The 72,089-nt window shown below is 41.9% G+C and overlaps 3 protein-coding genes and 1 long non-coding RNA gene across 4 annotated transcripts in view; 2 read left to right on the top strand and 2 right to left on the bottom strand.

Moving 5' to 3' along the window:
- Nucleotides 1-2,166, bottom strand: part of LOC308279949 (NACHT, LRR and PYD domains-containing protein 3-like) — a gene marked incomplete at both ends in the record, with an annotated part of 30,763 nt that extends 28,597 nt beyond the window's left edge. Inside the window, 3 exons of the mRNA XM_080720173.1 lie at nucleotides 141-197; nucleotides 1,529-1,816; nucleotides 2,088-2,166. Coding sequence (XP_080576299.1) covers nucleotides 141-197; nucleotides 1,529-1,816; nucleotides 2,088-2,166 — 424 coding nt within the window. The remainder of the gene's footprint in view (nucleotides 1-140; nucleotides 198-1,528; nucleotides 1,817-2,087) is intronic.
- A 3,268-nt stretch (nucleotides 2,167-5,434) lies between these two features.
- On the top strand, nucleotides 5,435-9,143 carry LOC308280525. Its single transcript, XR_013961750.1, has 4 exons — nucleotides 5,435-5,548; nucleotides 6,687-6,740; nucleotides 7,780-7,912; nucleotides 8,525-9,143. It is a non-coding gene; the product is annotated as an uncharacterized lncRNA (long non-coding RNA).
- Nucleotides 9,144-9,849: 706 nt separating this feature from the next.
- On the bottom strand, nucleotides 9,850-39,681 carry ndufs1 (NADH:ubiquinone oxidoreductase core subunit S1). Its single transcript, XM_080720797.1, has 19 exons — nucleotides 39,595-39,681; nucleotides 35,190-35,266; nucleotides 34,295-34,386; nucleotides 32,894-33,001; nucleotides 31,837-31,913; nucleotides 30,956-31,037; nucleotides 30,120-30,250; nucleotides 29,524-29,709; nucleotides 27,959-28,093; nucleotides 27,321-27,435; nucleotides 26,533-26,678; nucleotides 25,049-25,177; nucleotides 23,918-24,047; nucleotides 22,073-22,233; nucleotides 20,838-20,992; nucleotides 19,418-19,593; nucleotides 18,873-19,007; nucleotides 14,149-14,221; nucleotides 9,850-10,276 (listed from the first exon to the last, which is right to left on the bottom strand). Exons 2-19 carry the CDS (start codon nucleotides 35,260-35,262, stop codon nucleotides 10,185-10,187), a joined length of 2,196 nt encoding a protein of 731 aa, XP_080576923.1. The 5' UTR covers nucleotides 35,263-35,266; nucleotides 39,595-39,681; the 3' UTR covers nucleotides 9,850-10,184.
- Nucleotides 39,682-47,559: 7,878 nt separating this feature from the next.
- On the top strand, nucleotides 47,560-54,886 carry unc50 (unc-50 homolog (C. elegans)). The gene is made up of 6 exons (XM_080720825.1): nucleotides 47,560-47,635; nucleotides 48,838-49,134; nucleotides 50,163-50,283; nucleotides 51,981-52,120; nucleotides 52,948-53,055; nucleotides 54,244-54,886. Exons 2-6 carry the CDS (start codon nucleotides 48,867-48,869, stop codon nucleotides 54,378-54,380), a joined length of 774 nt encoding a protein of 257 aa, XP_080576951.1. The 5' UTR covers nucleotides 47,560-47,635; nucleotides 48,838-48,866; the 3' UTR covers nucleotides 54,381-54,886.
- The last annotated feature ends 17,203 nt before the right edge of the window (nucleotides 54,887-72,089 follow it).

The following is a 72,089-nucleotide window of genomic DNA, read 5'->3' on the forward strand; positions in this document are numbered from 1 at the left end:
CACGGAAGAAGAGGGTCCCAGCCCTCAGCGTGTTTTCAGAGAATTATTATTATTATTATTATTAATTAATTAGTATGAGGTTTAACTCCAACTACAGTTACATCACAAACTGCTTAAATAAAGTTTTCAAACTCACTCACCTTCAGGATCACGCTCACGCTTAAACTCAGGTGATGAAAACATCTTCCTGATACGATCTGAGATGAAATTCAAACACAGTGACAACATGACATGACAATGACAAACAGTAACATTATCTGTGTTCCAAGGCACAGCTAGTCTACTTCCACATATAGAAACAATACTAAAAAATAAATAAAAACAGCAACAAAATAACTTCATTAAACTTTAGACTCCATTTACGTAAACCATCATTTTAAGAAGATAAGGTTATAAGACATAAACAAAAGTAACACGCCATAAGGGCAAGAAGCAGTTTCCCCCAACACACTGTGTGAAAGGCACAGCCAAGACTGCGAGTGTTACACCAAATGTGTAACTTACAACTTTTTGTGACCTGCCTTCATGGATGGAATGGGAGGGAGGAACTATGGGAGGGGGGAACTGAAGACGATAGGTAACGAAATGTTGTGAATTAGCGGACGTGAAGTGGAGATTTTGATAGTAACTATGACCTGACGGTCGCCACAAACAATTGAGTGCATGAATTCCACATAATCCTATATTTTATATTCCAGTATGTAGATATGCCTACATACAGCACACATACTGTACAGCAAATAATATTAAAGGCAGTGCAATGTCTGACCAACTAATGTTGTATGTTTATGTGTAAAATAGAGAAACTCACCACAAAATATCACCACCAACACCAAACCAACTGCAAGGAGAAGGAGGAGAGCACCGATAAGGCCTCCCACAATGGCTGCTGTGAGTGTAGGTTTGGGTGTAGGTTCAGGTGGAGGTCCTGAGGCGAAAAAAGGGTTTAATCGATCTTCAATTCAAGATAAATAAACACGTGTTCTGCATTTTGTTGACAAATTGGTTAAATAATGGAAATTATTTTAAACACACTCAAGAAAGTAACATATTTTCAGAAAGCAACTGGTTGCCCTGTATTTCTGGTCTAGCTGTTAAAATGAATAAGAGCTGCTTCACTAAAATTAAACCTAAAGCATGTTGCTTGGCTCGGTATATCATTTTAGAAAGAAGGATGATTTTATTTACAGTGCAAATTACAATAAATTTTTGTTTTAATTTCAATGCACTGCTATATGTTTCCACATATAGACTAGGCTATATACATTTTTTTAAACATAATTATTTACAATAAGGCTTAAGTGGTACATTTCTATGAATTTAATACGCATGCACGGCACACACACGCACTGTTATTCAACGTTTTCACATGATATACAGTAAACTACATGGTATACAGTACATACCTTCATGATAAAGACTGTAACAGTGATTCAATGTGTTCACATGGTGTAGTAAACAACATACCTTCATGATAAAGACTGTAACAGTGATTCAATGTGTTCACATGATGTAGTAAACTACATACCTTCATGATAAAGATAGTTTTGATCAGGATCACTCTGCTCCATGCTGAACACGTTCTTCACTGCACAAGTTAATGTTTTAACTTTCCCATCTTTATCCCTGGTGACAATCAGCTGACTAGAGTTTAGTCCAGAGTCAGACACCATCCATTGCCCTTCATCTTTCTTCCAGAGATAGGTGACTGGCCCTGATTCTGTGATGTCCCCACGCAAGACACAGTGCACTTCACAGCTGATGGAGTCAGAATCACAAGGTTCCTTGGTGGCCACCACTGCCTTTGGAACTTTCTCTGTTGAGGAAACAGAATAAAGACAACTTACTGCTGATGTTGTCTCCAGACTGCAGTTAAAACAAAACACGTTGGCTGTATGATCTTCTTCAGGTAAGGGTTATGTAGGCTATACTGTATATATAGCCTACATAACACACCCACCAGCGTCAAACAATGTGATCCACTATTTACAGTATGTATGCGTGCTGTTATGGTTAAAGCCATAGTCACAATACATGTTCATTTCATGATAGACCCATGACCTTCACAGGACACAGTTCATACTCACTCATCTGTTTAACCGTTGTCTTGCTCAGCAGTCGACCGTTGATGTGCACAGAGTATTCTCCACCATCTTCTATGGTCATATCGTTGATGACCAACTGTCCAGTTTCTTTATCCAGTTCTGTGCGTTTTTTAAATGTGCCATAGTATTCCACATCAGGACCAAAACCCAGATCCCATTCTGCTGCTTTATTGGGTTCATGTTTCCACAGGATGCTAGTGATGGGTTCAGTAACAGAGCTAGTATCTGGAAGCAGGCGAAGGACTCCTTGTGGTGGAATGTAAATCACATCTTGTTGAGCTGTGGAGAAAAGATTATTTCAGTGAAGTTCAGTTAAAGTATCATTAACGTTGTTGCTGATACATATGGAGGAATTAGCAGTAAAAAAAAAATAGCTATGCCAGACAAAAGTAAAAAAAAATGTGTAAGGTATGTGTCATATTTCAGTACTCAACCAGTAAAAACTGTTCATGCTACAAGGTTCAAAACGATAAGTAGCAGTATTCATAATAGTACTAAAGTCAATGCAATGATCATCAGTACACAGTAGCAGCAGTACACCATTGTTACCAGTAGAGGGCAATGTGACTCCACACATAAACTGTTAGCCTCCTTTCTACATACAGTGAACAATGTGACCATGTTGACATTATTTCAAAGGTTTACACATTTGTTAAATATAAATAGAAGATCAGTTTAACAACATTTTGAAACAGCCTTTAGTTTCAGCTTGACAATAACAAGCTAAAACTGACAATGAATTCCACCTGACAGTGACTGTACATGATAGTTACTTTGTAGATTTTGAATATTATTACAAAACATAGCCTACATCAAGCCCTTCAACCCAATTTACATTTCGAGCTTTTGAAAATGGGACTTCTTGCATGATGACTACTTTTACGCTTCATTCTATAAGTACATTTTGATGCCAACCAATACTTTTGTACTTTTACTGAAGTACATTTTGAATTTACTTAAAGGTGATACACCATGCATTTAAAAAGTATTTATGTCATATTGTTTATGTCCCATATATTGTTTATGTTTCAAAGGGTTTGAGGCTAAATTACCACTCCTGAATAGAAAGCCTCTCTCATTTTTGAATGGCTCTCAGAGCATTTTCAGCTGCAGTACCACCTTTGGCCAAAAAAAACAGAGAAAGACACAACGGTCTGAAATGGGACTTTGTGAGGATAGAAGGTGCTAGTGGGACCCCAAAAAAAGGTTTTAAAATAGGAAAAGTGAAATTTCATGGTGTATCACCTTTAAAGTAAAACATTTGAGTACTTTTTCCATCACTGGTAGCCTACATTATAGCCTATGGATTACTCGGAGAGTCAATCGACCGAATATTGGAGACATTCTAGGGCTATATGTCAGCATGGTTGGTAAATACTGAGAGAAAACCCAAACACACAGACATGCTGATACATCCACACTGATATTAATCCCTGGATCTTCATGACAACATTTATCAGATTATTTAATTCATAAACATCTCTGTTTACACCTGTTTCTCTCACGTTTTCCTTCCTGCTTCTTTTAGCCCCACCCCCTGTTATACCTGCTAGGTTGTCTAGAGTTGATTGACACCTGGACACCCAATGACATTGCTTCCATGATCATGGTATAAATCTAACGCATATCTGCAACAGCCAAATGTATGTGTAAATCGATTTGATGACATCATGACAATAGTAAGACACATGTTTTATCTCCTGGTGCGTTTGAGTTGTTCTCTTCAATTTAAGCCTTGAAAAGTTCAACAAACTGCAGGAATGAACTGGGATTTGAACATTTGACCTCTGCATTAGAGTCTGGGCTTTGAACCACTTCACCATCTCTCACAGTAGCTTAGTTATTCCTGGTGCTTTTGGAGAAAAAAATCTCTATTTTAACAATTTAACCTTGAAAAAGTCCAAATAATAAAATAGAAATCTACTGGATTCTGACAGTCCAATGTTGGTAAATGGCAACCCTGCTACTTAAATAATTTAGGGAAAGGTAAACAACATTAACGGGATAACCAGTCTTGACAGACAGTGGCGACCCACGTAACCCTCCCGTCCAGTCCCGTTCGTGACCTCTGTGAAGTTGGCACCCCATATGATGAAAACATGTATAAAAATGGTGCAATTCTTTTGTGCTGAATTTGTGCTGAATTGTGCCGTAAATTTTATAATTTGTGCTGGTATCACTTTTTAGTTATTCTACATAACACCACTGTTCTGCTCCTATGTTCTACCATTATCTCCATCGCCCTCTGCTGGCCATACCACTGTAATGCTGCTAAATCTGCTAATTCATAACCATATATATATTTTAAGGCTGGGACTTTAACTGATTAATTGCGATTAATTAATTACAGGAAATTAACGCGATTAAAAAAATTAACGCATTTTAATCACACTTAGTTTTTGCACCACAGAACCTTCAGTTTCGGGCATACCGATCATAGCGACGCACTAACCAAGAAGAGACAACAAACGCAAAGGGAGAAGTAGCCGATCAGAGCGCTTTGGTTGGCCCAGTGGATGCGAAATTTAGATTTAAAAAACTCACTCGTTGATTCACTCGTACAACAAAATGTGTTTTACTCGAAATAAAATGCTTCTCGGTCAAATATCGATGTGCGATTAAAATGTGATTAATTGCGATTAATTAATCACAGAGCCTGTAATTAATTAGATTAACCTTTTTAATCACATCCCAGCCCTAATATATTTATATATATACATATAAAAACACAATTGATGATTTCAACGGCACAAATTAGAGCACATCCAGCACTAAAGAATGTGCCAAAAAATTGGGGGGTGCAAGGCTCAGCAAAACTATAACTTGAAATATCTCAAAAATGATACCAGCACAAATTTTTATATTATGTTGGGGTGCCAACTTCACTGCAGGTACGTAACCCCCCGGCGGTGTTGTAGCCTTGCTCCGGGCTTGCTCTGCTGTGACTGATCCACCCTGGCCAAAGAGATTCTTTACCCTGGCCAACTATCCGTAGGAATTCCGGAAATCGTTATAGGAAATATGCGGAAGGAAGGAAGGAAGGAAAACAGAAGAGTTATAATAATCGACATACAACAGTTGGGACCGCAACCAGTTTAACGCTTCGCAGATAGATCCTGAGAGGGATCGAATTCTGTTGATCGTTCCATTTTCTGTCTGTCACTTTCTCTCTACACACGCACGAGAGAGAGAGAGAGAGAGAGAGAGAGAGAGAGAGAGAGAGAGAGAGAGAGAGAGAGAGAGAGAGAGATTCTTCGCAGATTCGTTTTAGTTTGCTGTTTTTCAGACTAATATGAACGGCAGTCCAGAGCTTGGTAACGGCCTGGGTAGCCTGGGTCGCAGACCATGGAGCGTCGTGTCTGTTGTTCTGTCCACCCTGGGTTCTGCTGTCGCCCTGTCAGCTGCTGGGGCTTTCTGCGCCCTCCTCTATCCCATACTGAAAGGTATGTAGGTCTACCGTGCGTGCGCGCGCGTGCGTGTGTGTGTGTCTTTACATATCTACTGCATAGTACTGTGTTCTATTCGTCTGTCATTCAATGTTATATGAGATACTTAAATGGTTTCCTGTGGAAATAAGCTTAGTCTTTTCATGGATCTCCTTTTAATAGACCTTGTACCAGTGAACTGTAATGTCATGAAACTGTACCTTTCCTATGCAAACTTCTAATAAAGTCATCAATCAATCAATCAATCAATCAATCAATCAATCAATCAATCAATCAATGTGTGTGTGTGTGTGTGTGTGTGTGTGTGTGTGTGTGTGTGTGTGTGTGTGTGTGTGTGTGTGTGTGTGTGTGTGTGTGTGTGTGTGTGTGTGTGTGTGTGTGCCACACAGTTTCAGTGGTAGAAGCTTGGGGTTTGGACTCACTATAATTTCGGAAATTTTTAAATACATCATATATATATATATTTGTACAAGTAAAAGTAAGACATTCAAACTCTGGCTATAAGCTAATTGGCATCAAAATATACTAAAAGTGGCAAAGTAGTCATTATGAAGAATGTGACTGTCCATTTCAGATCCATAGATATCATTATCATGTTATTGCACTATAATTATTGGTCATCAAAATCATCAACCACTAAACCCTATTTTAAACTTTGGCCGTTTATAAAAAGTGCTGATGGGGCACAAGTCAACTCCTTGTGAGCTTGTAGATCAGCTATTTTCAAAGAATGTAGAAGCGTTTTGATTAATAATTTGATTATTAATAATCTCAATTAGCCTACACTTAGCCTGGTATAACCAGCCTAGATACTAATGCATCTATCTAGCTAACTAACTAACTGCAGTATCCATTCCCTCCTTGTTTTAACATGGGTGGATGATGGTATGTATAGCTGCAGCTAGGCTAGCCTAAGCCTACACTGGCCTCTGAGATGCAGTGGAGTATGTAGTTAGAACGAGAAATGGAAATACTCAAGTAAAGTAAAAGTAACTTGAAATTCTATTTTTTTAGGGCATTACTTCAGTAGTACACTATTGGTTTGTGTGTGTGGTACTTATTGCCTGTAAGAAAGGTCTTCTTGTACACTTATAATAGCACAAGTTGATTAATTACTGTAATAATGTAATTTCAGAGCTGCGGGTTGGAACTGTGCGAGGAGTGGATGGGACTGAAGTTAGGATACTCGGTGAGGAATTATTCTTTTTTTGTCATGATTTCAGTGGTGTTGAAAGAACTTGTACGATTACGAATTCAGTAGCCTCTGCAATATTTTACTTATTATTAAACTAAACTAGCAATACTACAATCTTAAAATATCTGGTAAAATCCTGTAATCAAAATTTTACTTGACTGAAAGTACTCAAGCAATGGCACCAAAATATACTTCCTGTAGGCTACCAAATGCAAAAGCAGTCTACTAATTGTCCATTCCGTGATCATATTATGGATTGTATTGATTTATTAGATTGATTAGTAATGCATTAATGTGTTTGTCAGTTTAATGTTGCAGCTGGTTAAGGTGGGGATGAATTTAATTACCGTATGTTCTGCTTAGGTAGCTTAACCTATTAGTATACATTATGCATTTCTCAGCTAATGTTTGTTTTGTATTAAGTCTAATGAATCTGCAAAGTAACTAGCTTACTGTATCCACCAATCACCATGACACCTCTACAGTTAGTAGCTGAAGGGAAGTGTTCAACATAGTCAGGGGATATCTTCAGAAATAGTGTCATATCCTGGAATACATTTCTTACCAAAACAATCCTTCACCAATGTGTTTGTAAAGGTGTCTAGTAACACATCTCACAAAGACTGAAATTAAGTTTCCCTTGGGGTAAAGGTGGCTCCCCCAAAACTTTGAAAAGTGATGACTCATCAGTCACTAAACCATATTTTTGTGGGGGCGTTTTTAGCCCAAGGAATGTTTTTCGTGCAATACAAATGCTTGCAATGGATTCAGAATCATAAAAAAACCCTAGTTTGACCCCTCACATGCTACTTAAAGCATATTTATTTTGGTGTGATTTATGCTGTATAGTTCATTTAATGGGACTCCAACTTTCAGCAGCTGTAACGGATTCTCCTAGGGAAACTGAATTTCAGTCTTTGTGAGATGTGTTACTAGACACCTTTACAAACACATTGGTGAAGAAATGTTTTGGTAAGGAATTTATTCCAGGACTTTTTAAGATATCCCCCGACTAACAGGACTCTCTGTGCAGGTTTCTGGAGTATCCTGGTGATGTCATTATTAGTTGGCTGCATCTGCTGTGTGTTCTCATTGACTATCACCTACCTGGACTCCTATCAACCCGGCGTGGACCCTCCAATGCCCCTGACACTCTCACATTTAAGGTATCACACACACAGCACACAGTGCACTGCACACACACACACACAAATGTATTTTGCACAACAGTGAAAATTTCTATTACAGCCAGAGCAATATAATCGGCTGTTATTTAACTTTTCTCACAACTTTGGTATCTGCAATTATCCACCTGACGTGTCCCAAATTGTCTCCACTTTAAAACTGGCATCCTTAATTTGGAAAGGGTTAGGGTTTCAAAATGTATCCGAATATTGCACACTGAGCACATCTACAAGTTCACAACATTGTGAGCTTGTACAATGGCTATTTTGGAAAATGTGTGAATATGGTAAGCAACCTAGCTGACTCTGCTGTGCAGCTTGCATACGCAATGCTGCCACCATCTGGCTGAGTCAGTTTATGAATATGGCATAAGTGGGTTAAATAAAATAAAGTTCATCTAGTGTTCATTTTACATTTGCGTGTTCATCGAATAATCGGTCAAAATCAGTGATTTAGGACTCTCCAAAATTGGGATGGGCATCAGTCTCAGACCCCAAAATCTGGCATTGTTTCTACACAAAATAAACATCAGAATTAGGAACTAATTTGTGTGTGTGTGTGTGTGTGTGTGTGTGTTGTTATTCTTTCCCAAGACGTATACAGGGCCAGTCTTTCCATGTCGGCTACAGTGTTGCTGTGCTGAACGGGTTCATGGCTGCACTCACCGTCATCTGGAGCTTATCCTAACATACATACAACCAAGCTCCTCACTACCTACTCTGAGCTCCTTCACTGCCATGCCCCCTGCCGCAGCTCTGGTGGTGGCATCCTCCCGGTGGTTCCCAGGACAAAGCCACACACTGGGGAGACTGGGGCTTTCTGGATTTCTCAGGCCATGGCTACACAGAGCTGGATTTTTCATATATCACGGTTTTTCAGATATCCACATAGAAAAATATCTAGGTCCACACGACAAAGATATCTAGGTCTAACAAGCACACACACAGTAAAGTCTTCACTGAGATATCCGGGTTCCCTGTCTACACGGATCCAGTGAATCGGATATTTTTCAATCTCTCCACTTATTTATCCGGTTTAAAAAATATCCAGTTTCACAGCCAAAATATCCAGCTTCGTGTGGCTGCAAGCCCCAACAGCACAAAAGAAATGTCTAGCTTCAGAAATATCCAGCTCCGTGTAGCCGGCACCTCAATCCCAGCTCACATCAAAACTGCCCCCAACCTTGCCTCATTTAAAGCCACCATAATTAGAATTCCCATTTTGATTTGAATGATTCTCTTTGCTTAGTTTTTAACCTTTTTGTTTGTTTTGTGTAGCTACACTATATAAATTTGATGTATAATAATTATACATAGATGACCTCTATTAACGCCTCTATTAAATAAAAAGAAACCCATTATGTTTTTTTTTTTTGTTCCATTTTACTTATGTTTCCTTAGCTGTATGAACAGGGATATAGGCTTAGTTTCATGTTCGAGAACAGTCACCTTATTCTTACGCAGGTGTGAATCACTGTTCAAAATGTGTTATTATAAATGTAGGGATTTATTACTGTCACTGGTAGTCTTTATAAAGTCATTTTGGCACACTTGGGCCATGAATACAGTACCTGGTGGTATCTACCTATGCTGTAATCCAATCTGCCGTGTTGATTTTGACAGTTGTTGAGTTTGTCAGTCTTTTGTCATATCTTCGCATCTGAAATGTTTTAAATGTCATTAGGTTTTAGTCTATTAAATCTACAGTTGATTTTGTCAACTCTAGATTACTTGTAGATCTTCCATTTTCAGTACACAACACCTGCTTGCCACCAAGTGTAACTTAGGCTGTACTGTTCTTATTAGCCTTTAACTTCTACAATAAGGAAACGTCAATTTCAATAAAGAAATACATGGATATGATTTATCAGATTTCTGCAGCCATGAATGGCTAAATGAATGACAACCAAATCTCAATATGGATTTAAGAGATACAATATTAAGATTTTTTATTTATAAGTCATCAACAGTTTCTCATATCAGCTCTTTTTCAACAAAGCGCTTTCCCTGTTCATGTACAGTGGAAATGATTTACTGTATACAACAAGCATCAATAACAACTTAAATACAGAAGAGACAACCCTGCGTACATGTGTGAAATGTCTGTGTGTGTGTAGGGTGTGTTCTAATTTTAAGAGTATATTCACATACATGTTTATGTCAGCTGTGTGCGTGTGTACCTAATGTATGTCCCACATGTCTGCAGTATGTTTGTTTTCGTGTGTGTCTGTGGGGGGGGGGGGGGGGGGGGGATTCAGCAAATGGAGGGCTCTTCGATGGAATCTGCTCCTTCCGTAAGGGCCTTCACACATTTTGCCATTGTCTGGGAGGCCCTGCTGATTGAGTCTAGAGAGAGAGACGACAGAGAGCAACAATGAAAAGGTTAAAAGAACAGGTAAGAGAGGGAGGGGGGAAAGCTTGATTGCTTTCATACACACTCACACACCTGTCATGTAGAAGTGCTTTCATACACACTCACACACCTGTCATGTAGAAGTCTTTCATACACACTCACACACCTGTCATGTAGAAGTCTTTCATACACACTCACACACCTGTCATGTAGAAGTGCTTTCATACACACTCACACACCTGTCATGTAGAAGTGCTTTCATACACACTCACACACCTGTCATGTAGAAGTCCTCTCATACACACTCACACACCTGTCATGTAGAAGTCCTCTCATACACACTCACACACCTGTCATGTAGAAGTGCTTTCATACACACTCACACACCTGTCATGTAGAAGTGCTTTCATACACACTCACACACCTGTCATGTAGAAGTGCTTTCATACACACTCACACACCTGTCATGTAGAAGTGCTTTCATACACACTCACACACCTGTCATGTAGAAGTGCTCTCATACACACTCACACACCTGTCATGTAGAAGTGCTCTCATACACACTCACACACCTGTCATGTAGAAGTGCTTTCATACACACTCACACACCTGTCATGTAGAAGTGCTTTCATACACACTCACACACCTGTCATGTAGAAGTGCTTTCATACACACTCACACACCTGTCATGTAGAAGTGCTTTCATACACACTCACACACCTGTCATGTAGAAGTCCTTTCATACACACTCACACACCTGTCATGTAGAAGTGCTTTCATACACACTCACACACCTGTCATGTAGAAGTGCTTTCATACACACTCACACACCTGTCATGTAGAAGTGCTTTCATACACACTCACACACCTGTCATGTAGAAGTGCTCTCATACACACTCACACACCTGTCATGTAGAAGTGCTCTCATACACACTCACACACCTGTCATGTAGAAGTGCTTTCATACACACTCACACACCTGTCATGTAGAAGTGCTTTCATACACACTCACACACCTGTCATGTAGAAGTCCTCTCATACACACTCACACACCTGTCATGTAGAAGTGCTTTCATACACACTCACACACCTGTCATGTAGAAGTGCTCTCATACACACTCACACACCTGTCATGTAGAAGTGCTTTCATACACACTCACACACCTGTCATGTAGAAGTCCTTTCATACACACTCACACACCTGTCATGTAGAAGTGCTTTCATACACACTCACACACCTGTCATGTAGAAGTGCTTTCATACACACTCACACACCTGTCATGTAGAAGTGCTTTCATACACACTCACACACCTGTCATGTAGAAGTGCTTTCATACACACTCACACACCTGTCATGTAGAAGTGCTTTCATACACACTCACACACCTGTCATGTAGAAGTGCTTTCATACACACTCACACACCTGTCATGTAGAAGTGCTTTCATACACACTCACACACCTGTCATGTAGAAGTCCTCTCATACACACTCACACACCTGTCATGTAGAAGTGCTTTCATACACACTCACACACCTGTCATGTAGAAGTGCTCTCATACACACTCACACACCTGTCATGTAGAAGTGCTTTCATACACACTCACACACCTGTCATGTAGAAGTGCTTTCATACACACTCACACACCTGTCATGTAGAAGTCCTCTCATACACACTCACACACCTGTCATGTAGAAGTGCTTTCATACACACTCACACACCTGTCATGTAGAAGTGCTTTCATACACACTCACACACCTGTCATGTAGAAGTCCTCTCATACACACTCACACACCTGTCATGTAGAAGTGCTTTCATACACACTCACACACCTGTCATGTAGAAGTGCTTTCATACACACTCACACACCTGTCATGTAGAAGTGCTTTCATACACACTCACACACCTGTCATGTAGAAGTCCTCTCATACACACTCACACACCTGTCATGTAGAAGTGCTTTCATACACACTCACACACCTGTCATGTAGAAGTGCTTTCATACACACTCACACACCTGTCATGTAGAAGTCCTCTCATACACACTCACACACCTGTCATGTAGAAGTGCTTTCATACACACTCACACACCTGTCATGTAGAAGTGCTTTCATACACACTCACACACCTGTCATGTAGAAGTGCTTTCATACACACTCACACACCTGTCATGTAGAAGTGCTTTCATACACACTCACACACCTGTCATGTAGAAGTGCTTTCATACACACTCACACACCTGTCATGTAGAAGTGCTTTCATACACACTCACACACCTGTCATGTAGAAGTGCTTTCATACACACTCACACACCTGTCATGTAGAAGTGCTTTCATACACACTCACACACCTGTCATGTAGAAGTGCTTTCATACACACTCACACACCTGTCATGTAGAAGTGCTTTCATACACACTCACACACCTGTCATGTAGAAGTGCTTTCATACACACTCACACACCTGTCATGTAGAAGTGCTTTCATACACACTCACACACCTGTCATGTAGAAGTGCTTTCATACACACTCACACACCTGTCATGTAGAAGTCCTTTCATACACACTCACACACCTGTCATGTAGAAGTGCTTTCATACACACTCACACACCTGTCATGTAGAAGTGCTTTCATACACACTCACACACCTGTCATGTAGAAGTGCTTTCATACACACTCACACACCTGTCATGTAGAAGTGCTTTCATACACCCTCACACACCTGTCATGTAGAAGTGCTTTCATACACACTCACACACCTGTCATGTAGAAGTGCTTTCATACACACTCACACACCTGTCATGTAGAAGTGCTTTCATACACACTCACACACCTGTCATGTAGAAGTGCTTTCATACACACTCACACACCTGTCGTGTAGAAGTGCTTTCATACACACTCACACACCTGTCATGTAGAAGTGCTTTCATACACACTCACACACCTGTCATGTAGAAGTGCTTTCATACACACTCACACACCTGTCATGTAGAAGTGCTTTCATACACACTCACACACCTGTCATGTAGAAGTGCTTTCATACACACTCACACACCTGTCATGTAGAAGTGCTTTCATACACACTCACACACCTGTCATGTAGAAGTGCTTTCATACACACTCACACACCTGTCATGTAGAAGTGCTTTCATACACACTCACACACCTGTCATGTAGAAGTGCTTTCATACACACTCACACACCTGTCATGTAGAAGTGCTTTCATACACACTCACACACCTGTCATGTAGAAGTGCTTTCATACACACTCACACACCTGTCATGTAGAAGTCCTCTCATACACACTCACACACCTGTCATGTAGAAGTGCTTTCATACACACTCACACACCTGTCATGTAGAAGTGCTTTCATACACACTCACACACCTGTCATGTAGAAGTGCTTTCATACACACTCACACACCTGTCATGTAGAAGTGCTTTCATACACACTCACACACCTGTCATGTAGAAGTGCTTTCATACACACTCACACACCTGTCATGTAGAAGTGCTTTCATACACACTCACACACCTGTCATGTAGAAGTGCTTTCATACACACTCACACACCTGTCATGTAGAAGTGCTTTCATACACACTCACACACCTGTCATGTAGAAGTGCTTTCATACACACTCACACACCTGTCATGTAGAAGTCCTCTCATACACACTCACACACCTGTCATGTAGAAGTGCTTTCATACACACTCACACACCTGTCATGTAGAAGTGCTTTCATACACACTCACACACCTGTCATGTAGAAGTGCTTTCATACACACTCACACACCTGTCATGTAGAAGTGCTTTCATACACACTCACACACCTGTCATGTAGAAGTGCTTTCATACACACTCACACACCTGTCATGTAGAAGTCCTTGGCTGTGAGTTGAGGCGGTACCAGAGGAGCTGTTAGGAGAGACTGATTCACCGCCTGAGAGGGAGAGAGAGAGAGAGAGAGAGAGAGAGAAGTTTCATCTCTGAGTTCTAGTTCCCATGTGGGTAAGGGATTATTTATACTTTGTACTAGACTGAAGCATGAAAAAGCAACATACAGTAAGTCAGCCGTATGGCCTTGCAGACAGTGTATTATTCTATCTTGCTTTATGCTGAATCCTATTAACAACTCATTTACTGCTATGCCTATGACAAGTATGACGAGTTATCAATTAGCTTTAATCTATCTATAAATGCGAGAAGTCTCTGCGTGTGTGTGTGTGTGTGTGTTTGTAATCCGCGTATCTCGAGAACCGTTCGTCCCACCGGCTTCAGATTCGGCACGCGCGTTCCCCGCCGCGGCACGGAGTGCAGTGCCGGGTCTCGACCCGACCCGACGCGCGGTTTTCCCGAACCGGCGCGAAACGTTCGGAATCTCCTTATCCCACGGGCACGCGCGTTCTCCATATGGGCATAAAATGAATGCCCCCATATGAGAACCGTTCGTCCCACGGGCACGCGCGTTCTCCATATATGGGCATAAAATGAATGCCCCCATATATGGGCATAAAATGGATAAAGGGACACAGACAGACAGATTCAGAGATCTCCGAGAACCGTTCGTCCCACGGGCACGCGCGTTCGTCCCACGGGCACGCGCGTTCCGTCCCACGGGCACGCGCGTTCTCCATATATGGGCATAAAATGAATGCCCCCATATATGGCCACGGCACGGAGTGCAGTGCCGGGTCTCGACCCGACCCGACGCGCGGTTTTCCCAAACCGGCGCGAAACGTTCGGAATCTCCTTATGCGGGGTTGATTGTTGACATCAGGCTGTTTCTGAGGAAATCGGCGAAAGCTCTGACTCATTGTGACATCACTTCATAAAAGGCTCTGACATCACGTACGCCACATGAGTCAACAAAAAATCTCTGTGAGTGTGTATGTATGTAGGTAATCCACGTATCTCGAGAACCGTTCGTCCCACGGGCACGCGCGTTCTCCATATGGGCATAAAATGAATGCCCCCATATGAGAACCGTTCGTCCCACGGGCACGCGCGTTCTCCATATATGGGCATAAAATGAATGCCCCCATATATGGGCATAAAATGGATAAAGGGACACAGACAGACAGATTCAGAGATCTCCGAGAACCGTTCGTCCCACGGGCACGCGCGTTCCGTCCCACGGGCACGCGCGTTCTCCATATATGGGCATAAAATGAATGCCCCCATATATGGGCATAAAATGGATAAAGGGACACAGACAGACAGATTCAGAGATCTCCATATATGGGCGTGAAATGGACGCAAATAGACAGATATCTCCATATATGGGCATATATGGGCAGACGTACGCCATATGAGTCAACAAAAAATCTCTGTGAGTGTGTATGTATGTAGGTAATCCGCGTATCTCGAGAACCGTTCGTCCCACGGGCACGCGCGTTCTCCATATATGGGCATAAAATGAATGCCCCCATATGAGAACCGTTCGTCCCACGGGCACGCGCGTTCTCCATATATGGGCATAAAATGAATGCCCCCATATATGGGCATAAAATGGATAAAGGGACACAGACAGACAGATTCAGAGATCTCATACGGCATAAAGGGACACAGACAGACACACAGACAGACGGATACAGAGATCTCCATATATGGGCATAAAATGAATGCCCCCATATATGGGCATAAAATGGATAAAGGGACACAGACAGACAGATTCAGAGATCTCCGAGAACCGTTCGTCCCACGGGCACGCACGTTCCGTCCCACGGGCACGCGCGTTCTCCATATATGGGCATAAAATGAATGCCCCCATATATGGCCACGGCACGGAGTGCAGTGCCGGGTCTCGACCCGACCCGACGCGCGGTTTTCCCAAACCGGCGCGAAACGTTCGGAATCTCCTTATGCGGGGTTGATTGTTGACATCAGGCTGTTTCTGAGGAAATCGGCGAAAGCTCTGACTCATTGTGACATCACTTCATAAAAGGCTCTGACATCACGTACGCCACATGAGTCAACAAAAAATCTCTGTGAGTGTGTATGTATGTAGGTAATCCACGTATCTCGAGAACCGTTCGTCCCACGGGCACGCGCGTTCTCCATATGGGCATAAAATGAATGCCCCCATATGAGAACCGTTCGTCCCACGGGCACGCGCGTTCCGTCCCACGGGCACGCGCGTTCTCCATATATGGGCATAAAATGAATGCCCCCATATATGGGCATAAAATGGATAAAGGGACACAGACAGACAGATTCAGAGATCTCTGAGAACCGTTCGTCCCACGGGCACGCGCGTTCCGTCCCACGGGCACGCGCGTTCTCCATATATGGGCATAAAATGAATGCCCCCATATATGGGCATAAAATGGATAAAGGGACACAGACAGACAGATTCAGAGATCTCCATATATGGGCGTGAAATGGACGCAAATAGACAGATATCTCCATATATGGGCATATATGGGCAGACGTACGCCACATGAGTCAACAAAAAATCTCTGTGAGTGTGTATGTATGTAGGTAATCCGCGTATCTCGAGAACCGTTCGTCCCACGGGCACGCGCGTTCTCCATATATGGGCATAAAATGAATGCCCCCATATGAGAACCGTTCGTCCCACGGACACGCGCGTTCTCCATATATGGGCATAAAATGAATGCCCCCATATATGGGCATAAAATGGATAAAGGGACACAGACAGACAGATTCAGAGATCTCATACGGCATAAAGGGACACAGACAGACACACAGACAGACGGATACAGAGATCTCCATAAATGGGCATAAAATGGACGCAAATGGCATATATGGGCATAAAATTTACGCAGAATCACAAAGATCTCCATATACGGGCATAAAGGGACACAGACAGACAGATTCAGAGATCTCCATATATGGGCGTGAAATGGACGCAAATAGACAGATATCTCCATATATGGGCATATATGGGCATAAAATGGACCCAGAACTATATCTGCAGTGATCTCCATATATGGACATAAAATGGACGCTGACAGACAGACAGATAACAGATATCTCCATATATGGGCATAAATGGACACAGGCAAACAGATGGTCAAAACGGGTCCTATGACAACAGGTATAATGGGGTTTGCATTAAAGGGCGGGGCATTCATTCCCTATTTACGTTGTTCCGAGTTGGCCAGGTCGCCGACTAGACGCTGGGCCGCCCGAAGGGCGGCCCAGCTTCTAGTAACTATAAAACAAAAAAGTATGATCGCCGATTCGCCGTCCATAGCGCTCTATGGAAGGTCCCTATTCACAAAAACCGGATCCAGATCTTCCAGAACGGAAATGGGGGGGCGGGACAACGACGCCTGTATCCTGTCTGCCGAAATCCCATCCGGTATAATGTTACACAACGGCCACGCTGGGCTCAATCGGTTTCGCTTTGGGAAATGGCAGGCTGTGGGGTTTTGTAGCTTACCGTGACTGGATCTTATTGTGAATGGAATCGGTGAACCATCGCGCAATGGATTCGCGCGCTGCGCCCACGTTAAAGGTAGGCAAAATCCTGGCGGTGTGGACCCTCAGAAGGGGTCTTAAAATGGGGGTAAATGAGTTAAAGGTGTATTCAGTGATAATGAAATTGGCCGGGGGTCATCTTGTCCCTTACTGGCCTTACAGCATGGAAATGTTTAGTTTTTTATAGATTTTTTTCACCATTATAATGTTCTCGTTTTGATCATTAGACCCAATCACTGAATATCGGTAGGCCTACGTCTCCAGCTTCAGGATATGTATGATACTGATTTACTACGAGACTGTGGCATTTTATGAGTTCAGTAGTTTACAATCTAGGCATTTAGCAGACGTTCTTAATTCAGAGCGACTGCGGTTCTCAAAACTTTTATTTTGACCATCATAACCAAACATCATAACATAACTACGGCCATACTCTACCCTGATTGGTCAAGGACTGGCTGGCCACCTCTGAAAACTGAATCTAGCTATGGGGCTGTTAAGTATGACATCATTTTGTAGGCAGAGGAGAATTTCTGCCCCCAGTTTCCGTGAATCTTTTTACTATTTTTACTATTTACACATTTTTCTTCTCTTTGTTGTTGAAAGGAAAGTGTTAGAATTATACTTTAGTCGTTATTTTTTAGTCGTCGTTTTTTGAAATAGCAGGGACAGAAAATGCTATGGGGGCAGATTCTCCTCTGCCTACAAAATGATGTCACGTCTTAAAAGCCCCATGCTCGCAGCACGGGCCATGGTGGAAGTCCTTATATGGCCAGCAAACATTCTAGTGAGGACAATAAATGGAAAATGTACCAATTATATTTTTATTTGAATGAAATACAATCACTGAATATACCTTTAAGGTTTTTCTTTTATTATTAAAAAGTGTTTTGAAATTGTGAAAATATTCACTATTTTAAAATGTTTAAAGGATAATAATATGGCTAATGGCTAATAAGATTAGGCATGAAGCCACACAGAGCCCAATGAGTCAGGAACCCCCCACTCACTGGTTAACCAGTTCTTTTGTCTGTGGTCTACAAGTAGTGGAAGAGTAGTTGCGTCAGTTGAAAGCAGACATGAAAAGTAAACGATGTACCATAGACATATAAGAGTATATGTACTGTAAATGTATCTTTGTTTACCTCTGAGAGTTCGTTGGCCTGTTTGAAATAGTTAGCCTCTTCCACGTCGTCGTAGCGGACGAGGTTGGGCGACACCTCTGCCAGTCTGGCCCTCACCTCATCCAAGTTGTCATAGGGCAGGGTCACACCAGCCAGCTACGCACACGTGCACGCGCACACACACGCACGCACACACACACACACACACACACACACACACGGTTGGATTAATATGGAACGAATCAAATAACCGTCAAAACAATCGACAGATCAAATTATTAATAATCGTTTAGTTAGGGGAGCAACATGTTAACCGAACTGATCGATTTAGGCCCATATGGATACATTTAACGGAGATTTTTGTCCCGTTAAGAAAAAAAGAAAAAGAAAATCCCAAGAAAATAATCTATAATTGCAGCCCTAGCCTCATTATGTTTCCATCAGGACGCGCTGAGTTAGTGTTAGTGCGGGTTTTAAGTGTGCAGGGTCTTTACCCTAAGTTTGTTAACCCAGGTGTCCATTTGATCAACTAGCAGTGGATGGACACCACCAGATGTTCTCCTCACCTCTGAAATGGCCCTAAGGATCTTCCAGTCCTCGCGCGCCATCCCTGGTGCGGTGACGGCCACGCGGGTCTGCTGGCTGCGGCCCTCCGTGTTCACGTACGTGCCCGTCTTCTCTGTGTAGGCGGAGCCCGGGAGGATGATGTCAGCCATGGGCGCACCCGCGTCGCCGTGGTGACCTGGAGCAAGAGGAGCACGTGTTTGTGTAAGGATGGTGAAGTTTTTAGGCCAAGGACCCCTTAGCTGAGACACAGATGAAGCAGGGACCCCCACAACCTATTCATAGATTTCATATAGTTTCATTGTTTGAAAGCACAATCATCAGTGTATTTTGGATTCATGTCAATTTGTGTTTTCAGATATTTAACCACTTGAACCATCAATACTTGACCTTTCACTCTGTAATTAGTCTGCTCTTTTTTGCCCTCTACTACAAACCTTTTTGCCAAAAATAGCCGATCTACAAGCTCACAGCGCCTCGGAGCGCGAGGCGTTGTGAGCTTGTAGATCGGCTATTTTTGGCTAAAGCTCTCAGAATATGGACGTTGTTAGGGTTCAAGTGGTTAATATAAAAAAGGAGAAAAAAGGTTTCTATCACACAAAGATTTGAAGGACCCCCTGTAGTAACTCTGAGGACCCCCTAAAGGTCCCGGACCCCCTGTTGAAGACCCCTGCCTTTAAAGTGTGAAAATACTGATCCACTCCACAACAAAACCTACAATTATAAGCCAAATGCGTAATTTAAGGTCTTTGAATAGTGAATATTCCACCAGGTTATCAAGTCAAACCAAACCAGTCATGTAGTAGTATTAATGGAGCCGCACACAGTTATTTTATATACATACATGATACATAAATTAATGTTTTAGACATCAAAACAAGTCCTGGATTGCAGCTTTTAACCCATTTAGGCCTAGAATTATTGACTGCTTTAACCAGTGAAAAATAGCAGATATACAAGCTCACAGCGCGGCACCGAGTGCCACGCTGCGAGCTTGTAGATCTGCTATTTTTGAAAAAGTCTTGCAAATGTGTGCAAATCTTTGAATAATATGTATGTTCAAAGCGAACGTTTTGCTCAAATTTTGCTTCTGGGTGGTCCCTGGAACTAAATATTTTGAGATGGGGGTCCGTGGCCAAATAATATCATTTTGGGGGTCCTTCACATGAAAAGGTTTGAGAACCACTGACATAGTAGTCTCTACAAGAACAGACTAACTGAGCTCCAGTTAAGTGAAAAGGACCTTTTCTTTGACGATGGCTGGCCAGATTGCTGACATTTAGAAACATAGGGTTTTCAAAAAACCTTAGAAGGATTCAAAAGACACTTATAGAATCAGGTAAAAATTCTAATTTTCACGATTTAAAAAAAATAGTACCCGTTCTAAACGGGTTAATACACCAGGCCAAACACGGCACGTACCCTGGTAGATGATCAGGCTGTCTTTGGGCAGGTCAGCTCTGGTGATACACCCTGCGTCGGCTCCCAGCAGAAACAGAACTTTGGGCGGGTTCTTCCTGATGGCCTCCACGCCGGCCTTGTAGCCCAGGTCCAATGCCGCGACTTGACTGGCCACCCTGGTGACAAGACACATGTCAGGAAATCAGAGCTGAAAACCCAGTGCTGTTGTAAATGCAGCGCCGATGTAGAGAATATCTTATATATACATTTATCACATTCCAAGCCTTTATTTACCCTGGGTGAGAGGAGTGAAAAAAATGATAGAGGGTGATAAGCTTGCACTGGATGATCAGCAGACGTATACAATGGGGGAAATAAGTATTAGATACACTGCCGATTTAGCAGGTTTTCCCACTTCCAAAGAATGGAGAGGTCTGCAATTTTTATCGTATGTATACTTCAACTATGAGAGACAGAATCTAAAAAGAAATTCCAGGAAATCACATTGTATGATTTTTAAATAATCAATTTGCATTTCATTGCAAGAAATAAGTATTAGACACGCCTACCAATCAGCAAGAATTCTGGCTCTCACAGAACTGTCAAATGTTTTTTAAGCAGTCCTCCTATTCTACATTCATTACCTGTATTACTTCATCCTATTGACCCAAGTTTTACGTTGTTACCTGTATAAAAGACCCCTGTTCACACACTCAATCAATCAGACTCCAACTTTTCCACTAGGGCAAGACCAAAGAGCTGTCTAAGGACCCAGGGAAAAAAATGGTAGACCTGCACAAAGGCTGCGATGGGCTACAGGACAATAGGCAGGCGGTTTAGTGAGAAAGCAACAACTGTAGGCACAATTATTGGAGAATAGAAGAAGCTCAAGATGTCTATCAAGCTCCCTGTCTGGGGCTTGAACTGGGGACCCCACCCCCCCCCCCCCCCCACCCTGATGAGCACTAAGAGTTGAGGAATGTTGTATAACACGGTTTTAGTGTGAAAATAGCCGATCTACATTGCGAGGCGTTGTGAGCATGTAGATCTGCTATTGTCACAATTTCTGCCTCTAATATTTGACAATTTGGCCAATGTTTCATTTGTCATTTCAGAGGTATATTATTCCAGGACCTTCCAGGACCCTTGATCAATTCCAAACCTTTTCCAGTACTGGAAAAATATTTTTCTAATTTCAAAATATTTCCAGGAATTTCATGACCGTGGGAACCCCGACTGTATGTTTTGGTGTGTACCTGTGTAGGACGTTGAGGACCTTCCAGCCTTCCTCCACTCCACTGCTGGCCCGGGCGTTCATGGCGATGGTGGACACCGCGCCCCAGATGGCCGCGCTGTCGTCCCGCTGCAGGGACGAGCTTCCCACCAGCACCACAGGACGCTTGGCTGAGGACAGAACCTAGACGCGCACGCACACGCGCGCACACGCACACACACACACACACACACACACACAAAGGGAGCAGTAAGCCAGTGGTTCTTAACCTTTTCAGGCCGGGACCCCCAAAATAATCATATTTTAACTGGGGACCCCCCCCCCCCCCACACACTCTGACGAGCACTAAGAGTTGAGGCATTACATTTTGTAACACAGTTCTATTGTGAAAATAGCAGATCTACATGCTCACAACGCCTCGGCTATTTTCACAATTTCTGCCTATAATATTTGACAATTTGGCCAATGTTTAATTTGTCATTTTAGAGGTACTAAAAAGTCCTTTAATTGTCACTTTAGATATGTGCATAAACCCTCTATACAATTAAACTTTATGTTGGTTTGTTTACTGTTGAGTAAGAAAACAATGTTGCACATTAAGTTAATCATCTGGGGACCCCCCAAAATAATTTGGGGACCCCCCTGGGCATCTCGACCCACAGGTTGAGAACCACTGCAGTAAGCCACAATTAGAGGCATTGCAAATGACCCTTGTTTGCACCGTGTCGGTTTTGGAAGATCCAAACCACTTCCATAACCCAGATCGAATTATTTAGAGATCAACTCTTCTGTGTGTCTGTCTGTCCATTGATTGATTGCTATTGCACTGCCAAGAGCAGGCAGCTAAAAGGCATGCATGTGGATTGTGCAAAAAGAACACATCTACAAACTAACAATGTGACACGCTGTTGTAGTTCAGATACATTTGGGTGTGTGACACAGCACACAACACATTATATCAAGTCCTTTAGGATGGATAGACAAGAGTCACAGAGTAAGTCTATTCTAGATGTTGGGAGACAACCATGCTACCACTTTCTGTAAAAGTAGCTTCATCTGGACTTCCAATTTAACCTGCTTGACATTTTTCCACATTGTGTAGCAAAACCTGATCAACCCCTACAACCTCACCCGTTCGCTCAGATCAGCCAACACAGGGATGCTGACAGAACCCTCTCTAAAAAAAAACCTGTCGCACTTAGAACTACAGACTCACTCCCTAGCTTCCGCTGTGGACTGAAGACTCACCTCTTCAGACTCCACCTAAACCCATAGCACTACTGTAACACTCCCCTTCCCTCAATGACCATACATGAAGCTAGATAGCATTTTTAGGTTTTAGAAACGTTTTGTACCGATTAGATGCGTGGTCTACCCAGGTTATTGTTTTTCTAGATTGATATTCCTATGCATTGTTATATTGTTGTTGATGTACTGACATTATCTTGCTTATTATATTGATGAATTACCTGTTTATTGTAAGTCGCTTTGGATTAAAAGCGTCTGCTAAATGCCTAAATTGTAAAATTGTAAAGAAAAAGCTAATTTCTTTCTCTAAAGGAGAAGTGTCTACTCAGTTTATATTCACCATTATCGAGACTGACAGTAGAGAATATCTTAAATACATTTATCACATTCCAAGTCTTTATTTATCCTGGGTGAGGGGAGTGATAAAGGCCTAGAATTATTTAATTCTTTAACTACTGAAAAATAGCAGATATACAAACTCACAGCGCGGCACCGAGTGCAGCGTTGCAAGCTTGTAGATCTGCTATTTTTGAAAAAATCTTTACACTTTTGGCAAATCTTTGAGCTGTGGTTTGTCTGAGGACCATGATAGAATGGTTTGCGTGTGTCCATCCATTACCTTGTTGAACGGGTGTGTTCCATTAGCCAGCTCCTGCAGAACAGACGACTCCTCTCCCAGATGGTCGTATGTGTAGCTGAGGTCCACCTCACGACCCACCAGGCCCACACGCAGCTCATTGTGAAGCCAACTAACAGAGAGAGAGAGAGAGAGAGCATTGATCAGCGATTCTCAACGTGTGGTTATGAAGTCTAGCCTGACACTCAGCCTGAATTGACATTTCGTTTCACTCCATTATTCAGTCTGAACTTGGTCTCGTCCAAGGCAATTTCTGGGATGGGCGTTGCCAAAGAGGCACTCTTCTGCGATCTGACCAACACAACAGTAGCAAAGCAAGCAGATGACGTAGTGTTGTTATGTGTGGCTGGCTAGTGGCGAGCATGTTGCTTGCTAGTCCTACTTGCTAACCAAAGAAACAGGCAGAATAGGAGCACTACGAACTAGGAATCAAACACAACATAACATGCCTGCTACTGGTGTTTCATAACGAGATCGATACGATCGCATATTACTGCGACGGGCGACGCGATTTGCAGGACAGTCTGGCGGCGGCGCTTATTTACTTGAAAACGCACATGAGTTCTGGGAAACCCCCACCCACGCTGATCACAAGACGCTGATTCGCCGTACGGATTTTCGAACGAGGAAAGCCTCTTCAATGAGAGCACTTCTAGACCCCTGAATCGGCAAAACAAAAATGTAAAGGGGTGTGGCTAGCGATTCAGGGTCTGGAACTAGGATATATGAAGTCCCTTCTACTGATGAAAAATAAATAAAAAAATACATTTGAACACTCTGTTTATTTGTGATCTGGGCATTTCAAAAAAATAAAAAAAGTGTGCTCAAACAGGCCTCTAAATTGCTCCCCGTCCGTGACATAACCGTCAGGCTTTTTGAAATGATCTCACCCAACAGAGAATTTTTTTCCAAGACAGGTCATTTCAGCAATGCAGCCGAAAGAAGACAAGTAAAAACTAAATTCAAAATAGGCTCTAAAAGTCTTTTAGGGAATAGTTTTGGTTGAAGTGTGAAAGTAGTATCTTCCTATTTGTATTTGTTATTTTTATCTGAAACCTAAACCTATCTGTGTGTGTGTGTGTGTGTGTGTGTGTGTGTGTGCGCGCGTGTTACCTCTTGCGGATGCGTGCGTTGAACAGTGGGGCCTCGTAGCGTGGGTTGGTTCCTATCAACAGCAGCAGGTCACAATCCTCGATGCCAGCGATGCGAGAGTTCAGCAGGTAGTTGGAGCGCAAGTCAGTTCTGCCAAGAGACAGGAGAATGTACTTGCATGGTTGCTAAATGCATTTTCAGGATATGAAAAGGTTAGCCAAAGAAATATATTATTCCAATATGGGAGAAAACCTTTGTATGCATGTATACTTAATTTTATTTTTTTGTACATTTTGAACATACTGTATAGCAGTGGTTCTCAAATGGGTTAGGGTGGGGTAGTCAGAGGTACAAAAAGGGAACTTGAGAGAAAGTGGAACATGGAAAAACATGACACAGTTTAGAGTAAAAGTGCTCAGGATGCTCTAATTTCAAGTCGCTCACTCCTTCTCTTATTGGTAATGTTATATACTTCAATATATTCTTCAAAAGGTGGGTTATCGTTCGTTCATAGCATCGGGTGGATACCTCATATGTCCAAAACAGCTGCTTTCCAGCATTCAAATTCAAAAGTACACAAATTCAACAAGCTACTTTTGTATGACACGGTAGTATGGAAAAGTAGGGCATTGATCTAAAAAAAAGAAATCAAATCTAAAATATGGAAATGGTGGAGGTTTCTGTATATGCTAGATGTAGTTTTCTACGCAACATGTTGTAGTCGGGTACAGAAATCAGGAAAAAGGGGTACTGAAGGCAAAAACGTTTGAGAACCACTGCTGTATAGCATGTTTTCCATCTCTCTGACTCTTAGGGTCGATTCACACCGTAATAAGGAGCCTAACTAATTTCGGTTCGGCACTGTCCAAACCCAAATATGGGTCATCGTCCCCGGTTCGGGGGGGCGTCAACCGACTAAACTCGGCTCCACGGTGCTGACGAAATGTTGTGACCTCCCGACTTAATTTCGGTACTAAGCGGTGTCTTCTCATTCATTCAGCCCGGCTTCAAGTTAATTTCCTCGGCTATGAAGCCAAGGAAACAGCGGTAATTTGGGAGGGAGACACGCCGACTTCCAAATGCTTGTGTGGCCGACCTGCAAGCTCCGTGACGAATTGTGACTGTGATGCATGCAGAAAGAGAGGCGGCACGTCTATAATGTGAGCTTGTAGATTGAATGTTTTCGACAGAGCTCGCGCGTGTGTGAGAGTGATGAGAGAGTGAGAGAGACAGAGAGACTGCGCTGCGCTGCTGCTCACTGCCAGTCACTGGACCTCCAGCGTGCAGCCGCGAGGGCCAGTCAGATATGTATCCGCCCTGCAACGCTCATTTCTTGGCCACAAACGTTTTCATGCCACAGACCTCCAATATTTACATGCGACTTCGGCACTAGCCGTTAAGAAAGTATGGATGAACTCCCCCCGAACCTAAATAATTTCGGGTCGGGGAGCCCTCCCGAACCGAAATTAGTTAGGCTCTTTATTAGAGTGTGAAACGACCCTTACCCTGCCCCGGCCATGGGGAACAGCTCCTCCGTACACAGGTTGTCTGAGTTGAGTCTGTTGAGGAGGTCTTTGAGTGAGACCAGAGCCTCTGCGTCCACCATGCCTCCTGCTATGGCAGCCACCTCGCTGCCCTGCGCGCCCTGCAACTGGAGGACACACAGAAACCACCACACGCCCGTCAGTACACTTTATCCCGTACAAATATCAACACATCAATGTGGGTGCCCTTGACTTGAATGTTTGAGAACCACTGGTCTAGTTCACAAACATCACAATCCAGACATATTGAGCATGGAGTAGTCCAGGGGTCTTCAACAGGGGGTCCGGGACCCCTAGGTCCTCAGAGTTACTACAGGGGGTCCTCCAAATCTTTGTGATAGAAACATTTCTTTTTCTCCTTTTTTATATTAACCACTTGAACCCCTATAGCGTCCATATTCGGAGAACTTTAGCCAAAAATAGCAGATCTACAAGCTCAGCTATTTTCGGCAAAGACCTTTGGTGTAGTAGAGGGGGAAAAGAGCAGACTAAGTACAGAGTGAAAGGTCAAGTTTTTTTTAAGTATTGACAGTTCAAGTGGTTAAATATCTGAAAACACAAATTGACATGATTTCAAAATACACTGATGATTGTGCCGTCAAACAATTAAAAGATATGGAAACTATGAGAGGTTGTGGGGGTCCCTGCTTCATCTCTCTCTCAACTAAGGGGTCCTTGGCCTGAAAACGTTGAAGACCCCTGGAGTAGTCGAAGAGCAGACTCCGGTACGGACAGACACACAGACTTACCACTCCGGCCACACGCGTGAGGACGTCCTCCCAGGTGGTGGTGGTCAGCTGACCCGAGCCATCCTTCACCATCGGTAGGGTCAATCTCTGCCTCTTGAGTCCGTCATATGCAAACCTTAGAAACACAGACACACACACATGCATGAAAAAGGTTGTCTACATCAGTGGTTCTCAACCTTTTCAGGCTGTGACCCCCCAAATAATCATATTTCACTAAGAGTTGAGGCATTACATTTTGTGTAACACGGTTCTATCGTGAAAATATTGCAAAGCACAATTTCTGCCTCTAATATTTGACAATTTGGCCAATATTTAATTTGTCATTTTAGAGGTATTAAAAAGTCCTTAAATTGTCACTTTAGAAATGTTCAGATACCCTCTATACACTTACACTTTATGTTGGTTTGTTTACTGTTGAGTGAGACAACAATGTTGCACATTAAGTTAAACATCTGGAGACCCCCCAAAATAGTTTTGGGACCCCCGACCCACAGGTTGAGAAGCACTGGTCTACATTAACAATATAACAATGCCCTAATAACAGCTGTGAGTACATTCTGAATGTGATTAACAATATAACAATGTCCTAATAACAGCCGTGAGTACATTCTGAATGTGATTAAGAGAGAGGTCGATACCTGGTCTTGTCAGAGATCCATTCTTCGTTGACGTCTTCATTGAGCCTGGGCATGACTCTCATGACCTCCCCTCCCCTGGTGCTCACCACGATGTTACTGCCCACTGCATCCAGCACGTCTATGGACTCTGTCTTCCTGCACGCACACGCACACACACACACACACACACACACACACACACACACACACACACACACACACACCAGGAGAGGATAATATTACACCTTTTGGTCTACAGCAGGGTTCCCCAATTAGTTTTCCCCAAGGGCCGAATTATGTCTAGGGTACCAAGCCGAGGGCCACAACATTGCAGGGGGCGACGGCGGCGTTCCCGCTACTCCAGCGACTGCGACAGTTCAGATATCGTCGTTGTCGGGTGAAAATCTTGTAAGTCCAAAACCATTCTTTTTGCATTTATTATTAAAAAAATTATTTAAACTAGTGAAAACAGCCGATCTACAAGCACAAAACGCCTCGCGGTGCGAGGCGTTGTGTGCTTGTAGATCGTCTGTTTTCACTACTTTTGTGCGACGGCCTTATATGATTTGCGAAAGAACGTACACATTTGGAGATACGAGATTTCCACCCGACAACGACGATATACTAGTGTTGTTGCTGCTCTTATACCACCATTATTACTGGGGTTGGTGGGGGCCTGACAGTAGCCCCCCGCGGGGCGCAAATGGCCCGCGGGCCGCCTATTGGGGAACCCTGGTCTACAGTATAAAGGCCAGTCCACACCAATGCAACTTGCAACCAGTTATTTTACGATGAATTGCTAAAATACTAAAAATAGCTGACCCATAAGCACAACACATCAGTGTTGTGACCTTGTAGATATATAGCTATTTTCGTTAATACGAAAATTGGTTTTGTAAACTTAACCCATTCAGAACGGGTACACATTATTGTGTATTATTATTTTATGCTTTAACTATTGAAAAATAGCAGATAAACAAGCTCACAGAGCTCCCCTTGGGGACCCTTTTGAAGGATTCTTTTGAATCCTTCTGAGGTTTTTTGAAAAAACTATGTTTCTGTGTCAGCAGTCTGGCAAGCCATCGTCAAAGAAAAGGTCCTTTTCACTTAAATGGAGCTCAGTTAGTCTTTTCTTGAGAGACTACCAAATCAGTGGTCCTCAAACTTTTTCATATGAAGGACCCCCAAAATTATATGTAATTGGCCACGGACGCCCATCACAAACTATTTAGTTCCAGGGACCACCCAGAAGCAATATTTGAGTTACAAACGATCGCTTTGAAAAATACATATATTCAAAGATTTGCACACATTTTCACAACAAAAATGGCAGATCTACAAGCTCGCAGCGCGGCACTCGGTGCCGCGCTGTGAGCTTGTATATCTGCTATTTTTCACTGTTTTAAGCATTCAATAATCTCAGGCCTAAATCTCAAGCACTTTGTAACCTTGTTTTGAAAAGTGCTCTATAAATAAAGTTTATTAAGGTTTATTAAATGGGTTTTAAATAACACTTTTTGGAAAATGTTAGCACATTTCCTCCTGTAATAGTGACACTGAAAGCAGACAAACTGCCAGGTGGTTACCTGGTCTCCCAGGGGCGGGCGGTGAAGGCGTAGGGCTTGGAGGTGAGCGCTCCAACGGGACACACGTCGATGACGTTGCCGGACAGCTCCGACATGAACATCTTCTCCACGTACGTCCCGATCTGAAGGTTGTTCCCGCGGCCCGTCGTTCCCAGGTCCTCAACTCCCGCGATTTCACTGGCAAAGCTGGTGAAGTGGAAGTGCGGGATTTAGGGACGAGGACGAGGATAATTTTAGATAAGATGGATAATATGTTCTATATTATTTGCTGCCAAAAAATGTAAAGCAGTAAAATAATTGCCCTGACTAAAACTAGACTAAGATATCAACAGTTTTTGTCGACTAAAACGAGACTAACTAAAATGACATCGTCTTGGACAGGTAAAGACTAAACAGCCATGTGCTTCCACTGATATGTTTCTTGGAGCACCCAGGGGAATATATGTTGTTCAAACTTGAAGAGAATGAAAATCTTTGGCATCCCAAAGAGAGAGAAAATGTAATTGAGCATTTTAAAATGTATTTTTCCTTTTCTCTCGCTGTCTCGATTACACATACTCTCTCTCTCTCTCCATCGCTGGAAGTTGTATACTGACCGGACGCAGCGCGTGCACTGGATGCAGCGAGTCATGATGGTTTTGATGAGCGGGCCGATGTTTTTGTCCTCCACCGCTCTCTTGCCCTCTGTGAAACGACTGCGGTCTGCGCCAAACTGCATTGACTGGTCCTGGGTTAGGGTTAGCGGTGGAGAAGGGCGTTAGTACAGTGGCTGGTATTGCTGGTTTTCACCGGGGGCAGAATTATTCATTACCTTGTAGAATAAAGTTCCCTGCATTATTTCCCTTCACTAGTGCTCTGGTTCTCAATCTGGGGGTCCCCAAATTAATTTGGGAAGGTCCCCAGATGATTACTTTAATGTGCAACACTGTTTTCTCACTCGACAGTAAACAAACAAAGTTTGAGTGTATAGAAGTTATCTGCACATTTCTAAAGTGACAATTTAAGGACTTTTTAATACCTGACAAATTAAACATTGGCCAAATTTTCTAATATTATAGAGCAGGGGTGGGCAACTTTAATGATGGAGAGGGCCACTATATTTCCACACTCACTCCAGAGGGCCACAATGCACGTACTTTGTCATTCTACTATATTTCATACAAAAGAAGCAAAAATAGCAGATCTACAAGCTCAAAATGCATCGCAGATAGGCTATTTTTGCTTCTTTTGAATTGGAATCCTGAATTATTTTTTGTTATTTTTGAATTGGAATCCTGAAATGTAACATTTTGATTTAATGTCAAATGCATTTAGTTATACTCATGTTAAGTTTATGAACTTAAATACAAATACGTTGGACATAAACCCTCTGTGTTCTAAGACGGCAACTCTACCCCTGAGCCACGTACACAACAGCGGTTCCTGTATTTACCTGCAGGTCACACTCCCCTCCCTGGTCACAGATGGGACAGTCCAGTGGGTGGTTGGCCAGCAGGAACTCCATCACCCCCTCTCTGACCCCAGGTACAAGCACGCACACACGCACACACACACACACACACACACACACACACACACACACACACACGTAAGGTAAAGTATACACATCACTGACAGGTACTGCCACAGTAATATTTGGCAATATTGGCAGATCTACAAGCTCACAACACAACCTGCGAGAGAGCCAGGGGAACATATATATATATATATATATATCGTCGCTGTCATGCAGAAATCTCTTATCTGCATATTCTTTTCGTGTTTTGTAAATTTATGCTCTACTATCTACTAGGGGTGCAACAATACTGAACTGAACCAGTGTACCGAACCGAATGGCCCTGTCCCGAACCGAACAGCCCACACCGAATGAACTGAATTTCTTACTTTTTTTCGGTGTGGCCACATAAAAACATAATTTTATTCTGTACACTTTTTTGGAGAAAGTCTTCCTCCTAGTATAATCATAATACCTGATTATCATGTTTTAGGGGGGAAACAAATCATGGCACCTTATCTTTAAAATAAACTGAACATTTTGGAAATATTTTCAAATATATTTTCATTTATTACTGCACCAAAACCGAACCGAAACCATGAGCCAAAAACCAAGGTTCGAACCGAACCGTGGGCTGACTGAACCGTTGCACCCCTACTATCTTCATCATACTACAGTGTCACACAAAAGCATCAAAGGTAGTAGATCTATAAGCTCGAAACATGGCGCAATAGGACACTTTTTGAGCTTGGTTCGTGTTTTGAGAACCACATACTGGTTAAGTGACATGGTTGATGCGTTGGAGTGGGTGCGTTTACCTGGCTTTGCGTGTTTTTTCCGAGTTGGTGAGGATGTTCCATCCCTTCATCACCGGCATGGCACAGGCTGCCACTGGCTGGTAAAAGATTATCGGAGATTTAAAAACATTCTTGCTACATAACACGAAGACGAGGACAATTTACTTTAGCTTTTAGATAAGACTGTTATTCCACTATTTTTGTTCACTGCTGTTGAGATTGTTTTCTAAAGTCTAAAACAGGGGTTACTGTAAGTGGTTAAACAGACTACTCGATTAAAATCAAATCTATTTGAATGTTTTCATGTCGATTCACGGATATGAAAAAGATCTCGATCGTCTGATCAATTGAAAATGTAAGCGATGGACTAATCACTGAGAAAAGTATCGATAGCTGCAGCACTAGCTTCAACCTTTTAAGCCAGGGGTCGGCAACCCAAAATGTTGAAAGAGCCATATTGGACCAGAGAAACTAAAAAGAAATCTGTCTGGAGCCACAAAAAATTATAAAAGCCTTATATATCGTCGTTGTCGGGTGGAAACCTTCTATGTCCAAAACTTTGTTTTGTATTTATCATTTACAAAATGAACTAAACTAGTGAAAACAGCCGATCTACAAGCACACAACGCCTCGCACCGCGAGGCGTTGTGTGCTTAGTTTTATGCGTCAGTCTTGTATGATGATGCAAGGCTTTACTTTGCGAGAAAAAAAAACAAACAAATTTGAAAATTGGAGATACAAGGTTTCTACTTGACAGTGACAATATATTCAAAAGTCTATATTAGCCTACTGTCAAAATGACTAAGTAGGCTACAAATACATAATGAGCATTAAATGTAATATTTATTCTAGACATTTTTACAGCATTGGAAAACGTTAACAATGTTTGTCCTCCTACAGAAACCATATTAAAATAAAAAATATATATTTTTCCCTTAATACATTTTTGAAAAAGCTCCAGGAAGCCACTAGGGTGGTGCTAAAGAGCTGCGGGTTGCTGACCCCCGTTTGAATCTTTTTGGGGCGCATTTCAAAACAGCCAGTGAATGCTTTAGCCGGGTCAGATGTGTGCAGCTACCTTTGGGGCTCTCTCGATCTCCACCAGGCACATCCTGCAGTTTCCAGCCACCGAGAGTCTTTCATGATAACAGAACCTTGGGATCTGGATTCCCACCTTCTCACAAGCCTGAGAGAGCGCACGCACACGCACCCACAGTCGCACACACGCACACACACACACACACACACACACACACACACAACGATCAACAGATAGCAGCAGTGTTAATTTCGTCGACTAAAACTATGACGAAGATTTTTTGTCGACTGCGTTATTTTTCACTGACGAAAACTAAATAAAAACTAAGCTGTGATGACTAAAACTAAGACTAAATATGTTGACAATTTCGTAAACAAAATAAAAACTAGACTAAAATGTTGGGGAGGAACTGATGGAGAAGAGAGTCATTTTATGTTTGGTTGCTCTCCGGTGTTGCGTGCTGAAAATAGCAGATCTACAAGCTCACAACGCGTTGCAGCGCGACGCGTTGTGAGCTTGTAGATCTGCTATTCTCGCAACCAAGTGTAAGATCAGTCATTACAATGCCATCAAGGCCTGCCAAAATACATTTCAGTTGACTAAATCAACTGTAGATTTAGTCGCCAAAAATCTTATGATATTTAGTCGACTCAAATTAGACTAAAACTTTTCAGGTGACTAAATTATGACTAAAACTAAATGGCATTTTATTCAAAAGACTATGACTAAAACTAAATCAAAAGTTGCTGTCAAAAACAACACTGGATAGCAAACAGGGTCAGCCTTAGGGTGGATTCTAGTGTAAAATGTAATATGCTAAATGATGTGATAACAATTGGTTTTGATATAATGTAAGTATATTGATATTGGCCAGGAAATAAAAAGATTAAAAATCATTATATCGGAAAATCCTATTTGATACAGTCTAAAAAAATTGACATCTTAGGGTCCATTTGGTTCTATTTGTATACTGTCAAAAGTTAAGGGAGGTCCTTGAAATGTAAAAATTAAGGCTGGGACTTTAACTGATTGATTGCAATTAATTAATTACAGAAAATGAACGCGATTAAAAAACTTAACGCATTTTAATCGCACTTAGTTTTTGCACCACAGAACCTTCAGTTTCGGGCATACCGATCATAGCGATGCACCAACCAAGAAGAGACAACAAACGCAAAAGGAGAAGTAGCCGATCAGAGCGCTTTGCTTGGCCCAGTGGATTTAAAAAACGTACTCGTTGATTCACTCGCACAACAAAATGTGTTTAAAAAGCTTCTCAGGTCAAATATTGATGTGCGATTAAAATGCGATTAATTGCGATTAATTAATCACAGAGCCTGTAATTAATTAAATTAAAAATTTTAATCGCATCCCAGCCCTAGTAAAAATATTTGAGAACCACAACTGGTGGAAAAATGAAGCACTTGGGTTGCCTGTTACCTGCAACACAGTAGTTCCTGGCTCCACCTCCACTGCTTTCCCATCCACAAACACTTCCACCAGGTTACTGGCAGCACGCACCGGGGTACGCACTGCAATACAGTAAACACAGTGGCGCAGACACGTTATAATTGAACTTGTATGGCATTATAAAATGAGTCGGACAGTATTTGTCTTTCAACCAAAATCTAATCATATACAGTACATCCCGGAATCCACTATTCCATATGGGAACATCATAGCTCCAATGCGGATCTCAGATGTCATCATATGTCTGTCATCTATGACAACAGTCTTCCATGACATATACAGTACGTATATAACGTTCACATCTGGGCAAGGTTTCAGCCTTTGAATTCCATTATAAATTAAAGTATTTAGTTAAAATATTTAAAAAAGTATAAAACTTCTCAGGCTTAATGGCAGTGTGCACAAGAAATGTGGTGCTGGTCGGGCCAGTGCTTTACAAGATAAGCCAAGGACACACAAACACACATGAAAACTCTAAAAGACGGCGAGCCTCCTGCAGAGCCGTGCCGTAAAAATGTCAAGAGACTGGCATCTTCCACAGACATAGGGTAAATGAAATAACTGACACTGACACATGCTGCCGACTGATCCTCCCCGCCATACGTTGAAACTTCTTGACTAAACTAAAAACACTGTTGAACCTTGCTACCTTGATGCGATTTGTGACTGAAGATATGTAATATCATCGTCACCTCTGCTCTGATGTCTGTCTGATGCACAACGAAACAAAGTGTCTCACAGACAGTCCACACACACACACACACACACACACACACACACACACACACACACACACACACACACACACACACACACACACACACACACACACACAATCATATTTACAACAAACAACGTCTCTTACCACTGTTGGAGGGAGCCAGGCTGCTCTTGGCTGCACCGGCCAGAGCTCGGCCGACGGTCGGCAAACGCAGCATGACGCTGTAAACAAATAACAAAGCTACGGTTAGATAGACGACATGGGGTTGGATGCTTTTGTCTTCATGTTATGTTTAATACACTGGTCGTTAAAGGACAACTTTGTTTTTTTACAACAAGAGTTCATATTTTAGATTGTCATTAGAGAAAAGAAAAGATGAGTGTTAAATGTTTTCATTTACTTCTTTCTATTGTTTTGTGATTTTTACGATTTTGATTTGCATGCATAAATGCCCCCAGGTTGGGGTGGCTAATTATGTATTTTGAGACACAATAGAGTAGTGAAGTGTGACATAATTTACACATCCTACCTGGTTCGCGGTTTTCTTCCCCCATTCTGAATTCCCATAGACCTTTTTCATATGGCGTCATATAAGAACTGTGTTCCAATTATAAACAAATTATCTCAGCGGTTTGACTCATATGGATATGAAGAATCAACTGATGGTGAGAAAACGCTAATGTTACTGTCACCAAATTAGTTACATTTTCGCCAGAAACAGGCTTTATCACTTATGAGTGACTGACAATCATAAACCATACAGAGCCTCCTCGCAGACAATATCGCAAAGGCCGTTTGTTTATTTTTGGACCACAATGCTTATATGAGACGATTTAAGATGACCCAATGTTATTCTCCATAGAGAATTACTTCCGTGCAACCGGGGGATGAGCGAGTCACGTCATGACTTCACCGTTCTATAAGCCCATTCCCAAGATGCACCGCAATCTCTCATGGGCAGATGTGACTTATGGGGGCTGAAATCTAAATAGTAAAATCGCTTAAACAATAGAAAGCAGTAAATGAAAACATTTTAAAACTCTAATTATAATCTAAAATGTGAACCCTTGTAAGAAAACAAAGTTGTCCTTTAACGTGGTTGATTCCTAGAACGAGCAATGGTCCACTTCAACCTCCACATTAAAGTAAGTTCATCAAATCTCCTTCAGTCCTCCTGAGTGTGAGCTACAGAGACGGCACAGAATGCCTGGGTCAAGTTCAACCTTTACATACTGGCCGTCATGATAATGTCATTTTACTCGATGATTCACTGTCACGCGATTAACAAATTGTGTGGCTTTTAGGCCAGATATGACAACAACAACAACAAAAAAAAAGAAACGTAAATGCACAAAGAGATAATTTAGGCCTACAAAAAACCAATAATGCCTCGTATTATGGACAAAATACACCATACTCAAAATCTGTTACAGAATAGTGGACGTGATGTGAGCTTGCTTGCCTTGTAGATATGCTTTGTCCACCATTTCTGAAAATTGTTTCAAAATGTATGAACAAAATGAATTGTGATTATCTCAAATAATTGCGATTAGGTGATTTGTGACAGGCCTACTCTGGAGTTGCTAAGACCCAACTCTAGCTATATAAAGCTATATAATAGGTAACTATTCACAGAGATCAGAGGCAGGTACGCCAATCATAATTGGAGTATTTTTTGATATAATTTCCTTGGCAAACATCCCATCTGCCTGTGTGTAGTAGCCCTATGAACACACTTATGAATGGTGGGTCCTTGAGTGGGTTCCAGGGGGCTTGATTGATTGATTGATTGAATCATTTATTAGCAGTTTGCAATATGAAAAAGAACAGTTTCATGACAGCACAAATCACTGGTACAAGAAGGTCAACTAAAAGGAGATCCTAGTAAGCTTTACGCCTTGTTTGCACAGGAACCACTTTATGTATCTCATATAACACTGAAAGCTAGACGGATAGAACTTTGCATATACTGTAGGATAACATCAATTACAAAAGCAGAAAAATGGGCGGGGGGGGGGGGGGGGGGGACATGGGGGCTTAGTCTATTTACAAGTTGGGATGGAATGGAACCAATTTGAACCCTTGCGGTTCTGTATCTCTGAGAGTGAACAAATTACAGGTCCATTTGATTCAATTTTTACCCCCCCCCCCCCAACAGTTAGATTGGGTGTCAGATATATATATATATATATATAAATAAAGGAAAACACATGAAATGGGGGTCCATAGCTTAAAGCAGAGGTCTTCAACAGGGGGTGCGGTCCTCAGAGTTAATACAGGGTGTCCCCCAAATATTTGTGTGATCACGTTTCACTTGGACCCTAGCATCCCTATTCTTAGTGGAACATTAGCCAAAAAATAGCAGATAGAGCTTGTAGATCAGCTATGTTTTGTCACAGAGATTTGGTGTAGAGGGAAAAGAAGAGCAGACTAGTAGGTATCGATCGACAGTTCAAGTGGTTAAATATATGAAAATACACATTAATCCAACCTTCACAGATGATAGTGCTGTCAAGTCTAAACTGTTTAAGAAAAAAAATCCATGTACATCTGCAACACAATTTTATACAATATGTAGTGGGGGTCCCTGCTTCATCTCTCTCAGAGCTATAAGGGGTCCTTGGCCTGAAAACGTTGAAGACCCCTTGCTTAAAGCAACTGTGGGACCTTGAATCTAAAGGCTGAGATGGATGCACTCTTACTTGGTGGGGAGGGAACAGATGGTGGAAGTCAACGGAACCCTGTCCCCCCCCCCTCCCAGTAAACTGTGGAGTACCTCAAGGGAGTATACTAGGACCACTGTTGTTCTTAATATACGTAAACGACATGTCATCTGCTTGTGACTGCAATCTGTTTCTGTTCGCGGACGACTCGGCTCTCCTAGTCTCAGGCAGAGACATATCGCAGGTTGAAAAGGCCCTTAACTGTGAACTTAATAAGATCTGCACTTGGCTCAATGATAACAGACTATCAATTCACCTAGGCAAAACTGAATGTATCCTCTTTGGATCTAGTCAGAAACTTAGCCTAGTTGAGAACTTCACAATTAAAGTAGGTGAAACTGTGATAGAAAGAAAAAACTACATCTGCTACCTGGGTTGCATCCTGGAGGCTAACCTATCCAGTGAAAAAATGACCACCAAGGTTATCAATAAAGTCAACCAACGAATTCGCTTCTTGCAAAGGGTTGCCCCGCTGATCAATACTAAATCCCGAAAGACACTAGGAGGAGCTCTTATTGGGCCCCTCATTGATTACGGAGTCCTTGTCTGGTATCGCGACGCCCCAGCCGCCTTAAAGTTAAAGCTTCAAACAGCCCAAAACAAACTAATTAGGGTTGTGCTTGGTCTCCCTCCTCTGACCCACCTTACCGATCATCACCACGAAAGCGTGGGATGGCTCAAAGTAGCTGACAGAGTACAGCATCTTGCAATGGGCCTGGTGTACAAGATACACTACACCTCCAAGATTCCCATGTACCTGACAAACTACTTCTTAAAGGTCAAGGATGTTCACGACCACAACACCAGAGGCAGCTCCACTAATCATCATCAACGTAGATTTAACACTAAACAAGGCTCTAACTCGTTCTCCTGCTACACCATCAACATGTGGAACGCCCTTCCTCAAGCCCTAAAGGAGAGCAAATCCCTAGCCTCCTTCAAAATTGGTATGAAAAGTCACCTTCAGACAGCTGCTACCCGTGACTTGTAAATAGACTAAGCCTAAGCCCCCATGCCCCCCCCCCCCTTTTTTATTATTATTTTTTCTGCCTTTGTATTTGATGTTATGCTTTTGAAACTGATATTATCCTAGATAAAGTACTATGTTCTGTCCGTCTGTCTTTCAATGTTATATGAGATACTTAAAGTGTGGTTCCTGTGGAAATAAGCCTCGGCTTCTAGGATCTCCTTTTAGTTGACCTTGTACCAGTGATTTGTACTGTCATGAAACTGTACTTTTTTCTATTGCAAACTTCTAATAAATTCTTCAATCAATCAATCAATCAAGAAGAATCACATGCACGTCCATGGGCATAATGATGGCTATTAGCAATGCCCAACAGTGCTGTCAACAACAACAGAGGACTTGCTGACCCTTGCATTGTCAAATGTTTCAGATCAACACACAAACTGTTCTTGGAATGAAAACACTTTGTCTGTCGTGCAGGATAGGGAGACTGTAACGTATTAACATTAAAACATTATTATTAGCCTTATAGTATAACTCACAACAACGTCAGCTAACGTGCTGCGTGCAATGCTAGCACAATAGCCTCACATTAAGACGGCCCTGCCGTGACTTTCGCATTGTGGACGTGCGCGTCACAATGCCAAAGTCACGGCAGGGACGTCTTAACGTAAGGCTACTAGCACAACGCAGGCTAAGATTATTCAAGGACAACTGTTAGCTGTCACCGGTGTCACGGGTCGAGTGGTTTGAAACGGTCAAATGAAAGCCCTTTCCAATGTTCATTCTTGAACAAACGCATTTGCAACGTCATAATATCAACCATCTAATATCTAAATAATGTGTTAAACGTTCTTACCTTGTCGCTATTTGGTCTTCTGGACCAGAACAGCGCTCTGATATTACTTAAACTAGCTATGGCGAACACAACGGAAGCACGTCATCCACGAAGAACGGTAACAGGTAATCTCGCCGAAATGAAGGTCGCCGGAAAACGTGGAAGAGTCGCCGAGGAAGGCTCACCAATTTCGGTGGAATTCTCGCCTGCCTGATTTGGAATTGTCGCCGACAGCTTTTACATGTCGCCGACAGTGTCGCCGACGTTTTTGGAATAGTCGCCTATTTTTATACCATTATAGACAACAAGGTATAAAGGGAGTGAGTGAGTGAGTGAGTGAGTGAGTGAGGGGTATTCAAGTGAGTGTAGCCTACTTAGTCGCTTATATTTATACCATTATAGACAACAAGGTATAAAGGAAGGGAGTGAGTGAGTGAGTGAGTGAGTGAGTGAGTGAGTGAGTGAGTGAGTGAGTGTGAGTGTAGCCTACTTAGCATTTAAAACTCTGATGCCCAGTATTCAAGTGAGTGTTCATATGTCACCCATTCACACGTTACATAAGCTTATAACTGTAGCTGTACCTGTCTTCTGTTAAACATCCTGGCCCCTCAACTGTTGCTTTAAACACATGAGCTAAATTGCGGTTATGTTGGGATAGAGGAAATCAGAGACGCAGCAGCAGCCAGCCAGTGGTGTTGCCAGATTGTCATTTGCGAGAGAAACAAACGTATTGGATCTGCAGATTTAATAGCAGCACGTCTGACTGCACAGATCGCTTCGTTGGGATTAAAACCGCTCGTAGTCCTACCACAGTGGTGCGGTGGTAGGACGTGGCTTTGGAAATAAACGTCATGACACTTTACCTTTTTCTATGCAAACTATAAAGTCTTCAATCAATCCATTTCATCCTCCATGACACAAACGATGCCACTATGTGCTGAGTCGCGGCTCGCAACGACGTGGCTTTGGAAATAAACGTCATGACACTTTACCTTTTTCTATGCAAACTATAAAGTCTTCAATCAATCCATTTCATCCTCCATGACACAAACGATGCCACTATGTGCTGAGTCGCGGCTCGCAACGACGTGGCTTTGGAAATAAACGTCATGACACTTTACCTTTTTCTATGCAAACTATAAAGTCTTCAATCAATCCATTTCATCCTCCATGACACAAACGATGCCACTATGTGCTGAGTCGCGGCTCGCAACGACGTGGCTTTGGAAATAAACGTCATGACACTTTACCTTTTTCTATGCAAACTTATAAAGTCTTCAATCAATCCATTTCATCCTCCATGACACAAACGATGCCACTATGTGCTGAGTCGCGGCTCGCAACGACGTGGCTTTGGAAATAAACGTCATGACACTTTACCTTTTTCTATGCAAACTATAAAGTCTTCAATCAATCCATTTCATCCTCCATGACACAAACGATGCCACTATGTGCTGAGTCGCGGCTCGCAACGACGTGGCTTTGGAAATAAACGTCATGACACTTTACCTTTTTCTATGCAAACTATAAAGTCTTCAATCAATCCATTTCATCCTCCATGACACAAACGATGCCACTATGTGCTGAGTCGCGGCTCGCAACATGATGCCTGTCAGACAGTAAAATAAAAATGTAGGCTATAGATATAGGTCTAGTTTGATATAATTAGGCCTACATTTCTGTTGATGTTTCAACCAAGGGACGAGTTTGTGATTCCCCCATATCCATATAAAACACTCATGATAGCTGATACAACAGAAGTAAATTACATTTCACAGAAGATCTTTTTAATTTGCAAAAGATTTTAAGACAAGGGGTGTTATATTATAGCAATTGATGCAACAATGATGTGTGGAACACTAATGGAGAGACATGGCACGCATTACGCGTCGTGCGTAATGCCATCCAGCCCATTTAATTGCGTTTTGCCATTGCCATATGGACAGAGAGATTTCTCTATACGGGGCCATGTAGAAGTAATCAATTAAGTGGATTGATTATGTATGTTTAATGTCATCTATTAGTGATCTAAAAGCAAGAGAGAGAGAGAGAGAGAGAGAGAGAGAGAGAGAGAGAGAGAGAGAGAGAGAGAGAGAGAGAGAGAGACAATGGGCACACATAAAAAATACTGTGCTTTTAGATCACTAATAGATGACATTAACAAACATACATAATCAATCCACTTAATAAGTCCTAGTTTATTTGAAAATAGCCGATCTACAAGCTGCCAACCAAAGCTCAGAGCTTTGAGAATCAGGAAATGTCAGTTTTGGGACAGGAGTCTGTAGAGCTGGTAGATCAGCCAACGTTTAAATATTTAGATTTAATAGGAACACTACTATATATAGGCTACAGTCATTGGTCATGGAAGTGGGGCTTTCCAATGAATGAGGTGACGTTTTATTTTTTTAAATCGCTTCATAATTGACGAGCCATGTTCGAATGAAACTGGTGTCTTACTCTTACTTTGCTTCCTAAGCGCATATGGACAAAGCAGCAAAGTGGCATTTGACATCATATTGAAATGTGCACAGTCAAGTATCTGTTTCACCAAACAGAAAGATTAATAGCCCACTTTGAAATTCAAAGTAGGCCTAAATACAAAGTGCATTTTGTATGGACATTCAACAATCATAGGCCTATTAAGAAAACAATCCCAGGCCAGAATGAAATAGTATTAAATGAGAATAGGCGCAGAATTTTTTTCTTTCTTTTTTCTAAGATTCGATTAAATCAATGCATTCTGAGAGAGTCTCAGAATGCATGTCACTGCATGTCACTGGTATCAAATAGAAATAATGTACTAAATGCCACAACTTAGACCTGACATTATATAGGATATCACATGAATCTTATAGCTTTGCGTCAAGAGTTAGGGATTAGGGGAACGTTTAGAGTTCACATCATCACACTTATTGTAATATTAGGCCTACATCCCAGCCAATTATTGTAGGCTATTACAATAGGCCTATAATAGGCAATTTGTGTCGGAGATAAATCGCTGTCTGATATGACGGTAAAAAACAATTGAAACTCAGCCTGCAGCCCTGCACAGGACCTGCCAAACTAAACGGACGTGGGTACCCTTTTAATTGATTGACTGATCATTTACAGGCTACAGCTGATGGCTTTGATTACTTCTACATGGCCCCGTGTGAGAAATCTCTCTGTCCATATGGCAATGGCAAAACGCAATTAAATGGGCTGGATGGCATTACGCACGACGCGGAATGCGTGCCATGTCTCTCCATTAGTGTTCCACACATCATTGTTGCATCAATTGCTATAATATAACATTCCAATTCATAACTAAAATGTATAAGCTACCGGTAGTCATATCTGTCAAATATTGTTTTAGTTCACTAATAAAAAGCTAGTATGAAAGCAACTTCGTTATATAAGGTTATGCGGACACACCCGTTGTCTTAAAATCTTTTGCAAGAAATATAGCCTAACCCCGACTGCAATAACATTCCATTATGGTCAGTATGCAGGCTGTTGTCTGTCAAATTATCTTTTATTTCAAGACAAAAGCTAGGCTATAGCTAGGCCTATAGTACAATGGGTCCAGTGTGTAGGCTATATGCCTCCTCTGTGCATCAGTTCACCGATCGACCGCTTGATTATGTAGGCCTATTATTATTTTCAGTCAAGCAAACACATCACAAGAAATTCCATAAATAAAAAAATATAATTATGAAGTAGTGAAAATATCCGACCATTTTAATTAAAAAGATCTTCTGTGAAATGTCATTTACTTCTGTTGTATCAGCTATCATGAGTGTTTTGGGGGAATCACAAATAAAATAAACTCGTCCCTTGGTTGAAACATCAACAGAAATGTAGGCCTAATTATATCAAACTATATCCACAAAGTTTTATTTTACTGTCTGACAGCATCATGTTGCGAGCCGCGACTCAGCACATAGTGGCACGTGCACACATTAGACATCAAAGGGGCTTGAGCCCCTGCCCATTTATCCACTGGTAAAAAGTGCCCTCCGGCCGCACATTGGCACTCGCCATTACTGCTCTCCAGTCTAGACCATGAATGCGTTTTTTTTACTATGGTGAAAGAAATGCAAACGCCCTTTTCCGTGCCATATACCTGAATGCAGCTCCTGAACTTGAATGCAAGTATGTTGAAAGAATTGACCTCTTTTAGAAGTGTCAGCCCCTGCCTCTCTAACATTCTCTGCACGTCCCTGGCACACACTGACAGCTGCACGGAGTGCATGCACACTGTTTTCCTCGTGTCGTCTTGGTCGGAGGCGCGAGCATAGGCTCGGTTAAAGTAGTTTGTGTCATGGAGGATGAAATGGATTGATTGAAGACTTTATTAGAAGTTTGCATAGAAAAAGGTAAAGTTTCATGACGTTTATTTCCAAAGCCACGTACCACCGCACCACTATGGTAGGACTACGAGCGGTTTTAATCCCAACGAAGCGATCTGTGCATCCAATACGTTGTAGTCGTTGGTCAGAGACAAAGTTGCCAGCAGCCAGCTTGTACAGTTATAAAGCTTAGACCCTATAGTTTCTCTAAATAGCACAGGTACAAAACATGTAGTAGTATACTACTGTAACGTGTGAATGGGTGACATATGGGTAGGGTAGCCTACACTCGCTCCCTTTGTTGTCTATTTTGGGCATCAGAGTTTTAAATGCTAAGTAGGCTATAATGGTTTATAAATATATAGGCCTACCCCACTCACTCACTCACTCACTCACTCACTCACTCACTCCCTTTATACCTTTGTTGTCTATAATGGTTTATAAATATAGGCGACTATTCCAAACACGTCGGCGACCATTCTCGATGAGATTTCTCACTGCCTGGATGAGTTTTCTATAACGCCAGGCGACTATTCCAAACACGTCGGCGACACTTGTCGGCGACCATTCCGGGCGACCTTCATTTCGGCGACTCTACTGGTATTCACGAAGAACTGCACTGGTCATGGGACGTTCGTGAACCACTCGAGTCTTTTGAACGGCTCTTTTTTGAACGATGAACGGTGGGATCCGGTTCGCAGTAGTTCCTTTTCTTTGATTGATTGATTGAAGACTTTATTAGAAGTTTGCATAGGAAAAGGTACAGTTTCATGACGGTACAGTTCACTGGTACAAGGTCTACTAAAAGGAGATCCATGAAAAGATTAAGCTTATTTCCACAGGAAACCATTTAAGTATCTCATATAACATTGAATGACAGACGAATAGAACACAGTACTATGCAGTAGATATGTAAATAAAATAAAATGAGAGAACAACAAAAAAAGAAAACAGTAAAACAAGCAGTAAGTAGCCTATATACAAAGAAGGGGCAGAACAGTGGTGGAAACAGTACTAGGCCTACTCAAATTCTTTACTGAAGTAAAAGTATCAATACTGCAATGTAAAAATACTCTGCCACAGGTAGAAGTTCGGAATTAAACATGCACTTGAGTAAAAGTACAAAAGTATTATTGATATCAAAATGTACTTAAACAAATAGTAGAACGTATTAATCATGCAGAATGTCCCTTTTCACAGGTTTTCCGATGAATAAACTGTAGATAAATCATTTGAAAATAGCAGAACTACAATTGTAGATCGGCTATTTTCAAATAACAGAAATGTATAGGGTTGGAATTGATATGTAATTTTAATCAAAATCTCCTAACTAAAAAGTCTTTTGAACGGCTCTTTGAAAGGAACGGATCCCAGAGGTCCAGCTCACTTCATAGTGCCATAAAACCCATTTCTAAACTGCACACATGTACTTCCGGTAAAAGCATGTCTCAATAAATAAAAGCTCCGATGACAATAAACCATAGTAATAAACCTGTTATTATTTAATTATACATGCAATAAACCTAAACACTAGCTATGACTCCTTCAACGGCCCCAAGCTGGATTTTAGATTATTATTATTATTGTTGTTGTTGTTCTAACTTGTTGCTGATTGAATACTTTATTACAGGGGTTTTTGATTGATTGATTGAAGACTTTATTAGAAGTTTGCATAGGAAAAGGTACAGTTTCATGACGGTACAGTTCACTGGTACAAGGTCTACTAAAAGGAGATCCATGAAAAGACTAAGCTTATTTCCACTGGAAACCATTGAAGTATCTCATATAACATTGAATGACAGACAAATAGAACACAGTACTATGCAGTAGATATGTAAAGAAAAACAAAATAGAAGACAGTAAGTCAAAACAAACAGTATATACAAAGAAGGGGCAGGGGAGGGTAGGGTTGGGCTAGATTCTTTTTTACCAGTTGCGAACGGCTGCTGCCTGTAAGTGGTTTTTCAGGGCAATTTTAAAGGATGCTAGTGATCCACACTCCTTTGTGGCCTTCGGTAAGGCTTTCCACATTTTGGTGGTATAGCAGAAAAAAGAGTTTGACCCTTTGTTGGTTTTGACTCTGGGTTGAAAGTGATCTGTGGCGCTGCCTCTGGTGTTGTAATTATGGACATCCTTAATGTTTATAAAGTATTTTGACAGGTACTTGGGTATCATAGTGGTGTAGTGTATCTTGTACACCAGGCCCATTGCAAGTTGCTGTACTCTGTCAACTACTCTGAGCCACCCCACTCTTAACTGGTGAGTAGCGGTGAGGTGAGTCTGATAGGGAAGTCTAAGCAGGACCCTAATTAGTTTATTTTGGGCTGTTTGTAGTTTAGTTTTCAGGGCTTGTGGGGCGTCACAATACCATACGTGGACTCCGTAGTCAAAGAGGGGCTGGATTATTGCACCAGCTATGGTCTTCAGTGTGTTGGAATTGACCATCGGGGCGATCCTCTGTAGGAAACGAGTTCGTTGGTTGATTTTATTTATTACTTTAGAAGTCATCTTTTCACTGGAAAGATTAGCTTCTTCAACAGGGGGTCTGGGACCCCTATGGTGACCCTCAGAGTTACTACAGGGGGTCCTCCAAATCTGTGTGTGATAGAAACCTTTTTTCTCCTTTTTTTTATTTTAACCATGCGAGGCGTTGTACGCTTGTTGGCCTACATGATCTGATATTTTTGTCAAAGAGCTTTGGTGTAGAGGGGGAAAAGAGCATAGGCCTACTTACAGAGTGAAAGGTCAAGTATTGATGGTTCAAGTGGAAAACACAAATTTACATGAATCCAAAATACACTGATGATGTGCTGCCAAACTATGAAACTATATGGAATCTGGGGGTCCCAATTGCTTCATCTCTCTCTCAGCTACAGGGGTCCTTCCTTGGCCTGAAAAGACCCCTGCTTTATTAAATGTTTGCATAGGAGCAGGACTACAGGTTCAGAAACAAGGTCTACTAAAATTATAAAGACCACAAGAAAGTGCAATGGCTTGTTTGCATTGGGGTCCCTGACTCCCTTTGTATACTCAATACATGAAATTAAATGTCGTTGTTATTATTCATACTGTGCCCTAATGATATGGTAGTCAAAAGAAAACTAAAGAAAATAAAATCTTGAATCTTGTTCATGTTTGATTTATACATTTAAAAAGAAAATGGAATGATTGTCTTTACATTTTAGAAAAGTAATGGCTTGACATTAATGATAAATGTTTTGTGCACCCACGCACACAACTTTTACAGGTTGTGCGTTTATTAGGCTAGGCCTAGGGTGAAAGGTCAAGGTTATTAAGTATTGACAGTTCAAGTGGTTAAATATCTGAAAAGACAAATTGACAAGAATCCAAAATACACTGATGATTGTGCTGTCAAACAATGAAACTATATGGAATCTATATGGTCGTGGGGGTCCCTGCTTCATCTCTCTCTCAGCTAATGGGTCCTTGGCCTGAAAACGTTGAAGACCCCTTATGGTTAATCTGAGTTCCTAGAAGTTATTCTTTTAGCCACTAGGGGGGACCATGGGGGGACCTGGTAGTTTTTGTATAATTTACCAGAGACTTCAACTCCCATGATGCCCCACGATGTTACCGGAAGTTTCTACGTGTTCAGTTTATGACAGTTCAGGAAGCGTTTTTTGTCAGACGTCAACAACAAGAAATTCCCCAGCGAAAATCTCCAGCTAAAGAAGTTCAGACGAACAGTTAGAGCAGACCTGTTAAATGTAATTATTGGAATACAACTTCACTACGTTATGTACGTGTTCTGCCCAGCAACTACAAGCTAGACTGACTACTGTCTGTGACGACTAGGCCTGGTAACTAAAACCAGCGTCAAGCTAATGACGTTAGCTACTAGCTAAGTGTCTTGTTAAGAGTTCTATTAATCGAACATTGCATGCAACATTATGTGATGTATTGTACGTCCAAAATATGTATTTTTTGAGTTGTTCATGTACACGTAGGCTTGTAATCCCTGTAATTTTTCTGTCTATCCCAAATCTCGTCACTGCCTTGTCAGAGTCTGATTATTCTTGGGATGAAGACTTGGACATGTCTTACAGCATACTATTGAGACGAAGTTTCGGCATTTTACCCTTTTTCTTATTGCAAACTATGGTGAATTATGATAATTAGTTGACTAGAACGCCATATAATGGAGTTATAATCAGCACTACTATGGTCATACTGTACATTGTTTTCAGGATGTAATGAGGGATGAACATCGAACATTTCAAACTTTAGGTCAACCATGTCAATTTCCTACTACTAAGAAACGTCAACAAGCTGCTATAGCTTCCAATTTGACAGAAAGAGGCAGCATAGAGTTGGGACTGTTCAAGTTAATCTAGGATTAAGTTTACATGCAAATAACAATTATTTATTTCAGGGGTCTTCAGTAGGGTGTCCTCAGAGTTACTACAGGGGGGCCGCCAAATCTTTGTGTGATAAGATCATGTTTTTTTTACATTAACCACTTGAACCCTAGCATCCCTAATTTCTGACAGCTTCTGAGTGGGTGGCACATTAGCCAAAAAATAGCAGATCTACAAGCTCACAACGCCTCGCAACGCAAGGCGTGTAGAGGGAAAAGAAGAGCAGTAGAGGTATTGACGGTTCAAGTGGTTAAATGTCTGAAAATATGTCTGAAAATACACATTAATCGAAAATACACTGACTGTGATGACAGTGCTGTCAAACAAGTCTACACCGTCTAAGAAATCTATGAACATTTTAAATGTGCAACACAATTGTATACAATATATAGGCTCTAGTGGGGGTCCCTGCCTTATCTCTCTCTCTCTCAGCTAAGGGGTCCTTGGCCTGGACATGTTGAAGACCCCTGGGCCCTGGTTTATTTTATTTGATGTTTTCTTCCCTTTTCTTTCTTTCCATGTCCTCCCTTCCAACATCCCCAACACAACAGCCAGTTCTCGTCAGCTGGTTTCCAGCGCCATGTTGCCAACCACCTCGGCACAGGGCAACGGTGCCCCGGGTTCCATGGACGCGGCGCGCCACACGGCGGGCGCCAAGCGCTACAAGTATCTCCGGCGGATGCTGCATTTCAAAGCCATGGACTTTGACTTTGCCGTGTGGCAGATGTTGTACCTGTTCACCTCGCCACAGAGGGTCTACCGCAACTTCCACTACCGGAAACAGACCAAGGACCAGTGGGCCAGAGACGACCCTGCCTTCCTCGTGCTGCTCAGCATCTGGCTGTGTGGTGTGTCTTGTTCTATTTTCTATCTCAGGGGTTTTCAAAGTGGGGTGCCGTGATGCCAGTCCAGGGGTGCCGCAAGATAATTTGATAATATTTGGAATTCATCAATATCGCTACATGCTGGGGGTTCAAGTGGTTAAATGTCAAGTATAACGTTATTTTCAGTCAGTTCTGATGGAAACTGATATTTCTCCAATATGATGTTAGAATTAAAAAATGATCAGTGTAATTCAGGGGTGCCCTGAGTGAAAAAAGTTTGAAAACGCCTGTTCTATCTAAGTATTCAGTGGTTCTCAACCTTTTCAGGCCGCGACCCCCAAAGAATCATATTTTATCTGCCCCCCACCCCCCCCCCCACCCTGACGAGCACTAAGAGCTGAGGGATTACATTTTGTATAACACGATTCTATTGTGAAAATAGGCGATCTACATGCTCACAAAGCCTTGCGCTGCGAGGCGTTGTGAGCATGTAGATCGTCTATTTGCACAATTTCTGCCTCTTAATATTTGACAATTTGGCCACTGTTTAATCTTTTCATTTCAGAGGTATTAAATTGTCCTTAAATTGACACTTTAGATATGTGCATATACCCTGTATACACTTAAACTTTGTGTTGGTTTGTTTACTGTTGAGTGGGAAAACAATGTTGCATATAGTGTTAATCATCTGGGGACCCCCCAAAACAATTTAGGGACCTCCCTAGGGGTCCTGACCCACAGGTTGAGAACGACTGTTCTAGATCATTGTTTCCCAAACAGACACATTTTTAAATATCCCCTTTTTTTTTGGTTTCCTAAATGTTTATCTCATGTGAGCACCCGGTTGGCCTCTGTTTATTTTATTGCTATTGACACTCAGCAGCTTTTGTAAGACGTGTGAATGGTTGTTTTTTGATCGATACGCAAGTTAGATGGACTATGCATGTGCTCACGCCAGGATTTATCCTCCTCTCTTCTCTCTCACCCTCTGTCTTCCTGTTGCAGTTTTGGAGATGGCATTCATTAATCGTTCCGTTTGTCCTCCTGTGCAGTGTCAACAATAGGGTTTGGCCTGGTGTTGGACATGGGGTTTGTGGAGACTCTGAAGCTGTTGCTGTGGGTGGTATTTATCGACTGTATTGGAGTCGGCCTCCTCATATCAACCATCATGTGGTGAGTACACGCAATCACTGTTTTCCAGGACTTATTAAAATAATGGGTCAGAGCACTTAATAATAATAATCGCTTTTATTTATAAAACTGTTGATACCAAATACTACACAATATGACATACTATTAATACAACTGGAAGCGATGATGGAGGGCTCATCTGAGGACAACCTATACTGCTCTACAAAGCCAGAGTGCAGTAACAACGAACAAAAAAAAGACTGACATTTTGATTTAATAGTGTTCCAACTGGCCAGCCAAATGAGATATCAACATGTAAGTAATACCAGGCAGTAAGACTCCCTAATCGGGAGATAAGCGACCGTCACGTCGCATACACAAACTTTAGAAGGCAATCGTAGCCAATGAGGATGGAATAGGGGAAATGGGACAGATCCATGTTGATGACATGACTTTAGAGATACTGTGTAACGCTTTGCGTGATTTTAGGCCAAAATCTGTTGGAGCAGTGTCCAAAATTGTGTTTAGCAAAAATCGGCTTGATGGTGGCGCTAGAAGAGGTCCATCTGAGAAATCAGGGGCGGAGGTTGTGATTTGTCATTAAAGGAGTGTGTGTGCAAAGTTTGGCATAGATAGGGCCAACGGTGGCAGAGATAAGAGTAGGGGCAAAAGAGTGACGTCACTTATTGTACACTTATTGTACATCTGTTCTTGAGGTAGTTGTGTATTCCCTAAAATCACAAAGACTAATTTGACCTTTGGGACACAAATAAGTTGGTGCGCCAAAAAAAAAACGTTGTTACTGCACCAGTGATGTTACTAGGTTTTCAATGTAATGGGTCCCGGGACCCACAGGTGGTCATTTAAATGGGTCCCAGAAAAGTTTTATGAGTCCTCAATATAAAGTTTACACGCGCAAAATGGCGTCGGACGTCGGTGGAATCAAAACATTGTTGTTTCTATCGCCTGTTTAAGACTTTCTACGTGGATTTTATTTATGTTAACGTAGGGTAAAGTAGGATGCTTTCACTCATGAACAATGGTGGTGTCTGGAAAATTTTCTTTTCTTTTACCGCGACGCGGTAAATTATTTTAACATGGACTCCAATGGAGGCGCATCCCCGGGACCCCAGGACCATGACATGAATGAGTCCCTGGGTGACTTGAATGAGTTTTTGATACGGGATGCGCACGTAATGACATCACTGCTGCACTTTGACTTTGTAGGGCAGTATAGAGACACTCATCTTTTGCTTGTGCCAGGTTACACCAAACCTACATTAAACCAAAATCTTTTGCACACTAGGGCTGTCACGATTATGACATTTTACATGACGATTAATTTTCTCTCAAATAATTGCGATTAACGATTTGTGTTTTTGTCGTTGACAATTACATTTCTGTTTGGCTTTTAGGCTTTGAAGTTGCACATATCAGGTTTTTGAAGTTGCACATGGCAGATATGACACATAACCTTAAATACACAATGAAATTACTGACATATTTGACAACTTTATACTTAAAAAAAGAACATTGATAGTGGAAATAGCCGATCTACAACGCGTCGCGATGCGACACGTTGTGAGCTTGTAGATCTGCTATTTCCACTATTTTTTTTACTTTAAAAATATATAAACATTTTTCAACATGGAAACGATTATGACGATTATGAAAAATAATCACGACTATGTATTTTAAGTACCTTAAGTATTCAGTGTTAATGATTTATCGTCTTTCAGGGTGGTCACGAATAAGTACCTGCTGAAGCAGCCCAGCAGAGATTATGATGTGGAGTGGGGCTACGCGTTCGATGTCCACCTCAATGCTTTCTACCCTCTCCTTGTCATCCTGCACTTCCTGCAGCTCTTCTTCATAAACCGTAAGCATCTCCAAGTGTGTCTCACAAATTACATCTGTTTGAATGTCCCATGTTATCCTATTTCCATTAATTACTTGCGTCAGCAGAGGGCGCAAGTACTGCTTTGCGGTATCTGTGCATCCCTGGGTGGATTAGTTGTAAAGATGGGATTTATGGTTCTTTGAAGTGAGACGTATCTCTGGGATCCGTTCCTTTCAAAGAGCCGTTCAAAAGACTCATTTTAGTTACTTGTCACTTTGTAGGTTTTGATTATAATTACAAATCACTTCAACCCTATATACATTTCAGCCATAGCCCATATATACATTTTGGCCATTTGAAAATAGCCGATCTTCAAGCTCACAATGCATTGTTTTACGACGCATTGTGAGCTTGTAGATCTGCTATTTTCAAAAAAGTTTTTCTACATTCTATTCATTGGAAAACTTGTGAGATGGGACATTCTGCATAATGAGTACTTTCTACTATTGGTACGTACATTTTGATACCAATACTTTTGTCCTTTTACTCAAGTACATTTTAATTCCAAACTTCTACTTTTAACAGAGTATTTCTACATTGCAGTGTTGATACTTTTACTTCAGTAAAGAATTTGAGTACTTTTTCCACCACTGTTCATTAGAAAGGAACGTCTCCCTACTGTTGGCACCTCGTCAGAGTGCAGTCTAGTTTGTTTTAAAATGCTTGACACTCTTCTTTTTGTATTTTTTATTTCATGAAATCAGATTTTAAGAGTGTACTAATTTAATGGGTCATCAGCAGAGTAGACATCCAAATATGGTGCTATTTGCTGTACTGACTGCCTCCTGTTCTATCCTGTGTTTCAGATATTGTGGTGATAAACTCAGACTGGTTCCTGGGTTACTTTGTGGGGAACACCATGTGGCTGATAGCCATCGGCTATTACCTCTACATCACCTTCTTAGGGTACAATGGTAAGAACCCATCGCAATTTCCATCACTTTGGTCTCGGGTCTTGGAGTAAAAGAAAGAACAAAGAGAAGGAGCCAATTTGAATTGAATTGAATTGAATTAGCCTTTATTGTCTCCGAGGAGAAATTTGTCTTGGGCAATGGAGGTACAGCGTACAAAAGATACAAAAGGTACAAAAAACAAACCACCGACCTATACATACATACATACATACATATATACATACACCTAAAATTCATCCCGCACCCATCATAACACCCCAGTGTGCGATATATCAACAGCCTGTGGTCCAGCTCAGATCCCCCCCCCCGCCCCCCCCTTATATCTATTTCGCTTTGCATCTGCTGATCTATATCGTCTGCCGGATGGCAGCATGCCCATATTCTTTATATAAGATGTGACTTGGGTCACGGATTATTTTAAGGGTCTGTTTTAACGCTGTCCTATCGAATATTTCTTTTAGAGAACAGGGTGGCTGCATGCCAATGATTTTACCAGCCCTGTTAACTAGATTTTGCAGTTGGGATTTGAGTTTGACCAACAGATTTGTGTTGTTGCTATGAAGAATCACAGCCAAGATGGACAGTCTGCTAAATGCCTAAATTGTAATTGTGTATCTTAACACATCGAGTGCCCGGATGTATGACGTGTGTGTGTTGCTGGTGCCCATGGCAACGCGTCATTCTACCTACCGGCGAGAGTACTGGCGAGAAAAGTAATCCGAGTAAATGTAATCGGAGTATGTCCTGTTTATTTCGCGAAAATCTTTTCTTTCAGTCAGGACCGTTTTTTATCATTTCTAAGCCACATTGTTTGTGTTATGGCAGGTAGAAGAGGCTGCCGTTTTGAAATGAAAGTGATTTAAAAGCTAGATTAGGAGAAAACCACGTTTTTGTGCAGCCGTTAGACAGGAAGTCAACGAGACACACAGCGCGTCCGGATGACGTAATTGCGCGCTGCATGTTGGGAAATGGAGTTTGTTTCATCACCGCGGCAGCCAAGTGCAGTAGCTACAGTACAGTATAGTTTACTGTAAAACGCGCCAAACGCGTCGTGGGCCTCCAGCGACATCAAAGAGATTGACTTGTAGACACCACGTGGGCAGCCGATGTGTTAATCTGCTGCTGTCTCTCATTCGCTCCCTCCCCACATCCTTTCTTCTTGTCCCCTCCTGTTCATCTCTCCTGCAGCACTACCGTTCCTGAACAACACCGTGGTGCTGCTGTATCCATTTGCTCTGCTGGTCCTGGTCTACGTTCTGTCCATCTCCCTGGGTTGGAATTTCACACAAGGCCTCTGCTGGTTCTATAAATACAGAGTCCAGTAGGCCTCCAGATGGGCAGATCGCACGCGGGACATGGCTCGGCACTCCCCGGGCAGACTCTCGGACTGGTAGCCGGACACGACAGCCCCCGATGTCAACATCTGTTGGATTAGTAGCCGACTCCTGCTTTGAGTGACCCCTGGGTTGACTTTCAGTAAACGGCGGACCGATTAGACTGCTCGGTGTTAGCCGGTCACTCAGTTGACCGCGGGTTCACTCTCAGTCGCGTTTGACCGGTTCACTGCGCGTTTGTTTCTCTGTTTTACTGTTGATCGACTCGTTGCTGATCCCTGGTTGACTATTCAAATTGAGCTGGAGCTCAGTGGACAAAGTGGGTTGGGACCGGTTGCAGAAACAAGGAATGTAAAGTATCCAGTAAGGTCCAGCCAGGATTATTCATTTTTTTTGTACAAGTTGTAAATAGTGTTAGGCTGGTTACGGTGTTAATATATACAAAGATTACTCTGACGTGGAAAAGCTTGCCGTTATTTCTTTTGGTTTTTATTAAAAACGACACCAAAAAAAGTCTTTGAATCCTGCTTGTTGAAAAGAACGAGGGAAGAGAACATGGTTGACGTGCTTTGGGGCATTTCTGTCCTCTTCAAATGTACATTCCAATGCACTTTCATTAAAAAAGTTTTAACTGAAGCCTCCTCAAGAAAATACGACCCAATGTGAAATGTGTTTAGCCACACGTTTGATAGATAGATAGATAGATAGATAGATACCTTTATTATCCCACAGGGGAAATTCAGTTGCCCAGAGGCAGCACAGCAGTTAAGGTTACAAGTTACAGAGAAGTAAGAAAAAGAAAAAGAGTACTGTAGGGTGGGGATATCAAAATACAACAATAAAAACGTTTCTATTACTTCTGGTAAAGCTTGTATGCTCTTCGGAGCGACATCTGGTGCCTTTGTGTGTGACTCACAGGTTGTGTGAGACGAGTGTCCTCCCATTTCTTATGTTGTAGCGACTTGTATTTGCAGGCAGGCTCTGAATCACTGGTCCCTTCTCTCAGTAGTCGGTTATCCATACTATAATTAGAGAGAGAGGTCAGTCAGTCAGTCAGTCAGTAAGTCACAAAATGCATTATCTATTCACTCGCTTCAGCGACTGATCTCAAATTTAACATGGCATTGGCCATTAGCATTATACACACGGTGACGGAGCCCGAATTTCATTTTTCCCAAAATTATAGCTATTTATTAGCGTTTCTTCACTCTACAGCTCTACAGCCTGTTGTCAGGGTTACGGTCCGTTCCTCCAGGCCATGGGATCTGTAGCCCCGGGCCCACACACACCTCTCTCACAGTTAGGAATGTTGCAGTCTCTCTCTCTCTCTCTCTCTCTCTCTCTCTCTCTCTCTCTCTCTCTCTCTCTCTCTCTCTCTCTCTCTCTCTCTCTCTGCATGGGTCACGCATGCAACGGGTGATGTGTGTCTCATCTTCCAACGGGTATAGAAAAATTATGTGGAGCAAATACATCCTCATACTTCTATTCACCTAATTTAGCTGTTAAATTATTTGTATCCATCATAAATATACACTCCTCCATGGGCTGCTCCTTACATTATGATGCTCCGACATATTCTCACGCACACACCATGCAGTTACAGTTACTTTCCCCATAACCCACACTCTGCACATATTTTGCAGCACATATATTCGAACGGGTAAGGTCTAGTATTCTCTAAGAGTGGCCTCATCTCCAGAGTAGGGAAGGAATTAGTTGGTATCACAATGATGTGGCAGCACCTTCTCTGCTGACACTCCAGTTCCTGGATCAGGTGTTTTGGAAGGCCGGCCCAGACAGGTGAAGCATATTCCAGCACTGGTCTGATGAAGGTCACATATACCTGGGTCAACACATCTGAGATGTGTATTCATTCAGTCAATCAAAAATATGTACATTATTTGCTGATATCTACTGTATATCTAAGCAAATATGCTATTCATGGGTTGCGTTTGTAGTCCTACACCAGCCATGTGTTCTGACTGCCATAGAACATTAGTTCTATGGCAATCAGACAAATTGAAAAACAAATTTAGGCCTATAATGCTTAGATATAGATGTATATGTTACAGTTTGTTTGAGGTACAAGTAAGATTGGGACCGGAGCGCTTGTTTTACTTCACCTTATGTCCTTGGAAGAAGCCCATGGCATTGCGGAGCTGCTCAGTGGTAGAGCATTTGACTGCATTGGTCCCACGCTGGCGAATGCTAACCTGGTGAATATGCCTAGACCTAACCCTAATCCTAACCCTAACCTCAGTAAAACTATGCCTAAACCTAACCCCAACCTCAGTAAAACTATGCTTAAACCTAACCCTGATTAGCCTGACACTCAGCCTGAACTGACATTTCGTTTCACTTCATTAGAATTCAGTCTGAACTCGCTTCCCCCCAGGGCGATTGCAGCGATGGGCGTTGCCAAAAAGAGGCAGTCTTCAGCGATTGGTTCACCGACCAACACATGACATAGTGTGGCTGGCTAGTGGCTAGCCTGTTGCTTGCTAGTGCTACTTGCTAACCAAAGAAACAGTCAGAATAGGATAGATAGATAGATAGATACCTTTATTATCCCAAGGGGGAAAATTTGTTGCCCAGAGGCAGCACAGCAGTATAAGGTTATTTACAAAGTTACAGAGAAGTATGAAAAAGATAAAAAGAAAAAACAAGAACAGAGTACAGTAAGTACAGTAAGAGCAAGGTACAACAGGAAAGGGAACGAATAATATATATACATAAAGTGTCTTAAAGCACGACTATCAAAAAATAATACAGTGCCCAAATCAAAGTGACCATACAGTCAATGCTAGTTAGTGCAACAAGTATCTCTACATCAAGTCAAACACAAGCAGAAATACTAAAAGAAAATTACTAACACAACCTAATAGTGCAGTGTCCAAAGGTCAGAGCGATAAAAACAACTAGCAAAAAAGAATAAAAATAAACAAGAAAGGGTGATGCGGCAAGACGCACAAAAACACACCCTCCCTGGAAGGTCCTTAGAGGTCAAAGTCAGTGCAGATATAGTTCCAGTAAGGAAAAAAAGGAGCACTACGAACTAGTAATCAAACACAACATAACATGCCTGCTACTGGTGTTTCATAGCGAGATCGATACGATCGCATTTTACCGCAATTTACCGCATTTTACCACGATGCGTGGTACGGTACGGCGGCGGCGCTGGTGTACTTGGAAACACACATGAGTTCTGGGAAACCCCCACCCACGCTGATCACAAGACGCTGATTCACGACGCTGATTCGCCGATTGGATTTTCAACCGAGGAAGGACTCTTCAATGAGAGCACTTCTAGACCCCTGAATCGCTAAAATAAAAAATGTAAAGGGGTGTGGCTAGCGATTCAGGGTCTGGAACTAGGCTAAACCCTGATCCTAATCCTAACCTCAGTAAAACTATGCCTAAATATATAACCCTGTAGGACTAATTATGGGTAGTTCCCCGAAGGAGGCACCGCTTGCTCCACCTTCACCTTGTGCCCAAAAAACGAGCGTTCCTGGTCTCAATCTTAATGAATCTCAAATAAACTGTGACATATATATACAGACAGACAGTTGTCAAATTAAAGGAGCGTGTGTGTGTGTGTGTGTGTGTGTGTGTGTGTGTGTGTGTGTGTCTGAATTCTGCGATAAATTCCGTGATCGCGGAATCGGGGATTCCTAGGGGGACTAGTTGAGATAACCTCACAAACTGCTGGACTGAATTATGGCATATTGCACACTGCCACTCAGATTGAGCTGAAACCTTGTTACACAATGCATCAATAAATCATTACATTTTCTGTTGATCTATTCATTGATAAATCATTTGATTAATTGTTTCACCCATGAATAACACTTGACTGACCTCTCCTCCCCCCCTCTACCCAATACACAGTCCAAGAACCTCTGTTACCTGACCCAAAGGAGGATACCCCCCGATATGTCTTGTACTCGGTTTGGATGAGACGCTCATTTAGGCCCGTCGGGGTACAATTTCCGGTAAGAAGAGTTCCAACTGCACATTTGTCTATTTTTTTCTGTTTGTCCATTGTATCACAACTGTCAACATTACGTGTTTTAGTTTGAGCCTTGCCGCTTCGCTCGATAAATGACCATTTGTGTGAATACTGTGAAAGTATGCCAGGTGGTCTGCATTCAGGATGATGAGGTCACCCTGACACTGCCAGGTGTAACTGATGTGGACAAATGACCAGGGGAGGCTACATAAGCCACTGGCAGAAGTTTTTCTTTCTTTTTCCTCTGGGACTGGGCACACAACAGGGAACGCAGCGAGTCCTCTTTTTTTGTGTGAATGTATGACATGATGTAAGTTAACATTTTATTTTATGAAACCTATTACCTATGTAAGTCCAGCTTTTATGTTCTGTTCTTGTGTATTTAGCTGCCATGCCTCTGTACCTCTGTATATTTTGTGTTATATCATGACTTATATGCTTAATTGAGAGCACATGCTATTTGTTTGGCTAGTAGCACTAGCTCCTCATTGACTGTTGTTTGTTTTAGCCTTCTGCACTTTGTATTTTTCTCCTACACTGAGTGACTGTCTCATCTATAGTGACGGGCCAGCCGTGTATGTTGGCAGTCGGCATATCAATCACATAGGCTAGCCACTACAGTGTGGTTGGATTTGACAACAATCAAACATGAATGGATTAGGAGAAATACTAACACCAGAGCTCACAGCTGCATGTCTGCTGTAGAAATATTGTCACGGCAAAAAAAAAAAAACTCAGAAAATATTAAAATTAATTTCGGCGAATATTTGAATAGTGATTACAGTAATCAAATAGTGTTTTGATATTCGAATATTTGGTGAATGCCCTAATTCCCACTAGGTCAACTAACAAATGCCACCCTTTTCACATTGGCCTGTTATTGGGGGGGGGGGGGGGGTTGCAGACAAATGTGTTTGCCACTGGTCTACTGTATTTTAGCTCTTTCTTGCAATCTGTACTGTCCGTATAATCCCCCTCTTCACGAGATAACCCTTTTGGAAATGTGGTTGATTTCAGCTCCATGTGCAAATGAGGCCTGGTCTCAGGGAGTTCCTGGAAGAGGTGCAACGTGCAGGGTTCGAGGTGGTTCTGTTTAGTAAACTGGCAAAATGGGTGAGGAGTAGTTTTATTTTATATTAATTAGTCAAATGGATAGTCATTGTTTAATGAAGCCTCTGAATGCTATACCAAAGGCATGTCCAGTTAGTTCTGTTGTTCTGTTGTCTGTACCAGGAGGCAGAGCCTATATTTGCAGAACTACAGAATCAGGGTCTGGCGATCGATCATTGCCACCACATTGAGTCCTTCACCCACACCAGAGATGGCCCTGTCCTCGACCTCCGCCACATGGACCGGAGAGGCAAAACGATATTCATTATGGATGGATTCCAATATCTATCTGAGGACGAGGAGGATGAGCTCCCGGAGGACTATCAAGAATACCGTGGTGTTGCTTACGACGTAAGAGACTTTTTCTTTTTGTAATTATACCGTTTTATGAAGTTTGAACACACCCTCCTCCACACATACATTTAGCCGGGGATCCAGTCCCTCAAAATGGGAGGGGACCTGTGATGTTCTGCCGCACTTTTTATTTCCGTTTTATCTATTAGTTTGGTCACAGTTCCTGGAAGAGATTAGTGCAACGTTCGAGATGGTTCTGTTTAGTAAACAGTCAATATGGGTGAGGAGTTGTTTTATTTTATATTAATTAGTCAAATGGATAGTCATTGTTTAATGAAGCCTCTGAATGCTATACCAAAGCATGTCCAGTTAGTTCTGTTGTTCTGTTGTCTGTACCAGGAGGCAGAGCCTATATATGCTGAACTGAAGCAACAGGGGATGAAGATCAATCATTACCTCCACCTTGATTCCTTGACCTACACCAGAGATGGCCCTGTCCTGGACCTCCACCGCCTGGGCCGGAAAGGCAAAACGGTTTTCATTATGGAGAGAGAGAAGATCCCGGCCCATAAAGAATACTGTGGTGCTGCTTACGCCGTAAGAGACTTTTTCTTTTTGTAATTATACCGTTTTATGAAGTTTGAACACACCCTCCTCCACACATACATTACACAGTGACTTTTAAGACCTTAACTAATAGGAGGTCCACAACGTGAAAACGTGCCAAACTCTTTGATGTCTCTGTGTGCCCACGACGCGTTGTACAGTTTTTGATTGATTGATTGAAGAGTTTATTAGCAGTTTGCAATATAAAAAAGTACAGTTTCATGACAGCACAAATCACTGGTACAAGGTCAACTAAAAGGATATCCTAGAAAGCTCTACGGCTTATTTACCCAGGAACCACTTTATGACATGTATCTCATATCATTGAAAGACAGACGGATAGAACATAGTACTTTATCTTGGATAACATCAATTTCAAAAGCAGAAAAAGGATAACATCAATTACAAAAGCAGAAAAGGTTGGGGGGAGCATGGGGGCTTAGTCTATTTACAAGTCTCGAGTAGCAGCCTCCTGAAGGCCTTTTTATACCAATTTTGAAGGAGGCTTGGGATTTGCTCTCCCTTAATTACCACTTGTATGACTGAACCTGATTTTGAGATTTTGAGGTGGTTTGGGTTTGCTCAGGAAACTCTGAGAAATTTTCCCTTTCATGATTTTTCCTTATCATACAAGCAAAGTTTTTTTTCTACCATTTGAGACCTTTTGTAAATATGAAATAAAATGTTTTGTGTGTTTCCTGAGCATTCTGATCCCATTTTTAAATTTCAAAAACAGGTCAAAAACCCTGTTTTTTTTTTTTAAATAGTTTGGGAGACAAGGAACACATTTCTCGATTCATTTTCTAATGTTTAATGTCCGAGAGGCATGTGTGTGCGCAAGTTGTTTGCATAAAATAGCACCCATAGAAACACATTTAGGCCACAGTGTACTGTGTAATGTAACAATACATACCAGTACTTCACTTAAACATAAGAGTGCACTATAGATTTTAGACTCATTATTTATATACTATATTCTCCTTTGTTGTCCAGGTGAAGAAAGTGAAGCCCTTTGAAGGTCACCCGGAGGATGATGGGCTAAAGGAGGGGATCAAGGAGCTCCAGCGAGATCAGAAGCATAAGTCAAAATTTTGAAGGTGTCCCGGATGATGATGGGCTAAATGAGGGGATGGAGGAGCTCATGCGAGATCATAAGTATTTGGGATGAGCCCTAACCCTAACCATTTATTACAAGCAACAAGGAAGAAAGGCACCGTACTTGTGTACATACACACAGTAATGTTTTCAATACGTGCATTAATACATATGCCATTTTTGTCAAATAAAGTTAGGTACTCAAGTCTCCATAGCAAAAGTAATCAATAGGGGAAAAAAAGTCATTTTGAGGGTTTACTCTTCTCCAGCGGGCCACGGGAGGAGGTTCTAACACCAGCAGAGGACCTCGCTGCCTCTACACTCCCCCCATGTAATTTTGGGGGTCCGACTTCTCTCAGAATCTCAGACATTTGAACACTGTCACCTAACGTTTTGAGAAGAAGATGGCACAGCAGCCGCAGCCGTTAGGCATTGTGATGGTCCTGAAGGTTATCCCACCGGGGCCCAACCGACCACGCTGGGCCAGGGCTCCGGGTCCATTAAGGCCCAGACGCAGGAACCCGGCGGCGGGAATTCCCCTTGTTATCCCCCCCCCCCCTTTCCCACCCGTGCTGCTTGGTTGTGCAGCTGCACTGGGACAAGGGCTCGTGGCCCAGGCCCCAGCCATTGCTCCAGCCCCAGCCCCACAGTAGGCTCCAGGATTGACAAGATGGCCAGGTTCAGGGCCCCTCCCCTCCCCATCCTTGCATAACACACACACGCACGCGCGCGCACACACACACACACACACACACACACGTTATGGCCACGTTCAGCCCCCCCCCCCCCCCCTCCCCTCCCCTCCATGCAACACACACACACACACCCATAATAATAAATGTCTTACAATAAAAAAAAAAAAAAAAAAAAAAAAAAGATTTGGGGGTCCTGTCAGAAATACTGCTCTTAGAAGGATTTAGAAAGCATTTGTAGAATTGGGTAAAAATATTTCAAAGGTTTGCACACATTTTCAAAAATAGCAGATCCACAAGCTCACGGTGCTTGTGCTTGGGGATGGTTCATTTTTTCAGGTGCCAAACTAGCTAATAGCCACAGGTGTGACTGCTTAATCATCAGCCATCCCTGCAGGATTTTGAAGAGTTTTAGGCCTTAAGTTAAATCTGATTCATCTCAAATCTGAAACATAGCCACATTCTGATTGAGTCAGGTTGGTTTTATGCAGTCTGAACAAGGTTAAAGGGGAGAACCACCGATTTCTGTGTTGCCTAGAACAGGATGAGGGGAGGGGAGGGGAGGGGGGGGGGGGGGGGTTGTATTGCAAAGTACACCGTGACATTGAAAATGGGTGGTTGTTGAGCAACTCTGATGGAGAGAGCCACTATATTTTCACACCCAGTCTAAAGGGCCACATTGCACACTCAAACAAAAGTAGCAAAAATAGCCAATCTACAAGCTCAGGAAAGTAGTTGTTTCTACTTTGGTTCAGAGGGTTATTGAATGTCACCCTGGCCACATCAGCAACAATGTGGGACAACAGAGTTCTGTTTATGCCGTTTATTTTCAGTTGCCAAGGGATAGCATTTTTGAGCATCGGGCAAGGAGGTGGTGAGGCTTCATCACGGTTATGGTCTTTATTCAGTGACTCATAACCAAGGCCCATTGAGACTTCAGGACATGATGTTACTGCTGGGCTGCCAAACAGGAACTGAGGCCAGGCAGGCGGTATTTATAGCAGGGCCACTAATGAGGAGGAAGTGAGGACAGGTGTGATTGATTGGGAGAATCCAATTCATGAAAATATAGGGAGGATTCCAATGTGAATAAAGGCAACACATCTTATTTGGGGTGAGAGTGTGAACAGGGCAGTAACTTGTTGTTTAACTGTATTGGTATCACCCACTGCAGTTAACCCATTAAGACCTGGAACCACTTGAATTATTTTATGCTTTAACTACCGTATTAAATAATAGCAGACATACAAGCTCACAGCACGGCGTAAGCTTGTATGTCTGCTATTGTTGATGCTATTTTTTTCTATAAATGTTTCCTAAATCCCAAGAGGTTTCAGGAAAACCTATGTTTCTATGTCAGTGGTGCTCAAACATTTTACATTTTACATCAAGGACCCCCACAATTATATGTAATTGGCCACGGACCCCCAACTCAAAATATTCCAGTGACCCACAGAAGCAAATTTTTAGATACAAACGTTCCCTTTATATATACATACATGTATTCAAAGTTCCTTTATTGTTATAAGTTGGACAGACAGACCCTCTTATGGAAGATTAGCTTCCTATCAGATGCTGTCGCCTGCCCTCAATGGCCTCGCAAGGCAGACTATTTAAATTGTGATGCCATGTAATTAATACAAAAGATTAAATATAGCTGCAAGCAGCGATAAAGTGGCCAACAGGAAAAGCTAAAGAAAGCAGCAAGGAGAAAAAAAAATCAGGAAAGGTGGGAAAATAAATCAAAGAAAAACTAGAAGCAGTGCTAATTCGAGTGCTAAGTCTCTCCCAGGTCAGGTAGGTTATTGTGTCCTCCTGGTGGCGCTATATTAGGCCTATGTGAAAAGGGTGCCATGTGTTATTGGGCCTTTCACAGCAATCGGACGCAGAATTCGTGATTTGAGTCATTTTGTTCTACAAATGTGTTTAGCAAAAGTTGACCTGCTGGTGGCGCTATAACAGGCCAATGTGAAAAGGGTGACATTTGTTCCTTGACCTAGTGGGAATGTGCATGCAAGATTTCACACACATTGCAGGCTGTGTTCATGATTTGTGGCCGTTTGTTGTCAGCCTGGCGGAGACAACAAACGGCTTCTCACATCACTGAATTGACCATTAACTATTCACCTGGACAGTTTATATCATTGTAATCCTTGGCCATCAAAACATAGGTGTAGACATCCCATATTCTGTAATAGGCTATCCCGCTTGGTTCAGGAGTTATGATGCAAAATACATTATTTGGTAATGGCAGATATTAAAATAGTCGCCATGGCCACCAGGGTGTGTTTTTGTGATGGCTACCCTTGCAGATATCGACCCCGGGCAGGGTTTGAACCCCCAAAATACCCTCTTTACAAGTGCAGACTGCAGATGGAATGAAAACACTCCTGTCATATGTTTAAACAGACGTGTGTGTGGGAAATAATACGCTACATAATGCTGTCATTTTGTTTTCAAAGGTCAATTTTGGAGGTCAAGGTGCTATTAAAACTCACTTGCTGCCATTTAACAATACCTTCGTACTCCAATCCTGCCATGAGTCTCCATAGACTTCCATGTAATCAGTAGTGCACGGATAATGCACACCCATGCCTAGATCATGCACCACGTGTGTCCACATTGCTCACAGCTTTCAAACAAAAAAATCAGAATGGAAATCCGTTCAGGCATTCATGAGTTAACAGCCACTATGTTTTCCTATAATGTAAACAAAAATGGCTGCCATGCTTGAAAGATGGGGTTGCTATGGGGGTTAAACATGCGATTTCGCGATCGCTATCATGCATACTATCGTTTTTGGGGTCAAAAAACTTTTTTTGAAAAAAATTTTTTTTTATTTTTTTTTTTATTTTTTTTTCAAAATTCTCGGGTTCCTCGGGCATGGCAGGGAGGTACATCGCGAAATTCTCGGGTTCCTCGTTTTTGGCAGCAAATGAGTTAAAGACCTTAAATGATCACAACAGGGTAAACTACTTCTCAGCACACACACACACACACACACACACACACACACACACACACACGTCATGGCCACGTTCAGGCCCCCCCCCCCCTCCATGCAACACACACACACACACACACACACACACACACACACACACACACACACACACGTAATAATGTTTTACAATAAAAAAAAATTGGGGGTCCTGTCAGAAATACTGCTCTTAGAAGGATTTAGAAAGCAATTATAGAATTGGGTCAAAATATTTCAAAGGCTTGCACACAAAAAAAATAACAAATCTACAAGCTCACAGTGCTTGTGTTTGGGGATGGTTCATTTTTCAGGTGCCAAACTAGCTAGTAGCCACAGGTGTGACTGCTTAATCATCAGCCATCCCTGCAGGAGGATTTTGAAGAGTTTTAGGCCTCAAGTTAAATCTGATTCATCTCAAAGAACTGGAGGATATATTTGGGGGGGGGGGGGGGGGTTGTATTGCAAAGTACACCGTGACATTGAAAATGGGTGGTTGTTGAGCAACTCTGATGGAGAGAGCCACTATATTTTCACACCCAGTCTAAAGGGCCAAATTGCGCACTCAAACACAAAAGTAGCAAAAATAGCCGATCTACAAGCTCAGGAAAGTGGTTGTTTCTACTTTGGTTCAGAGGGTTATTGAATGTCACCCTGGCCACATCGGCAACAATGTGGGACAACAGAGTTCTGTTTATGCCGTTTATTTTCAGTTGCCAAGGGATTGCATTTTCGAACATCGGGCAAGGAGGTGGTGAGGCTTCTTCACCGTTATGGTCTTTCAGTGACTCATAACCAAGGCCCATTATAATCAGGGGATATCTTAAAAAGTCCTGGAATAAATTCCTTACCAAAACATTTCTTCACCAATGTTTTTGTAAAGGTGTCTAGTAACACATCTCACAAAGACTGAAATTCAGTTTCCCTAGGAAACTCTTTGACAGCTAGGGTAATTCTGGGTCTCATTCACTCACTATACACTATACTATAGGGGAAAAAAATCACTCCCCAAAAATATGCTTTAAGATCACTCTCCAAAAATATGCTTTAAGTGGGATGTGAGGGGTCTAACTAGGTGTTTTTAATTATTCTGAATCCATTGCAAGCATTTGTTTTGCACAAAAAATAGGGGTAAAAACAGCACATAAAATGATGGTTTAGTGATGAGTCATCACTTTTCACAGTGGTATGGGGGTCCATTTCTAGCCCAAGGAATGTTTTTGGTGCAAAACAAATGCTTGCAATGGATTCAGAATAATTAAAAACACCTAGTTAGACCCCTCACATCCCACTTAAAGCATATTTTGGGGAGTGATTTTTTCCCCTATAGTATAGTGTATAGTGAGTGAATGAGACCCAGAATTACCCTAGCTGTCAAAGATTTTCCTAGGGAAACTGCATTTCAGTCTTTATGAGATGTGTTACTAGACACCTTTACAAACACATTAGCAAAGAAATGATTTAGTAAGGAATGTATTCCAGGATTTGACACTATTTCTAAAGATATCCCCTAACTATTAAGACATCAGGACAAAGGGCTTTCAGGACATGATGTTACTGCTGGGCTGCCAAACAGGAACTGAGGCCAGGCAGGCGGTATTTATAGCTGGGCCACTAATGAGGAGGGAGTGAGGACAGGTGTGATTGATTGGGAGAAACCAATTCATGAAAATATAGGGAGGATTGCTGACTAATATGACTGACTCTTTTATACAGTGGTTCAGGCCAACTTTGTTTACATCGTATGTAAACATTGTGGGCCCTACAATGACCAAAATGATTATTTTACCATTATTTTATATTTTTTGTGTTCATTTAAAAAAAAAAACACACATATATGAGGCTTAATCTTTTTTATAAAATATTTTTTAAACATTCTTTTTATTTTAGTGTCCATTTTTCAAGAAAAAGTTGACTATAGCTCCTTTAAATAATAGCAGACATACAAGCTCACAGCACGGCGTAATCTTGTATGTCTGCTATTTTTGATGCTATTTTTTTCTATAAATGTTTCCTAAATCCCAAGAGTTTTCAGGAAAACCTATGTTTCTATGTCAGTGGTGCTCAAACTTTTAACATTTTACATCAAGGACCCCCACAATTATATGTATTTGGCCATGGACACCCATCTCAAAATATTCCAGGGACCCACAGAAGCAAGATTTTAGTTACAAACGTTCCCTTTATATATACATACATATATTCAAAGATCCTTTTATTGTTATAAGTTGGACAGACAGACCCTCTTATGGAAGATTAGCTTCCTATCAGATGCTGTCGCCTGCCCTCAATGGCCTCGCAAGGCAGACTATTTAAATTGTGATGCCATGTAATAAATACAAAAGATTAAATATAGCTGCAAGCAGTGATAAAGTGGCCAACAGGAAAAGCTAAAGAAAGCAGCAAGGAGAAAAAAAAATCACACCCGTGTGAAGTGGAGCTGTGTGTGTGTGTGTGTGTGTGTGTGTGTGTGTGTGTGTGTGTGTGTGTGTGTGTGTGTAGATCATGTGTACCGATTTTTGTGACATTTGAAGAAAATATGTAGGAAAAGGAGCAACCCTAGTCAAACTAGACCAGGTCAACCTGGTTGTGCCAGACCCTCTGGGCCTATAAATTTAATCGTACATTTATAGGCTGTCTGTCCCTTTATAGGCTGTCTGTCCCTCCCTCATGTCATCATCATTTGTGACATATATTGTGACCAAATATATAGAGGGAGGGACAGACCGACAGACAAAGCCTTTTGCTTTGTCTGTCGGTCTGTCCCTCCCTCATGTCATTGTGATGACATGAAGGCTTTGTCTGTCGGTCTATCCCTCCCTCATGTCATCATCATGTCATCATCATGACCATCTATGGAGAAAAACAGGACAGACCGACATTTGCTTATGTAGGCCTACCCATTTCATGGGTCTGGCAAAAATCCTATAGGATCTTCGAAATTTCCAATATAATCCTATAGGATTTTGAAAATCCTATAGGATCTTATTGGTTTTTCACAAATTTCCAATACAGTCCTATAGGATTCTATCGGTACTTTAGAAAATCCAATAGGATTTTGCAAATTTCCAATAGGATCCTATTGGGTTATATCTAACTTTGGAAAGTCCAATAGGATCCTATTGGAACTTTGCAAAATCCAATTGGATTTTGTAAAGTTCCAATAGGATCCTATTGGGTTATATCTAACTTTGGAAATCCAATAGGATTTTTCAAAGTTCCAATAGGATTTTATTGGAACTGTAGGATTTCTGATAGAAAAATCCTTTAGAAAATCCCATTAAGAATCCTATAAGAATCCTTTACAGTTTTGGAACAGATCCTATTGGATATTTTCTTATAGGATAATAATCCTATAAGAAAAAAATCCAATAGGATAGAAAAATCCTTTAGAAAATCCCATTAAGAATCCTATAAGAATCCTTTACAGTTTTGGAACAGATCCTATTGGATATTTTCTTATAGGATTATCCTATAAGAAAAAATCCAATAGGATTTGTGTAGGGGAAATCCTATTGGATCCTATAAAATGTCAAATAGGACCAAAAACCAATCCTTACTAACAGGAGCTGTGGCGCAGAGGATCAGGGCAGGATTCAAGCACGGGAGGTCGTAAGTTCGAATCTCACTCAAGATGTCAATGATAATGTCAAATCTAATACTGTATGTCTTAACACTGATAGACTGATAAATCAGTCAGCACAACACCACCCCCTGTTGGTAGGTGGCAGCCAGGCAAGGCACCTATCCTATAAGAAAATATCCAATAGGATCTGTTCCAAAACTGTAAAGGATTCTTATAGGATTCTTAATGGGATTTTCTAAAGGATTATTATCCTATAAGAAAATATCCAATAGGATCTGTTCCAAAACTGTAAAGGATTCTTATAGGATTCTTAATGGGATTTTCTAAAGGATTTTATAATACTATAAGAAGATATCCTATAGGATTTTCTAAAGGATTTTTCTATCAGAATCCTAAAGGATTTTCTATAGGATTTTTCTATCGGAATCCTAAAGGATTTTTTGACTAGGGAAAAAGTGTGTTTTGGAGAAAATTCAAGATGGCGGAAAATCTATCCTGGCGCAAATGGGCGTGGCCTATATGGGGAGATGCGTCTTGACCCAAGGAATCCAGGGAAAAAAGAATTTTAATTTTCCGATCTACGGTTCAAGAGTTACGGGGCAAAACGTAAAGTGGGCCGTTATAGCGCCACCATGAGGCCGAGTGATGTAATTATTTTTCGATTCATTCTTAAAATCATTATGAATCTCCTCTCCGAGGTTTGAAACTGTAGCTCCTATGGTTTACGAGAGAAAAATACTTGAAAGTGATTTCTTGCATTGTCCCATTATAAGTCAATGGGGACAATTAAGCGTTGTTTTTTGCCGATTACGTCGGCATGGTAAGGCGGATCGGAACGAAAGGTAATAGAACACCATTCCCGGCCGAGCCGCACATTTTGATGTATATATTGCGCGAGTGGCGTAAATGGTGCGGCACTAGTTACGCGCCGAAGTCAGGCTAGATACACACAGACACACACACAGACCCACACAGCCACGTATAGGGAGCTGCACACAGCTCCAAAAAAAAGCAGGAAAGGTGGGAAAATAAATCAAAGAAAAACTAGAAGCAGTGCTAATTCGAGCTCAAGTCTCCCCCAGGTCAGGTAGGTTATTGTGTCCTCCTGGTGGCGCTAATACGCCTATGTGAAAAGGGTGCCATGTGTTATTGGGCCTTTCACAGCAATCGGACGCAGAATTCGTGATTTGAGGCATTTTGTTCTACAAATGTGTTTAGCAAAAGTTGACCTGCTGGTGGCGCTATAACAGGCCAATGTGAAAAGGGTGACATTTGTTCCTTGACCTAGTGGGAATGTGCATGCAAAATTTCACACACATTGCAGGCTGCGTTCATGATTTGTGGCCGTTTGTTGTCGGCCTGGCGGAGACAACAAACGGCTTCTCACATCACTGACCATTAACTATTCACCTGGACAGTTTATATCATTGTAATCCTTGGCCATCAAAACATCTGTAATAGGCTATCCTGCTTGGTTCAGAAGTTATGATGCAAAATACATTATTTGGTAATGGCAGATATTAAAATAGTCGCCATGGCCACCAGGGTGTGTTTTTGTGATGGCTATCCTTGCAGATATCGACCCCGGGCAGGGTTTGAACCCCCAACAATCAGCATGAAAGGTATTATGCTCTAACCACTACACTAGGGCAGCCACACCTTTTTTCTTCTCAGAATCTCAGACATTTGAACACTGTCACCTAAAGTTTTGAGAAGAAGATGGCACAGCAGCCGCAGCCGTTAGGCATTGTGATGGTCCTGAAGGTTATCCCGCCGGGGCCCAACCGGCCACGCTGGGCCAGGGCTCCGGGTCCATTAAGGCCCAGACGCAGGAACCTGGCGGCGGGAATTCCCCTTGTTATCCTACAATCCTAAAATATTTCAAAGGCTTGCACACAAAAAAATAACAAATCTACAAGCTCACGGTGCTTGTGTTTGGGGATGGTTCATTTTTCAGGTGCCAAACTAGCTAGTAGCCACAGGTGTGACTGCTTAATCATCAGCCATCCCTGCAGGAGGATTTTGAAGAGTTTTAGGCCTCAAGTTAAATCTGATGCATCTCAAATCTGAAACATCTGATTGAGTCAGGTTGGTTTTATGCAGTCTGAACAAGGTTAAAGGGGAGAACCACCAATTTCTGTGTTGCCTAGAACTGGAGGATATACACTCGCCACAAAAAGTTTGGAAATCTAACTTTGGTCGATTATATCTCCCCTTTAATAAACCCAAATGGTATTGTGTTTTATATCATTTTCATTGTTGATTTGTCACCTTTACAACAAGGTACAGCTTGTAAGCATCGGGCATTCGAGGCATGAGCTACACAGCCAAACGTGTGGGTTGCGCTGACCCAAAATTTGCCAACATTCGGTCCATTATATCCCCCTTTAATTGTGCCAAATGGTATTGTGTTTGATATCATTGTTATTGTTGATTCGTCACCTTTACAATGAGGTACAGTTTGTAAGGATCTGGCATTCGTGGAATGAGAAACACAGCCAAACGTGTGGGTAGCGCTCCTCCAAAAATTGTCAAAATGGCCTGGCAGGCCTGCAATACTGTTCTTTTGGTCTTCACCTTTGTTACTTGGGGCATTGAATGATTGCACTCTCCCACAGTAATAAGGAAAAGAAAAACAACACATATTGGCAATTTCTACACTTTATTAATGTTAAGCTCAGTGTCAGGGAAGCCCAAAACGAGAGTAAATGCCAGCAGAACAGTATGTTGCAAGCCATTTTGGCAAAATTCTGGTCGGCGCTACCCACACGTTTGGCTGTGTGGCTCATGCCTCGAATGCCCGATGCTTACAAGCTGTACTTTGTTGTAAAGGTGACAAATCAACAATAAAAATGATATAAAACACAATACCATTTGGGTTTATTAAAGGGGAGATATAATCGACCAAAGTTAGATTTCCAAACTTTTTGTGGCAAGTTTATTTGGGGGGGGGGGGGGTGTATTGCAAAGTACACCGTGACATTTAAAATGGGTGGTTGTTGAGCAACTCTGATGGAGAGAGCCACTATATTTTCACACCCAGTCTAAAGGGCCAAATTGCGCACTCAAACACAAAAGTAGCAAAAATAGCCGATCTACAAGCTCAGGAAAGTGGTTGTTTCTACTTTGGTTCAGAGGGTTATTGAATGTCACCCTGGCCACATCGGCAACAATGAGGGACAACAGAGTTCTGTTTATGCCGTTTATTTTCAGTTGCCAAGGGATTGCATTTTCGAACATCGGGCGACGGGCAAGGAGGTGGTGAGGCTTCTTCACCGTTATGGTCTTTCAGTGACTCATAACCAAGGCCCATTATAATCAGGGGATA

This window comes from Nannobrachium achirus (assembly GCF_963921795.1).
Source record: "Nannobrachium achirus genome assembly, chromosome: 24".
Classification (NCBI taxonomy): domain Eukaryota; kingdom Metazoa; phylum Chordata; class Actinopteri; order Myctophiformes; family Myctophidae; genus Nannobrachium; species Nannobrachium achirus.

What these genes read in the sequence shown, in the direction of transcription:
- ndufs1 (XM_080720797.1), bottom strand. Translation starts at nt 35,262, where the DNA reads ATGCTGCGTTTGCCGACCGTCGGCCGAGCTCTGGCCGGTGCAGCCAAG. An exon ending in GCCCGCCCCTGGGAGACCAG is followed by an intron (nt 28,094 to 29,523) that starts GTAACCACCTGG and finishes GTGTGCGTGCAG; the next exon opens with GAAGACAGAGTCCATAGACG. An exon ending in TCACGCGTGTGGCCGGAGTG is followed by an intron (nt 26,679 to 27,320) that starts GTAAGTCTGTGT and finishes TGTGTCCTCCAG; the next exon opens with TTGCAGGGCGCGCAGGGCAG.
- unc50 (XM_080720825.1), top strand. Translation starts at nt 48,867, where the DNA reads ATGTTGCCAACCACCTCGGCACAGGGCAACGGTGCCCCGGGTTCCATG. An exon ending in GCTCAGCATCTGGCTGTGTG is followed by an intron (nt 49,135 to 50,162) that starts GTGTGTCTTGTT and finishes CCTCCTGTGCAG; the next exon opens with TGTCAACAATAGGGTTTGGC. An exon ending in GCAGCTCTTCTTCATAAACC is followed by an intron (nt 52,121 to 52,947) that starts GTAAGCATCTCC and finishes CCTGTGTTTCAG; the next exon opens with ATATTGTGGTGATAAACTCA.